General features: G+C 38.4%; 3 protein-coding genes and 2 long non-coding RNA genes across 10 annotated transcripts; 2 read left to right on the forward strand and 3 right to left on the reverse strand.

Moving 5' to 3' along the window:
- Nucleotides 1-4,990: 4,990 nt before the first annotated feature.
- On the reverse strand, nucleotides 4,991-10,154 carry LOC137830916 (acetylornithine aminotransferase, mitochondrial). 4 transcript variants are annotated; one of them, XM_068638323.1, is made up of 6 exons: nucleotides 9,899-10,154; nucleotides 9,679-9,754; nucleotides 9,113-9,207; nucleotides 7,841-8,324; nucleotides 5,923-6,357; nucleotides 4,991-5,817 (listed from the first exon to the last, which is right to left on the reverse strand). In XM_068638323.1, the coding sequence occupies exons 4-6, from the start codon at nucleotides 8,279-8,281 to the stop codon at nucleotides 5,290-5,292; spliced, it is 1,404 nt and encodes a 467-aa protein (XP_068494424.1). In that variant the 5' UTR covers nucleotides 8,282-8,324; nucleotides 9,113-9,207; nucleotides 9,679-9,754; nucleotides 9,899-10,154; the 3' UTR covers nucleotides 4,991-5,289. The 4 variants fall into 4 exon arrangements, with proteins under 4 accessions (XP_068494424.1, XP_068494423.1, XP_068494426.1 ...); XM_068638322.1 differs by having other exon boundaries at nucleotides 9,679-9,717; nucleotides 9,822-10,154; XM_068638325.1 differs by lacking the exon at nucleotides 9,113-9,207 and having other exon boundaries at nucleotides 9,679-9,717; nucleotides 9,822-10,148.
- A 5,238-nt stretch (nucleotides 10,155-15,392) lies between these two features.
- LOC137830917 (uncharacterized) lies at nucleotides 15,393-18,057 on the reverse strand. Its single transcript, XR_011084286.1, has 2 exons — nucleotides 17,869-18,057; nucleotides 15,393-17,529 (listed from the first exon to the last, which is right to left on the reverse strand). It is a non-coding gene; the product is annotated as an uncharacterized lncRNA (long non-coding RNA).
- A 3,822-nt stretch (nucleotides 18,058-21,879) lies between these two features.
- On the reverse strand, nucleotides 21,880-23,903 carry LOC137832961 (uncharacterized). The gene is made up of 2 exons (XM_068641364.1): nucleotides 23,354-23,903; nucleotides 21,880-22,838 (listed from the first exon to the last, which is right to left on the reverse strand). Exons 1-2 carry the CDS (start codon nucleotides 23,901-23,903, stop codon nucleotides 21,880-21,882), a joined length of 1,509 nt encoding a protein of 502 aa, XP_068497465.1.
- Nucleotides 23,904-36,746: 12,843 nt separating this feature from the next.
- LOC137830918 (uncharacterized) lies at nucleotides 36,747-42,483 on the forward strand. Of its 2 annotated transcripts, none has more exons than XM_068638326.1 (3): nucleotides 36,747-37,860; nucleotides 40,472-40,733; nucleotides 41,897-42,483. In XM_068638326.1, exons 1-3 carry the CDS (start codon nucleotides 36,929-36,931, stop codon nucleotides 42,074-42,076), a joined length of 1,374 nt encoding a protein of 457 aa, XP_068494427.1. In that variant the 5' UTR covers nucleotides 36,747-36,928; the 3' UTR covers nucleotides 42,077-42,483. The 2 variants fall into 2 exon arrangements, with proteins under 2 accessions (XP_068494427.1, XP_068494428.1); XM_068638327.1 differs by having other exon boundaries at nucleotides 36,768-37,803.
- Nucleotides 42,484-44,230: 1,747 nt separating this feature from the next.
- LOC137833001 (uncharacterized) lies at nucleotides 44,231-47,806 on the forward strand. 2 transcript variants are annotated; one of them, XR_011084642.1, is made up of 6 exons: nucleotides 44,231-44,540; nucleotides 46,735-46,851; nucleotides 46,937-47,065; nucleotides 47,151-47,255; nucleotides 47,335-47,425; nucleotides 47,510-47,806. It is a non-coding gene; the product is annotated as an uncharacterized lncRNA (long non-coding RNA). The 2 variants fall into 2 exon arrangements; XR_011084643.1 differs by lacking the exon at nucleotides 44,231-44,540 and adding an exon at nucleotides 46,264-46,653.
- The last annotated feature ends 5,533 nt before the right edge of the window (nucleotides 47,807-53,339 follow it).

Genomic DNA, 53,339 nt, shown 5'->3' on the forward strand with positions numbered 1-53,339 from the left:
CATTTAGGATAGTCCTTGCAAGCTCTTCTAGAGACCTGTTCTTTCTCTCCACCACACCATTCTGTTGGGGTGTTCTTGGAGCAAAGAAGTTATGAGAGATCCCTAACTTGTTGCAGAAGTTAATGAACTTTTCATTTTGAAACTCCCCTCCATGATCACTTCTTATTGCTCCTATGTTGTTGCAGCATGTATTCTGAAGTTTCCTTACAAGCTTCTTAAATTCTGAATATGCTTCCTTCTTTGTGTGTAGAAAGAGTGTCCAAGTGTACCTGGAAAAGTCATCTACAAGAACAAGACCATATAGATTTCCTCCAAGACTCATATTCCTAGAAGGGACCGAAAAGATCCATGTGCAAGAGTTCAAGGGGTTTTGAAGATGAAACACGATTTTTCAAAGGAAAAGATTTTCTAGTTTGTTTCCCCTTTTGACATGCTTCACACATGTTCTTTTTCAAATTTGAGTTTGGGTAAGCCATAGACAAGTTCATTTGATACAAGCTTATTTAAATAAATCATTTGAATATGAGCAAACCTTTTGTGCCAAAGCCATGATTCCTCATGCTTTGATAGAAGACAACCTAATGAAGAATGACTAGATATATCAAGCAGATAAATGTTGTCAGATCTCTTACCAATGAGTAGAACCTCCTTTGAAATAGGTAAGTGAATCTCACACGAGTTGGTCCTAAAGGTCACTTGATAACCTCTATCACATAGCTGACTAATGCTAAGCAAGTTGTGTTTCAAACCTTCAACATACAGCACATCATGAATAAGCAAACTACTTTCGTTACCTATTGTACCTTTGCCGAGAATTTTTCCCTTGTTATTGTCACCATAGGTTACATGGCCATCTAGTTTGAGAGAAATGTTGATGAACCTAGATGCATCACCTGTCATATGTTTTGAACAGCCACTATCTAGATACCATAGGTGTTGTTTTCTCTCCAAACAACCTTACAAAAGAAACAAAATCAAGTTGCTAGATCTGGTCCCCTTGTGAATTTGGGTCCATAGGTGTTAATGTATTTCCAAGAATCATTATGCTCCTTAGGAACCCATTTCAGAATACCCTTAGGGACAGAAAACTTTTTGATTCTGTAAAACCTAACAGAGTGTCCCTTTTTCATGCAATAGAAACAACAAATAACTGGTTGTTTCGATTTTTTAACAGATTATTTTTTAGTGAAAGTTGAAAAAGGTTTTGTGCACCCAGTTTGTTTGCTTTGGGGGTTAAAACTCAAGCCAGATTTTCCAAATACACATGTTTGGGATGCCAACACATTTTCAAAATTTGATTTTCCTTTCAAAATTATATTAATTGTTTTCACAAGATATAAGACTTTCTCTTGAAGAGACTCACAGTTTTTGCAAAAATTTGAATCACATTTGCAAGAGAATTTTTCATGCATCAATGCAGAATTTTCTAAATCAGTTTTTGATTGATTCAAGTCTTTTTCCAAAACTGTGATTTTCATTTTCAACTTGTTATTTTCACATTTCAATCGGTTATTTGAAAAAAGTTAATCTTTTAGCTTCTTCATGAATTTCTTGGAAAGCATCAAGCAATTGAAAATAACTTTCACACTTATTAGAAGAGGTTGTACTTGACTTGATTCTGATTCTCCCTTGGTCATTAAGCAGGCTTCCACTTTGTTTTTAGAAGAGATTAAGCCAGCAAATGACTCTTCTTTATCTTCCAAGTCACTCCTTGGATTCTTGTGCAATTCCTCAAGTGTGTCCCACATTCCCTTAGCTGAAGTGCATTCTGAAATCTTGAGAAATACATCAGAGTCTAGAGCAGACACAATAATATGTTGTGCCACACAATCAAGATGTTCTTTAGAGGATTCATTAATTTCAGACATATGCACATAGGTATTATTTGAAATAACATTCCAAATATTCTTATCTAAGGATTGAATAAAGAACTTCATTCTTATGCACCAAATAGGATAGTTTTGACCACAAAACAAAGGTGGTTTGTTCAAAGAGGCACCTTCCCCAAAAAAACTTTTATCAGCCATCAAAATATGTTCAAAAAACAAAATTCAAAACTTGAGTAAATTTCAAGAACCTTGCTCTTGATGCCAATTGTTACTGGTTCGCTCTATCCAAGAGCTACATCCAGTTCTCAGTTAAACCACTGAGTATTCACTATGTAACCAATCACAGATTACACATACACCACACACAAAGAGGTGACTTTGAATCCCACAAAGCCTACTCACCCTCTTTGCACACAACAAACACCTCAAGCCAGAATCACACTAACTTTACAGGATTTTACAGCAGTTATACAGAGAGTTATATGAACAATTACAAGAACTTGAACAGGATTAGAAAACACATGGAAACATAGTACACCAGAACCCTAATGATCAGTTCTTTGAATCACAACAAAGCACAAAGGCAATCTTGCTAAAACTTTAGTAAAAAACTTTTCACAAATAGTTTGTAACTTCTCAAATCAATCACAATTAGAGTATCAAATCTTTCTGTTTCATCAATCTCTTTACGTTCAAAAGAAGACTCATTTTAATTTTGAACATTCAAATCAGTTAAAACAGGTTTTCAAAAAACTGTTATGAACACATACATTTAATCGGTTAAAACCACGATTTAACTAGTTGAATGGTTTTGTCAGTTGTACAACTGATTCAAAAAACAGTTTCAAAACCCCTTTGCCAGCTAAGTGACAAACAACCGATTATATCGAAACTTTAATCGATTGTTTTTCCCTTTGCATGGAAAAACACTTTAATCTTTAAAACAGTTTGAAATAAGCTTTGTCTGAGAATCAATACTGATCTTACAAAGATTCTAAACCCCATACTAAAACCTAAACCTAAAATATCACACAGCTTCAGGCTTCATGAGGATTTGACACATCAAAGCTTCCTATCTTCAACAACGATTACCAACATTTGGGCTCTATTGGGTCAACCTTAATCATCTATGCCCAAAAAGCTCAAGACAACCACTATATATAATATATAAATATCACTTTCTCAAAGCAAAAGATAATGAAACTCTCATCCTAAACTTGTATACTTAACTCGAACCTAAACTAACTTCGGCATCGGAATAGCAAGTAGCCTTGCTGAAACTTGAAACAAACATAAAGATAAAGATCCAAAAATTGAGAATCTGAAAAGTCGAGAAGTCAAAGGCCGACACACGGAAAGAAAATCTGGTGTGGTAGGAACACAAAGATAAACAAATTTTTCTATTTGCTAAAGTTATAATTGTGTTGAATTTGGTTCATATGTTTAATATATTTTCTATTTTAATCTCTGCATTAAAGAATCCTTTTTATTTTAACTCTATATTTGGCATATTATCTTTTTGTTTTGTTGCATCGTTACAAAATATAACATCATTATGACTTTGATAGATGACAAGGACTATTTTTTATATAAAAGAAAATCGTATAACAACTAAAGTATGCAATCCTTATCACTTGAAAGACTAAAAATTAAGTGGAATATTAGGACTAAATTTATAATTGACACTTTCATAGATGAAATTTGAAAATCATACTCGAGAGCTTTTCACTATGAACGGCTTAGAATTCCTTCCAATTATGTTTTTGGTAAACTCAATGGTAATAAACATTGAGAATGAGTATTGAAAATTCAAATTATTTGTACGATTAAATTAAAATATATAAATAAAAACTAACTATCATCTTAGGTTCTAGTTTGGTTGAGTTAATATAAATTAATCTTAAATGATAAAATAATATATCATAGTCTAAGGTTCAATTTTCTGTATTCTATAAAAAAAATTGATCACCCTCTTTCATTTCAGAATGAATACTTCAAAATAGAAATATTCCCAAGTTGGTCAAAGCAGATTATATAAGTAAAAAGTAAAATAGTTGAATTTACGACATTGAATTATATCTGAACTCTAAATTTTAAAATAATAACAGAGTTCATTCTAATTATTATAATTTGATTTATCATGTTACATGTCAACATATCATTATTAGACTATTCATATACGTTTAGTCTATTAAGAATCTTTTACCTAAGAAAATGTATTGAAATCTGTCATCAAATAATAAAATAGCCTAATTAAAATATCTCTAGTAAATTTTAGATAGCAACTGCTCAAGATCAATTTTTGTAAGCAAAACAAAATATCAAATGTAACTTCTTTCATCCGAAATTATTAATATCTCCAAAAAAAATTCCAAATTTCTTATACCCAACATTCAATAATAGAGACATATTTGAGAGGTACTCTACATAATTTTTTCAGTCTCTCACATGCTAGTGTAAACTTAATTGTTAAAATAAACCTGGTCTTCTTTAAACATAATTAAAATATAGTGTTTTGTATCACAAGCAACCAAGTTGTAAGCCAAACGGATAAAGAAACTTTTTTTTCTATGAAGTTGGCAATAACTTTATATAGCTTTGGTGATCCAATCTTGAATTTTACAAAAAAGAAATCTAGTTCCAACATAAAGGCTATATAAAATCTTCATTCTTTGATAAGTTATATTACTTCACTAATGATGAAAAAAAGGAATAAATAATTACTTTGTCTTTAAAATGAACAAATTAAGGTATATATCTCATTCATTTCAATTTTGTATTATGGCAGTACCACACTAAAATTCCAAGACAGACAATTCTTTGCTTCATTTTACAGAAAACATAACCTAAAAGATTATCAGAAAAAAAAAATTAAGAACAGGTGAAGAAAAGGACAAAACTAGACTCAAGTTCAATATAACCTATAAGATTTTCAGAGGAAATACATTGGAAAACTTTGGTAAAACAAGTCAACGTGCCACAAAAAGCATGTAGACTGCTATTTTAAAAGCTTTTTATAAGGGAGGAAGCAGACCTTTTGGACAAAAAAATTAAAATTAATTTTTTTATAAACAAAAATAAACTTATATATAAGAAAAATTTGTAAGAACTCTTATATCTACCAAAGAAGACCCTAGACGACTACATCTACCAATAGAAAGTTTGTGTACAAATAGTTACAGTAGGAACTAAAAAGATCTTACAGTGATTATTGCACTGATATGAACAAAAAACAACAAATAAAAATGTGGCCGAGGAGAATGGACCTTGTAAACCATCTGCTCTGCCACGAATTACTAGAGAAATGCAATAATATTGTTGAAATATTCTTACCATGAAAACATCTTAAATGAAAGGGAAGTAGTGAGGTTGCCATTTGAAACTTTCAACTACTCACCAATAAGACACAACCAAATGAGTTAGTTTTTACTTGCAATGCCAATCCTCTTTCTCCTACCTCCTACTTATCAAGAACTTTTAAATTTTGGAACAAAATGTGGACAGCTTGCTCGATCTCCTTCTCTGTTATGATCAATGGTGGAACAATCCTCACTACATTTCCTTTTCCAGCAGTTAACACTAACAGGCCAGAATTTTGACAAGCTTCGACAAAGGGCGAGGCAGATACATCTAAATCTACTCCTATGATTAGCCCAACACCACGAATTTCTCTCACATGTCGGTTTCCTCCCAACTTCTGCCTGAGTAGTTCTTTGAAGTAGAGGCCTTTCTTAGATACAGATGACAGGAACTCAGGTTTTGATATTTTATCAAAAACAGCAATAGCAGCACTGCAAACAAGAGGGTTTCCTGCAAAAGTGCTTCCATGATCACCATAATTTATAGAAGAAGCAACACTCTCCGTCACTAAAACAAGTCCAATAGGTAGGCCTCCCGCAAGAGGCTTTGCAAGGGTCATCATATCAGGGAAGACGCCATATGCCTCATGGGCCCATAACAACCCTGTTCTACCTAAACCACATTGAACCTACAAAATCTCAAAAAGCACATGATAGTTAAATAGAATAGTATATAAAACCAAATGCAATACTTATACTACCTATAATTATACTTCAACATATGACACCTATACCTCATCAAACACAAGAAGTGTCCCAGTTTCATCACAAGCATTCCGCAGGGACTGTAGAAATTCTTTTGTAGCACTGTAAATTCCACCTTCTCCTTGGAGGGGTTCCACAAAAACTGCAGCAATTTTGCCCTGCTTAATTAACTCTGTTGCAGCCTGAGCATCTCCATACTCTAAAAAGGTCACTCCAGGCATAATGGGTTCAAAAGGTGTTCTATATTGCACTTTACTTGTCAAAGCAAGTGCACCCAAGGTTCTCCCATGGAAGCCGTTACTAAAAGCAATGAATTCTGTTGCTGGCTCTTTTCCATTAGTAGTTGTGTGTCTCTGATGTTTTCTGGCAAATTTAATAGCTGCTTCATTTGCTTCAGTTCCAGAATTTGAAAAGAACACACGATCGGCAAAAGAAGAATCCACGAGACGCTTTGCAAGTTTTACCTGCAACAATTCAAATATAATTTATAGAATGCAACACTGTACAGATACACATAACCAGCTTCTACAAGAAATGAACCAAAGTAAAGCACAATGGAACCACTATAAACAATTACAAATAGGTAGATACAATATAGACATGCCCAATAACATCACAGCCATATATATACTTATTATATACTTATTAGATAAAGCATATACTAAATAAGTTGTTTTCTTTCCTTTTCATAACTTACACGCAATCAGAGAATGACATTATTAATCCAAATGATCAATGGCCATCTCTTTCTCTACAATCTCCAAAGCACAATAAAGTATAAAATCTCCAAACCAAGTGATCAACGGCAAATCTCTTTCTATTTCTCTAAAATGTTAAAGGATCAAGGACTCGTATAATGCCAGATTAACTAGCATTTATTATGCAAACATACCAGGGATGGAAGAAATTTGATAATGGGAAAACTGCAATACTCTGCATTCTATGAACAGTAGAGTATAAAATTGGAAAGATGTAAATTAATCTTTTAACACCCTATGAAGACAAATTACTAAGGATTGTTCATAGAGTCCTTCGAATTGTAAACTAAAAAATGTAAATGGAATGGCTCAAGTGTTGATAAAATTATGCACACTTATGTTTTCATTTGGGACTTGTTTAGCATTTTTATATATTGGTTTAGTTTTCCTTTCCCTGCTAGAGTTCTAGACAAATTATAATTTATAGAATTACCAATCTAGTAAGCACTATACGCTAAGGTTTATTAATGCCCGATAACTAACAACAACTGGGTTTCCCTTCAATTAGTGAATGGTACAGTATAAAACAAGTACTCAATCCTGGAAATTAACTTTCTCACAAGCTATGGTAGATCATCATTAAGATAATCATGTGCCACTGCCAAATTTAAAGTTTTCATTGCCACTCCCTTCGTTAAATATCCTAACTCTTCCATACATTTTTTTCAAAAGAATTGAAGTGCAGCAATTTTCAATCCAGATCTTTGTCCTCATAAAACACTAAAGAAACACACACCACAGTGAGCAATCATCATATTTGAATCACCACCATTACACCTCCAATGCTCCAACTCAGACTTTGAAAAACAAATCCTCATAAAATATTCACAAAATTATGAACACCATGACAGATCAAAAAATGTAAAATGAAACTAAATTATATAAGTTTGACTATTTATATTTTTTAAACCACTAAAGAAACAATTAGCAAATTTGGTGCCCTGCTTAATTGTTACCGAGAAAACTAGTGTCTTAATTCAAACAAACCATAAAGTAGCAGCAGTTTATTCCAAAAAATTTCCATAATATCTCAGCAAATTGAAGATGATAGAAAAATGACTCTGATACAAATAGACAATTCATCGCATGCCCACACCAAAGATATTGATTGGTAAACATAAAGCTTTCCGTGACTTTTATACAGATGAAGAAATTGATATAACTCATACACATAGTAACATGCCCGAACCTGAGGTATTGTGTAGAATATATTGCTGGTATGAGTAAGGGTGGCAGCCTGTTCAACAACAGCTTTTAACCAATCTACATCACCGTGTCCTAGTGCATTGACAGCAATCCCAGAACTCAAATCTAAATATTCTCTCCCTTCAACGTCATACAACTTGCAACCTTCCCCCCTCTCAAGCACCACTGGTGTTCTAGCATATGTCCCCACCAAAAACTTCCCTTCCATCTCTATCACATCCTTAGTTTTCTCCAATTTTGACTTGCTGGTGTTATGTGCAGCAACATCCACATTAAGACATGCACTTACAATACTCCGGCCTCTAATCTGAATAAGAGGAGTTCTTCCACTCAAAGTGCTCTCTCTTGCGGAACTGAAAAATTGCCTGGGTTTGTAACATGGTAGAGAAATTAAATGGTTCGGAGAAATGTAAACTGCATTCATTCTGTTCAATTAAGGGCGAGATTCTTTCCCTTCTTCCCTTTTGCTGAAACAACAATAAAAATTATAAAAAATAAAAGATCAGCTTGCCATATAGTTCAGTCTTCAAATGCCTGAAGAAAGACTTTTCAGGTCACCTATACTCAAAACAAAACGGATACATTCGCAACTGAAAAGGACAAAGAGCATGAGAGCACAAAATCAAATCAAGATTACAACGGAATGCAAGTGCAAGACAATTTTGCCAGCAAAAAAACTAAAAAGCACCACAGCAAACTGAAACTAGTGTTATTTAGTCCCAAAACTATTCTTGTGTGCAGATTCTTCCCCAGAGTCACCAACTTAGTAAGCAAATATAAGTAGCCAGCTTTCTAAGCAAAACTACTCCCGGGACTCGCCAAAGTAAACAAAATTTGACTTTTGAGAAACTAAGGTGCAAAAAGAAACCACTGCCATCTCACTAACCTATTTCTAATTTTCACCTTTTGAGTATCATTAAATAACCCAAAACGAATTCACAATCAACCAAAACCCTCTTCCCCGAAAAAGATGAAAGAAAGCCAAACCAACCCACCTTCAAACAATATATCACAACAAATTGAAAATTTAATCAACCAAACAACTTCAAATCATGAACACTGGTTTTGGGTGAATAAACATTGGGACACCGAGGAAATCAAAAAGTCCCTTTCGGTGAGGTCCGCTTCGACCTTCTGAATACAAATACTAACAACAATTTTTAATTTTCTTTCCAGGATAAAAAACAATAACAAAAATTTCTCTAAGATTAAAACATGATTCGAGCGAAGCAAAACCTATAAAGAGAAGCAATACCTTGGTTGTGAAATTCAAATGTGAAAGTTTTCAACTTGGTGCTTTTTTTAAAAGGGTGTGATCAGAAAGACACGGATACTATAGAGAGACAAAAACTGCATCCAACAGAGAAAGTTATATTATTACTAATAATAATAATAATAATAATAATAATAATAATAATAATAATAATAATAATAATAAAGTAAAATTACACTAACAGCTTTAAATTTCTCAAATTATTTGTTTTTCTTATGGAATTGTGAGTGTAATATTATTAAAACTAAACAAAATGGAGATATGGTAATATAAGATTTCTAACAATAATAGAAGATATGTCTAGGATTTTAAGAAAATAAAAATGCCACAATTTCCATGTAAAATAATAAATATATAAAAAAAATGTAGTTTTTGTATGTGTGGGAATAAAATATAAAATAGAGTAAGAAATAATATTTTATTTGTACTGTAGAACTCAAGTTCTTACTCCGAAATTAAGTAAAGTACATGCGAAAGCGAAATAAACCTTAGACCTTAGAGTAAACACTGAAAACATTCAACAACAACGATTAAAACCGAACATGTACCTATTTTCCAACAATACCAGCCTTTTTGGTTCGCTTGGTCTGTTCCCATGCACAAAAACATTATTCGCGTTAAAATCTGGGATTACAAGAAAGTTTAAGGTTTGAGAACGCAATAACAAACAACATAGAGGGAGAGAGAGTACCAGAGACTAGGGAAGAGAGAATAATAACAATTTTAAGGGAAATCAAAATGGGCCTATGCAAGGCATTTTCTTCCTACACTAATGGAGTATGCCTTCATCCGATTTGCGTTTTCTTTGAAGAAATGACGGAAGCATCAATGAAGGAAGATGAACAAGGAGCTCACGTAGAGTTTTGGTATCCTTGGAGGTGCATGCTAGGTGTGGAGAGTAAGTGGTAATGTCATCTCAGTTGAAAAATGTGAAAAATGAAGACTAAGTGTCTATCCTAAGTAGGTATGAGACAATGAGTGAAATTGACACAATTTTGACAGCAATTCACTCTTCATTAATCTTAAAAAAATCATGAGCCAAGCACCTCCTTTTATAGCAATGGAGGGCTGGAATTACAAAGCCAAATTCAAATGAAAATGAATTTGAAATTGGCGCCTTAATTTGAACTTAGCACATGGAGCACATGAAGCATATTTAACATGTGATGGAAAACGTTTAACACATGGATCATATGGAACATGTGGAAAATGTGTACTCTTCTCCATGGCTTAATCATAACCGGCATTGGTTAAATTAGTTGTTTTAGAAACCCTAATTTCTAGGTTTGTTTTTAGATGCCAAATTTCATCTAAGGAAAAATTACAAATAAAATTTCCTATTCTACTTTAACAAAAATTAAATTCTACCCTACACTAAACTTATGGCATTTTTAAATGTTCCGGCCGGTTGACCTGGATCGTCTTTATGCGTGGCTTGTTCTAACGAGCTAGGGCACCTTCAGTTTACTTCGTCTGTCAGTACCTGAAAAAGAAGAACAAAGGGGCGCCCTCGCAGCCGTTTGCACTCCGACGATCAAGTCAGCTAGCGAGAAACACCAAACTAACTAGAAATTGTATAATAATCTCAATGACTGAAAACTGTATGGCTAAAACTGTGTTGCCCTAATTGTCTTATGCTTTCAGCGGATACGCCGTCAAGAACAATTAGGGTTTTCCCTCTGTATGTCTATCTGAGAACTAGGTTAAGACTCATGCAACTGTGAAAAGCGTCCCTCTCTAGGGCTTATTTGTGCCCTATATATAAGTGAAGACTAGGGTTTACCTCTGCGTTGCCTGCTATTATCTAGGGTTCCTTGGAGAAGGTCCTTGCGCCGCTATCTTTAGGATCTTAGCGTATCTGGCCCATGGACTTCCCTTATCTGGAGTGCAATGTATAACCTTATGGCCACTTGGGCTCTAACTTGAGCGTTGTATTTATCGCGCCATCATACTGTTCGAGTGCCCTAATTAGACACGTGTCATGCATGCAGCCTTCCCTGGATACCTTTAGTGAGCACGTGGGCATTACCACGTGCCCTTTTGACTTAATCATTTATTCTGTGCATAGGGACCCACAGTGCCGCCACCCAACTTAGGGTTATCCCCTCGTGTGGGCCCCCTCTCTGTGAAATGCTTACGTCATGCGGGTTGACTCTTGAGGCGATGTCCTACTTAGGCGATGTCTTACTTAGGCGATGTCTTACTTAGGCGATGGGCGATGATCCATCTTGGCGGTGACACATCTCGGCGATAACCGCTTATTTATGCTGCAGAACGCCGCTTTTACATACGACGACTACGTTGACTTCTTGACTACCTACCTTTCTCTTGTCCACGTCATCACACCCGATGACCTGGTCGGTACACAAGCCCCCCAGTCTTGAGCTGATAACTTGCTTTCAGTGAAAAGACTAAAGCTTGCCCCCTACTGCCCTTGCGGCGTTTTGATGACATGCCACCTTCCGATCGATTGACGTGACATTTCTGTATCGCCGGCGCAACGTACCCTCAAGGGCTCTGACGATGTGACATTCTCTGAGTGAGACAAATGACATTTTAATCCGTACCTTTACCTCGCGACACGTGGCCTACTCACGAGGCGCTTGTTTCACCGCTTCAGTCATGAGGCTCGAATTTTGAAAACCCCGCATCTCAACTTATTGTCTCTGCTTCTTTCGTATCTTTCTTGCACTATTCATCTTCTTCCCAAGAACTTCTTGCCCCACGTTCTTTCTTTGCGACCCTTCCCTTTGTTGTGTTACTGAACCCTTGACCTCCAGTTTCTTTACTACCAGTACACACTAAGATGTCCACCAATCCATCTTCCTCCCGAGTGAGTCACAAGGACCTTTATCCCTGGGCTTCGAGTGAACTACTCGACGAGTACTCTTGCTTACTTTCTACTAGGGCCCTGAGGGAACACGTGGGGGAAGCGTGCTCCTATCACCATCGTGCCTTTGCAAAGAGGCACGATGATGACATCGTCGTGCTCCCTTGTTCCATGGGGGAGCCGGTGTGCGGGGATGAACAATACAATAACGGGGTCCCCTTTTTCTATTTTTACCAAGTAGTTTTTAAGTGCGTCGGCGTACGCCTTCCCTTTTCCAGGTTCGAGAGGGAGTTGTTAACGGAGATGAACACCGCTCCAGCCCAACTGTACCCTAACAGTTGGGCCTTCGTGAAGGCCTTTGACATTTTGTTTGGCTTCCTTGGATGTGCGCCTTCTGTGGACATTTTTCTTCACTTCTTTGAGGTGAAGAGGCAGAGAAACAATCTTTGGGTAACTCTTAGCAATGTCCCTGGTAGGACTCTTTTGACTCCTTTTCAGCAAGCCTTCACAGGGTGAAAGGCAGGTTTTTTAAGGTATGCTGCTCCAGCTTGGTGCCTTCTGCCCTTGACGGCTTTCCTTTGTACTGGACAAAGGACGCCAGAGCTTTGAAATCTAAACCCCTTAAGAAACTGTCTTCAAGGGATCAGGAAGCTTGCAAGATCCTGGCGGGTGTTGGAGGATTTGATGCGGCTGCGTTAATAAGCTTGGAGTATAATGCCGAGCTTCTGGAAAGATATATATGTGTGTGAGGCTTTTCTCATGACTTTCCCACTTCTTGTTATGATTTCGCTTAGGAATACTTTGTTTCCCGTATGTCTCTTACTATACTTTACTCCTCTCTTTCACGTAGGTTCAAAGATAAATGATCATCAGAGGACGCTTCTGACTCGGGCTTTGCGGTTCGGAGACGGGGTCTTTTCGTCGCACTGCTTGAAGCCTGGGGCCACTGATGAGTGATGTGTTCTTGCTTTTTGTGCAGATATTTAGGACGTGTATAGGACTACAATTCCATTTTGCAAATGTTACAAACTTCGTCTGTAACCCTAACGTCGGTTCTGCACTTTCCTTTATGCTGAATGTTGTTTTAAATTATCTTGCACGCTTGCGTTCTTTGTCATGCCGCGCACGTCACTCCGATATTGCCTTTACGCTCGGCGTGAATTTCTTAGATTTTGTTTGTTTCCCATTCCTTAAACATCCTGTTTCTGGTTGCCTTGTTTATGGCTCTGCTCGGCCTTCGCTTTTGTGATGGATGCCTTTCCGTTTGAGCTTTCTTATTTGAACCTTCAGCAATATCGCGCCCGAGCTCATTGGGATGGTTAGCAACGTATTGCTCGTAGTGATGTCAGACCGCTTAGTCTTTGGTTTGACGACGACTCCGTCGGCGGTCGTGTACATTTTGCGGACCGCCCCCTTCGCACTTCCTGATCTCGTCATCGCCTTTGGCGACTTGGAGAGGGTGAGTTTAAACTTCGGCAATCTACGTGGCTCCGCGCGCTAATGCGTACACCGGTTGCTGATTTGACACTTCACCAACCCCCTCCCATCAAATGACACGTGGATTCATCGACGGTTGTCATTTCGTGTCGTTTGCGCTTCCCATAACCTTCGAAACTCTAAACTTCTCGCGCCACCCCACTGTTACATTATCTTCCTGCTTCATTTTCAAACTTTCGATACGCTCTGGTGAACGCTTCAACTCCCCAATCATCATTTCCTCGTACGCTCCCTCAATCATAAAAAAGGTAAGCCCTTCATCACTTTGTTGGTGCTCACCGCATCTTGATCAACTTGCATCATCCCTTAACTGTTTGACGCATACATTGTGGGCTGTTTGTTCTCTGTCTCGCTTTTTTCCCTGCATTTTTAGGTTTTCTTTCCCTTCCTACGACCTATGTTGTTCATGCTGCTTTCCCTTCCTATTTTTCGAATCGAATCATTCCTTTTAGCGACCCTCCGCTTTCCTTTTCTTACTTTCCTCTCGTCTTTCCTGCAGTTCTCGATGGCTCGTACAGGTGCCACCCATGCCCCCTCTCGAAACCCTCCTTCAAAATCTCGCAAACAACCTTCGTCAGGAAACCCCTCCACGTCTCGTAACCCACCTAGAGATCCTGGCATCCTTTCAAATCGGGCTCAGAGACCTGCGCCCTCTCGTCCCAACCAATCGCAATCAACTCCCCCACAAACCAGCGCCACTGCCCGCCCCATTCCTGATTACAAACTGTTGTACTCATGGGCTCCTCCAGCTCTGCTGAACGAGACTTCCTCGATTAACTCTGAGGCTGACATCCTTCGCTTGAGAGACAAGACCCACCTCACATTCCATAAGGAGCATGATGACAAGGTTGTTATTCGTCCTTGTCCTCCCGGGGAACCTGTTTGTACTGATAGCGATGGCAACGATGGCAACGATGGCCACCCTTTCTGCTTTGTTTATGCAACCGTGTTTAAGAAGGTTAAGCTCAGGTTCCCCTTTACTCGCTTTGAGAGGGAGCTCCTTACCGAGCTTGATATTGCCCCTGCTCAGCTGCATCCCAACGGCTGGGCGTTTGTCAGGGCATACCAAATTGTTTGTGCACATTTAGGCCATCCAGCCTCTGTAGACGTGTTCTTATTTTTATTTGAGGCCAAAAACCCGGGGGACCGCCTATGGGTAAGCTTTAATGGGATTGCTGGGAGATCCATCCTTTCCATCTTCCAACAATCCTATAAGGATTGGAAGGGTAAGTTTGTTCGTGTTTGCTGTAATGATCAGAGTCCCACACTTCTCGATGGGTTCCCCTTGTACTGGGTTGACAAGGGAAAAAAGGATTCTCAGGATCATTTTTGGAAAGCTAGGAGTCCAGATAAGATGGGGGAGCTCGATAGAGACTTGTGCCACTTCTGGAAGGAAGTTGCCTCCACCAATACCACCTTACCTACCTCCTCAATCATCAAGTTCGAATTCTATGAGGATCAACTAGACTTTTACATAGGTCTGTCCCTCCACTCCACCTGGATTTTTCTTCCTGTGCCAAATCTGTTTGACTTCTTTACCAAGTCTGTTCGCATTACATGCCCTGCGCTTACCCTTGCACTGCTAATTATCTGTAATTGTATTGATTTGTGAACATTGATCACTTCGTGCAGACACAATGCTGGGAAAAGATCACATGGCCAGACTGCGTTCTATAGTCAAACGCCACAAACTTGCTGCGGGCTCTCAAACTGATGGAAAAACGATCTTCTTCTAGTAATGATCTTTGTAATTTCTTCTTTGGATGAATGATGAAGGAGATATGATGAGCGGAAGCATTAAAGAAACTCAAGAGGAGTTTCCATGGACTGAAGTGGAGTAGGAATTTGTGAGAGTGAGAGGTGAGGCCAACTCACTAGGAAAGAGTCTAGGCTAAGTCTTGAAGGAGACTAACCTAGGGAGAACTTAAGAACAAGTAGAATGGCCAAAATTAGGCAGCATTTCATTACTAATTCAAAGTTAAAGAAATACATGTACAAGAGACTCCTATTTATAGGATAAAGTCTCTCAAAAACTCTCAAATGAGAGTGTGACAAGTGTCACCACCTTATTGGTGCAAATCCTCTCCATTAAGGAGAAGACATGTAGAGACTCATGCCTTCCTTGCCTACATTTCTATTTGCACCCCTCTTTTACTATTTTACACATTACTTTGTTTTCTATTTACTTCTTTCTCTACTTTGGCCCAAAATACAAGGCCCAAAACTTCCTAACTACTCTATACAATTTTTACAAGGCTAAGAAGAAGAAAAAGACTTTACAAACTCTTCATTAAAGCTCGATCTTCGTCTATCTTCTTGGCCGAAAGTTTTGAGGCTGCACGGTTTCCATCATCCCCTCCCTCTTGAAAAGGATCTGTCCTCAGATCTGAATGATGCTCAATGACAGCAACCTCTGTTTATTTGATGGTTTCCTCCTGGGTCAAATGTCAATCTGCAATAAACATCAAACAAACATGAGATAAATTTCCTTTTTAGAAGAAAATTAAAAGAAAAGAAAACTAAACAAAAATAAGTCCCCTTTTCTTTAAAATTCTTTTTAAAGAAAAACATAAGGCCCATTTCAAAAATATTTTTGTTCACTTTGTGTTGTTTATTGCCCAAGCTAGGCAACAACATCACATAGTGTTGTTTTTGATATTTTTGTGAAGAAGAATGAGCATTATATAATTGAAAAGAAGAGTTCAAAGTATTGCAATCCCCCTTTAAGGATTCTTTCTCAACCATGCTTTCAGGGGGTGTCATAAAAGACTCTTCTTCTTTGTGGGTTTCCTCTTCTTCTTCCTTTTCAATCAAACATTCTTCTGTATTTTCTGTGGAGGAAATATTTATATCTATATTTGGTTCAGCTCCAAACATAGATTTTTCTTCAAGCACATCCTCACAAGGGTTTTCTAGAGAAGATAAAATGTTATCGATATCTGATTCAACTCGAAAAAAAGAGTTTTTTGTACTTTCCTTTTTCTCATTCTCTTCTTTCTTTCTGACAAGAGCTTGGAATTTTTCTCTAAACTCCTTTTCTCTTCTAACATATTCTTTTTCTCTGTATATAAAATTTCTTCCTTTTTCTACAAGCTCTTTCATTTCTTCTCTAAGCTTTTTCTTTTTCACCTATGAAGGTGGAACAAACTTTCTTCTCATACACATCTTCAATTCATCCCAATTCAATATTTCTGATTTTCTACCAATTCTAACATCAACTTCCCTTTGTATCCACCAAGACCTAGCATATTCTTGAAAACTTAGGGTAGCCATGGAAAATTTTCTAAATTCATCCAATTGATGTTTTTCAAAGATTTGATCAACTTTTGTTTCCCATTCTAAATATGCTTCAACATTTTTATTTCCATCAAAGTAAGGAATGTATACTTCAGGCTCGGTAGAATAATATAAACTTCTAGGCTCAAAACGCATCCCTTCCTTTTTTTGATAATGAGGGTTATAAATCTTTCTTCTACTATGATGATAAGTATACATAGACATATTAAGCTTTGTATTTAAAAGATTTTTCACAAGAAGGAAAGTGAGTTTAGCACACAAGGTAAATTCCCAGGAAAGAGAGGTGGGTCACAATGGACACTCTTAAGTACCAAGTCTTTCCTAGCCAGAACTTATCCCAATGCACTTCACAAATCTCCTTCCAATGAAAACTTCTTCAACACAAACAAAGAGTTTTATTAAGAAAGAAACTAAAAGAAAGTTTTTAAAAACTAAGAATTTAAATTGCAAAAATTTAAACTAGACGACTCCTAATGGTGAGGCTTGTTGGCACTTGTGAACCTTCAAGACACACTCACCGTCTAAAGCGTGTATCTAATAAGAAAATTAAAGAAAACTTGTAGGAGATGGAAGAACACCAAAGGCTCTTCCAAGACACCTAAAGTAAAGATAATGGCCAAATTACAAAACAATTGAAATCACACAAAATTTTAAAAAATAATCTTCAAAGTTCTCTTCTCTTTTCTCACAAGTGTTTCTCTCCAAGCCTTTACTTGTTTGTCCTCCAAAGGTGAGTACCCCTTGCAAAGTCCTTTGCCTTCTCTTAGGATGCTACCTAGAAGTTAGCTCACTTCTCACAAAGAACAAATTCAAGGTATATTCCACTTCAAGAGGTCAATAATAAAAGCAATAAAAGCTCAATTTGAAGAGTGAAACTCAAAGGAGATTAGAGATGACAAACACAAAGATTATCCATAAAATCAAGACAAGCAAGAAATTAAAGATTTTCAAGAAAGTAAGCACTCAAAAGAAGCACCTAAAGATTGGCACTAGAATTGGATTACAAAAAGAAAAACAAAGAATGATGAAAATTCTTAGTAGACCATGAAATCCAAAATGTTGCCGCCCAATGTAGCTTGGTCCAAATTAAAAATTGTAATCCTGCTTTTCTTACCTCCAAAATTACTGCACTAAAATTCTTCAATTAGAATTGTGCAACCCAAGTTATCGTGTTGTTTCACTCCAATTTCATGCGAATCCCAACTTCTACACTGTTCTTCTCAATTCAATTGGCTAATTCAATTGGCCATTCAATCTGAACATATGATGCAAGTTCACGTACGACCACCCACTATTTGTCTCAATTCTAGAATTGGTGCGGGATCTACAGTGCAGAAAACCGTCCCGAATTCTGTAGCGGAAGCCGCTGTTGCCCGAGGCGAGCTTCCTCCCGTGGGCTCATCTTCCCTTATCGCCCCTCCTGTCCCTTCGAGAAAGAAGCTGCCGCCAAAGAGGGCCAAGAGAAAGAATCCCATAATGGTATCGGATGAGGAGGATGACGAGAGCACTGAAGATGGACTTATCTGCAAAAGGAACAGGGCAACCGTCACCGAGCTACCCGCAAACGAGAGTACGGGCCCAGATTATGCGGAAAACCCCCCCAGCGTCTCTACACCCTTTGAGAGTGCTGGGGATGCTCTACCATCAAACACCTCAGCTGCTGGGGGCGTTCCGGAGCAAGCTGCGGACATTCAGTGGTCTCCCCAACCTGTAGTGGAGCCAAACGTGTCGCCGCCATGTCCCGATGTTCCCCTGGTTGTCCATACTTATGAAGGCGGCGGCGAGAACCAACCCCCGACTCCTTTTCCAATCTCTGCTCTTCCCGCCCCTATCGAGGAGGTCTTGAAAGCTCACGCCGCTTACCTTAGCGCTATGACTACCGAGTGCGTAGAGAAATGCCTTTACCAGATGATGGGCGAGGCTTTAAGGGACTCCTTGAGCCAGTATGAATCCGAAGCCGGTGTTGCGAAGGACCAAGTTCAACAACTTAAGCGCGATCTTACGATGCGGGGACTGGAGTTTTCGCGGTTAGAGAATGCTCTGAAGGAGGAGTTGCGGAGCGAACGCAAAAACAACGCTGAACTAGGCCAAAAGCTCGACGCCAAACTCTCAGAGGTCACTGAACTCGAGGGCAGACTCGTGCATCAGCAGGAGAAGATAGCGGGCCTTGAGGAGACTCTCAAGGCTAAAGAGGCCTACACGGACGAGCTCGAGGCCAAGTCGATTGAGAGGGAGGATCTGCTGGGCAACATCAGAGCTGACATGGACCAAAAAGCCAAGGAACTGAGCGAGAAAGATAAGGAGCTGAACGAATCTGCAGCAAAACTTGCCCAGGCGCTTGAGGAGAATGAAAAGCTGAAGAAACAAAGTGAAGAACTCGACCTCAACGCCGCAAACGTTCTGACTTCCGGGTTTGGTGCAGCCTTGGAGCAGTTCGCTTGTGCTTACCCCGACTTGGACCTCTCCCAGTTCTCGATTTGCCATGAAGTGGTAGACGGCAAAATTGTGCCCTCAGATTAACGTTTTCATTTGTTTTCATTTGACGTTTTCTTTAGAAACATTCTGAAAGACTTACATATTCGACCTCTGTCTATGTGCAACGAATCTGTTTGTAATGACCTCTTTTCTTTGGACCGTGTTAACTTATGCTCATGGTTTATCTCTTACCTGTTGTGCGATCGCCTGATAATTTGGTGGGCTCTTACTCAACCCAATTAACTTACCGCGGACTGATGTTTAATTTTCTGGCGATCAACTTATTTTAAACAAACGGTTAGTCTATAGCAATAACATTTGACAAGAAATTACTTACTGACCAGTAGGCGAGTCATTTTTAGTATCTGACATCTCGCTTGCCCGATCTGCCAAGTGACATGTGCATTTCCAGGTCATCGCCTAAACTGGGCTGGCCTGATTCTGCACTGAGGACTTTCGAACTTGCCTCAATTTGCTTATGCAAAGAGGTCTTGTTATTCTGTTCTTTCCTGAACTCACTCTGAGGTGAGAAGGACTTTATCTGGCCTGAACTCGCTCGACGGCGAGAAGGACTTTATCTGGTGCCTCAACTTGCCCAGGGGCTACCTTTTCCCTGGATGCACTGAGGACTTTTAATCTCATCTGGTACCGGGGCTAGCTATTCATACTTGAGGAGGGGGCGTCCCGATGGAATCCCTTAACCCCTGCTCAAGGACTAGGCGCTCGGATTTTAACTCATCTGGTACCGGGGCTAGCTATTTATACTTGAGGAGGGGGCGTCCCGAAGGAATCCCTTAACCCCTGCTCAAGGACTAGGTGCCCGGATTTTAACTCATCTGGTACCGGGGCTAGCTATTCATACTTGAGGAGGGGGCGTCCCGAAGGAATCCCTTAACCCCTGCTCAAGGACTAGGTGCCCGGGTTTTAACTGTTATCTGGTACCGGGGCTAGTTGTTCATACTTGAGGAGGGGCGTCCCGAAGGAATCCCTTAACCCCTGCTCAAGGACTAGGTGCCCGGGTTTTAACTGTTATCTGGTATCGGGGCTAGCTGTTCATACTTGAGGAGGGGGCGTCCCGAAGGAATCCCTTAACCCCTGCTCAAGGACTAGGTGCCCGGGTTTTAACTCATACTGTACATATCTGTCATCTTGCTCTGAACTCTCGCCTATACTCATTCTTGGCGAGTAGGACTTCTTAATATGTTCTCGCCTACACTCGTTCTAGGCGAGTAGGACTTCTGATTTGTTCTCGCCTATACTCGCTCTAGGCGAGTAGGACTTTTTATTCTGTTCTCGCCTATACTCGTTCTAGGCGAGTAGGACTTAAAACTTAACTTTCACCTTCGATTGCCAGGTGGCGACAAGGACTTAAAAACTTTATACTTGTGCCTCCGATCGCTAAGTGGCGATTGAGGACTTAAAACTTGATCTTTGCCTCCGATCGCCAAGCGGCGATGAGGACTTAAAAAACTTTATACTAGTGCCTCCGATCGCGAGGTGGCGATGAGGACTTTAAAAAACTTTATACTGAATGCATGCGATCTGAATCTGCCCTAAATTACACAAGGGCGACTAAGTCTTTTGTTTAAAAATTTAAAATCATAATCATGCAAACTTAATAACTGGGAAAACTTGATAGACTCGAACTTTTCTTTATTGGGTGGCCTCATTAAAAAACCCTTCTCAGGGAAAAAGAGCGCCACCTTGAAAAACTGTTTTCACTTAACTGTTCGAGTTAACTGCTACTTACAATGCTTCAACTGTAATAAAACTTGAGATGGGTAGCGTTCCAAGTGCGAGGAATCGCCCCCCCTTCCAGTGTTTCCAAACGGTAGGCGCCGTTCCCGAGTGCTTCGGTTACTCTAAACGGTCCCGTCCATTTGGGTGACAATTTATTCTGCATCTCGTACAGGTGGGCCTTCCTCATTACCAGGTCGCCATCTCTGAACTGCCTTGGCCTTGTCCTAGAATTGTACTTGCGCTCGACTCTTCTCTTTATTGCTTCAGCCTTTACCCTTGCCTCCTCCCTGACCTCATCCAACAAATCTAAGTTCATCCTTCTTTCTGCATTCGAGTCTTCTGCCACGAAGTTCTGGAATCTCGGCGAGCTTTCCTGGATTTCAATTGGGATCATCGCATCGCACCCGTACACCAAGCTAAACGGGGTTTCGTGGGTTCCTGACTGTTCAGTGGTGTGGTATGCCCATATTATACGGGGAACTTCCTCAGCCCAAGATCCTTTGGCCTTCTCCAATCTCCTCTTCAAACCTCTTAGTAAAACCCGATTAGCCGACTCCACCTGCCCATTCGTCTGTGGATGCTCCACAGAAGCGAACACCTGTTGAGTTCCAACGTCCTTGCACAACTTCTTCAGCAGGTGACTCGAGAACTGAGTCCCGTTATCTGATACCAAACGCTTGGGCACACCAAAACGACACACAATATTCTTCCATACGAAATTCTGAATTTTGTGCGCTGTGATCTGGGCTACTGGTTCTGCTTCAATCCACTTCGTGAAGTATTCGACTGCCACAACCAAATACTTCATCTGCCTAATGGCCAATGGGAAAGGTCCCAGGATATCGATTCCCCATGTGTGGAAAGGCCAGGGACTGTAGATTGATTTTAACTCTTCCGGAGGTGCCTTGTGCTAATCGGCGTGCTCCTGGCACTGCTTGCAACGTTGGGCATATCTCTTGCAGTCTTCCCTCATTGTCGGCCAATAATAACCTGCACGGATGGTTCTTGTTGCCAAGGCTCGACCTCCGATGTGACTCCCGCAAATCCCTTCATGGAGCTCGGCCATAATTCTCGTGCACCTCTCTCCATGCACACATACTAAGAGGGGGTGTGTGAAACCAAACCTGTACAACTCGCCATTGATGAGGGTGAACTTGCTGGAGTTCTTTTTTACCTTCCAAGCTTCCGTCGGGTCCATTGGGAGTACGCCATCTGCCATGTAGCGCTGGTATGGCGTTATCCATGTGTCCGGCTCGTGGACGATGCAAACTTGTGTCATCTTTATCTCTCCCACTGGAAACGCTCTAATCCTTGGCGTCCTCAAGGTCTCCTGGGATAAAGACTTATGACCCCTTGACATCCCTTTCTTTGACTTGCAGATTTGGAGAACTTGGTGGTCCGCCACGAACGCTCGAGGTATCTTCAGGGTTTCTTGTATGACGGTCCTCTGCTTGCCCCCCTTGCCCGAACTGGCGAGCTTTGCTAGCAAGTCGGCTCGGGCGTTCTGCTCCCTTGGCACATGCACTACTTTGAACGAAACAAAAGACTTCCTCAACTCCTGCACATACTCCAGATAAGCTGCCATCTGCAGGTCTTTAGCCTGAAACTCGCCAGTTACTTGGCCTGTGATTAGCAATGAATCGCTCTTGGCCAACAGCACCCTTGCTCCCATCTCCTTTGCCAACAAAACACCAGCGATCAGACCCTCGTATTCCGCTTGGTTGTTGCTGGCTTTAAAGGCGAACTTTAGGGACTGTTCTATCAACATGTCGTTGGGTCCTTCCAGAATTATCCCGACCCCACTGCCTAATTGGTTAGAGGATCCATCCACTGAGAGCACCCAACGAAAACCATCTCCGGCGCTTTGCACTGTCTCAGAAGATAGTTCGACCACGAAGTCAGCGAAGATTTGTCCCTTGATCGGTCCCCTGGGCTCATACTTGATGTCGAATTCCGACAACTCTACCGCCCATTTTACCATTCTTCCAGCCACATCTGGTTTCTTTAGAACCTTCTGGATGGGTAAGTCAGTCATCACCAACACTGTAAAACTCTGGAAGTAATGGCGCAACCTCCTCGCCGAAAACACTACTGCCAGTGCAACACCTTGCTGACAAAATAAACGGGTTTCTGAATTTGATCTTGGTCCTGGACGAGCACCGCACTCAGCGCCTTCTCGATTACGACGAAGTATAACCTGAGGGGCGCTCCCAATTGTGGTTTGCACAGGACCGGCGGGCTCGCCAAGTACTCTTTGAGTTTTACGAAAGCCTCTTCACACTCCTTCGTCCAAACAAACCTATTGTTCCTTTTCAAGCACTGGAAATATGGGTGACCCCTCTCTCCACTGGCAGACACAAATCGCGACAGGGCGGCCATCCGACCTGTGAGCTGCTGCACCTCCTTCACCGTAGCGGGGCTCCTCATTGCCAAAATGGCCGCACACTTGTCAGGGTTTGCTTCGATCCCTCTCTCGGTCAAAAGGAACCCTAAGAACTTTCCTGCTTCCATGCCGAAAATGCATTTCTCAGGGTTCAGCTTTAGTTTGTATTTGGCTATCGTAACGAACAACTCCTCTAAATTGGCTATATGCTGGTTTTTTTCCAGGGATGTTACGACCATATCGTCAACGTAAGCTTGCACGTTCCTCCCAAGCATAGGTGCAAGCACTTTATCCATCAATCTCTGGTACATGGCTCCCGCATTCTTCAGCCCAAAAGGCATCACCTTGTAGCAATAACACGACTTCTCTGTCATGAAGGAAGTTTTTTCCTCGTCCATAGGGTGCATCTTAATTTGGTTGTACCCCGAGAACGCGTCTAAGAAGCTCAACAACTTGCACCCTGCTGCGCTGTCCACTAAGGCGTCTATACTTGGCAAAGGATAGGAATCCTTCGGATAGGCTTTGTTTAGATCTGTGAAGTCGACACACATTCGTCATTTCCCATTGCTCTTCTTTACCAATACAACATTGGCGAGCCATTCCGGATACTGTATCTCCTTGATGTGGCCTGCCTCGAGGAGTTTTTGCGTTTCATCTCCGATCGCCTGTCTCCTTTCTTCATTGAATTTTCTTCTTCTTTGTCGGACTGGTCTGACCTGAGGGTCCATTGCTAGACGATGACATAAAAAATCGGTCGATTCCTGGCATATCCGAGGCAGACCACGCGAACGCGTCCAGATGCCTGCCTATCACCTTGGAGATCTGTTCCTGTGTCCCGTCGTCTAGATTTTTCCCCAACTTGAAAGTTTTACCGCCAATCTCCCTCTCGAGCCAATCTCCAACTAGGCGAGGCCTCCTCTCGCTAGCGAGCAATGCTCTCACAATGCTTGACTCCCTGGCGGCCTCCGGGCAGCTTTCCTCTTCCTCTACTCCAGCGTTGTTCTCAGGCTTCAACTCGACATCTCCCATGGTTACGTCGCCCTTGGTGGCTGCTTCCAACGTCACGTCCATACCCACGTCGCCTTCGGCGGTTCCTCCTGTCGCCGCATCCATGGCCCGTCGGCTTTCCTGCGCATCCTTCGCACCAAGAGGCGGTGTTGTGGTCACATGGCACACTGATCGCCTGTTCTTGAGGCTGTTTTCATAACATCTCTTTGCCTCCTCTTGGTCAGATCGGATGGTGACGATTACCCCTTCCATTGAAGGTAATTTGACCTTCATGTGCCTCGTGGAGGGTACAGCTCCTATCCTATTGAGTGTTGGCCTTCCCAATAGGATATTATCTGCTGAAGGGGCGTTCACGACAAGGTATTTGATTTTCTCCGTGCGCGAGGCGGTCCCATTTGTGAACGTTGTTCTTAACTCAATGTATCCCCTGACTTCGACTTGATCACCCGCAAAACCGTATAAGCAGCCCCCATATGGCCTCAACTGATCTGTGGATAGTTGTAGCCTTTCGAAGGTCGGCCAGAACATCACGTATGCCGAGCTCCCTTGATCGGCTAAGACCCGATGAACCGTTCTTCCTACCGTGACGAACGAGATCACAATGGGATCGTTGTCATGCAGCACAACATCCCTGAGGTCTTGCTTAGTGAACGTGATGTCCACATCGGGCAAATGGTCCTCGAAAACTTCCACTGGGTCGTCTTTATGCGTGGCTTGTTCTAACGAGCTAGGGCACCTTCAGTTTACTTCGTCTGTCAGTACCTGAAAAAGAAGAACAAAGGGGCGCCCTCGCGGCCGTTTGCACTCCGACGATCAAGTCAGCTAGCGAGAAACACCAAACTAACTAGAAACTGTATAATAATCTCAATGACTGAAAACTGTATGGCTAAAACTGTGTTGCCCTAATTGTCTTGTGCTTTCAGCGGATACGCCGTCAAGAACAATTAGGGTTTTCCCTCTGTATGTCTATCTGAGAACTAGGTTAAGACTCATGCAACTGTGAAAAGCGTCCCTCTCTAGGGCTTATTTGTGCCCTATATATAAGTGAAGACTAGGGTTTACCTCTACGTTGCCTGCTATTATCTAGGGTTCCTTGGAGAAGGTCCTTGCGCCGCTATCTTTAGGATCTTAGCGTATCTGGCCCATGGACTTCCCTTATCTGGAGTGCAATGTATAACCTTATGGCCACTTGGGCTCTAACTTGAGCGTTGTATTTATCGCGCCATCATACTGTTCGAGTGCCCTAATTAGACACGTGTCATGCATGCAGCCTTCCCTGGATACCTTTAGTGAGCACGTGGGCATTACCACGTGCCCTTTTGACTTAATCATTTATTCTGTGCATAGGGACCCACAGTGCCGCCACCCAACTTAGGGTTATCCCCTCATGTGGGCCCCCTCTCTGTGAAATGCTTACGTCATGCGGGTTGACTCTTGAGGCGATGTCCTACTTAGGCGATGTCTTACTTAGGCGATGTCTTACTTAGGCGATGGGCGATGATCCATCTTGGCGGTGACACATCTCGGCGATAACCGCTTATTTATGTTGCAGAACGCCGCTTTTACATACGACGACTACGTTGACTTCTTGACTACCTACCTTTCTCTTGTCCACGTCATCACACCCGATGACCTGGTCGGTACATTAAACATATAGAGGAAATTTTCTCTGCCATCAGTAGTAGTGTCCCAATCCTCTTGGATCCTTCTTGCCATAGCTCTTGTAGTTGGCCTAGATCTTCTATTTGTTGGGCTTGAACTTGGACTGGGCTTTGGGCTTGGACTTGGGTTTGGACCTCTTCCATCATCCCTTCTCCCTTGAAAAGGATTTGGCCTCAAATCCAATGCTTCTATTTCTTCTTCTTCTTTACTTCCTGCAAAAGGCATTAGGTCCATAACATTGAAAGTGTATTGGCCAGACCTCGGGCATCGACATCAAAGAGGTCAACATCAGACGTCGACATCGGACCTCGGTGGTCCGATAGTAATAATGGGCCATGTAAACTTGGCCCCACAAATAGTATGAGTTAACATGAGTTAACACCCAGATACCAAAAAGACCTAAATCACGAGAGGATCATGCATGGGGAATGTGTATAGTACATTCGGGTACGACATAAGCAAGTGTTCCCTGGAGGCGCTAAGGCCCGTAAGGGTTAGGGTTTCCAGGGAAAGACTACATGCAAGGCACGTGAATAATTAGGGCACCCACAGAATAGATGGCGCCGCAGCGCTAGGACATGAGTTGGTACCCTGACGACCATACTGTTAGAAAGATTGCACTCCAGAAGAGGCAAGTCTTGTGTCGCGGCTGCGCTAACCTTGTGCAACGCGACGCATGATGCCTCACTAGTAACCTTAGTTCCACTAAAGGAAAGATCCTCGTGGGACAAAAAGTTGACCTAGATACAACCTATATAAATGGTGGTAAGAGCCCTAGAAAAGGTACACCATTTCTAAGACTGAAACTGCTTTACATACTTTATTGTTTCTTAGCCCAGTACTGACTTGATCGTTGAAGTGCAATCAACAGGTAGGATCCCTTCTGTTTCAATGGAGCCACTACCCAAGGAGAGAGCGAAAACCACCAGGAGATAGGAGAAGCCACCATCTGCCTTTGAAGTCAACGACGACTAAGTCAATTGGCGAGAACATTTGGCGCCCACCATGGGGCCCGATAAAACTAGGTCTCATTCACAATCGTGTTGAGAGCCAACCAGCAACATGAGTAACATGAGGCAAGGATCAGCTACGCAAGAAGGAAGAGACAACGTCACCATGCAACAACTCATGGAGACCATACGTGCCCTTCAACGGACGGTAGCAGCATCCAGAGTTGATCAGGATTGTTTCCAGGTCGACCTGGCCGCGTCACAAGCAAGCAACGAAGAGTTGTGCATAACCAACGAGGAACTGCGCAGGAGTTTTGATGGCATTTTCATGAAGTTCTTCTTGAATCAATGTAGAGTATGGGGCGGAAGCAATGAATGAGAGTGAGCAAGATCCTCCTAAGAGTGGTGTTGATCTTGTAGGTGCATGATAAGTGTGGGTATTGGGTGGTTCGGCCAGCCCAAGGGAAAAGATGAAGGAATTGAAGTTTAGAGCCTAGGATTCTAGGGAGAAGCAAAGTTGAGCACAAATTGGCAGCATAACTTTACTCACAATAAACTTGAAAATACAAGGTGTAGGCTCCTCCTTTTATAGGCTAAGGAGGACCATAATGCAACCCTAATGCTAGCCAAATGAAATGTAAATGTGAAGCACATGGGTGCACAAATGAGCACATGGGGAGGGGTGTGTCTAGTTTTTATGCTCACCCCCTCCATGGGCTTTCTAGACCGGCCTTGGTAAATTTAGAGGTATTTTTAGAAACTCTAAGTTTACCTAGGTTGGTGTTTTAGGTGCCAAAATTAATTCTAAGAAAATTACAAATAAAGTTCCTATGCTAATTTTGACAAGAAATTAAAGTCTACTCTACACTAGAGTTTATGGCATTTGAACATGTAAAAGAACGTCTTCTTGGATCCTCTTGGCCATAACTCTATGGTTGGCCCAAATCTACCCTTTGGTGGGCTTGCATGTGGGCTTGTGCTTGGGCCTCTTCCATCAAGTTTGCAACATGTGGGGAAACGTACGGTGGATGAGCAAGCTCCGCCCACACCGGTTAGGGCTCGCCCCATGCCGTTTTCTCAGGCGATCATGGACACTGTGATACTGGCCACCTTCATGGGCTTGAAGGTCACCTTCACAGGGGTAGAGGACCCAGAGGCCCATATTATAGCTTTCCACACCCAGATGATGCTTTCAGGAGGCTCCGACACCATGCACTATAAGCTATTCATGAGTACGCTGTCAGGCACAGCGTTGGACTAGTTCGTCAGTCTTCCCCACGGACACATTACATCGTTCGATCAATTCTCAACACTATTCAGAGAACAGTACATTGTCAGTCGGGCTCCCCCTCTAATACTAGGGAGAGTCATTGAAAGATTTCTTAAAGAGATTTGGAGCACAAGTGGTGAAGCTACACACCAAGAATGAGACATGATGGTGCATGCCTTCAGGAAAGGAGTACTGTCAGGACCCTTCAGCGATTCACTAATAAGGTGTCGTCCCAAGACATTTTGCAAGATCAGACGTTGAGTTGTGGCCCACATCGTTGCAGAAGGAGAAGTCACAGAAAAGCGCGGTAGCGTTGGCGCTGTCCGACCTCGGGGAACCTCGCATCCTCAGCCCATGAGGGTACATGAGGCCACGAGGGAGAAGAAAACACTGGGAGCACAACCACCGTATGAAGCAAGGAAGCCCCACACCAGGGCACGCATGAGAGAAAACGCCCCCACCAGACACAATTTTCGGATGGACCTTAAGGATATGATTGTCATCCCCGACGTGGCATATTAAAGTCACCATCGAAAATCGATAAGAGGCTAGGACCCAGCTAAAACACTTGGTGTGAGTTCCATCAAACTTTTGGCCACAGCCTGCGCAACTGTCTGACATTGGGATTCCAATTAGATGAACTGGTAAGGAACGATTTCTTAAAGGACTACCTGGAAGAGCTGCAGGAGCCTTGATGAATTTTTCAGGATTTCTCAATGCATCGGCCAAGGAGATGTGGGACACTTTGGAGGTGACTCGTGAAGGAACCAATAATGTGAAGAGAGCTAGAAAGCATACTCTAATTTAGGAATATGAAATGCTTAGAATGCTTAAGGGTGAGTCAATTGCTGAAGTACAAAAGAGGTTCACTCACATCATCAACCACCTTATGAGCCTTGGGAAAACCTTTGATAAAGACGAACTTAACATCAAGATACTCAAGTGTCTTGATAGATCTTGGCAAGCTAAGGTGACAACAATTTCTGAATCAAAAGATTTGACATCCTTGGCAACGGCTTCATTGTTTGGTAAGCTTAGAGAACATGAGTTAGAAATGAATAAACTCAATGTTCAAGAAAGTGAAGACAAGCATGTGAGAAGCATTGCCTTAAAAGCTGCCAAGCACAAAAGCAAACAAGATTCAAGTGATGAAAGTGAAGAAGAAAACCTTAGCTTGCTGTCCAAAAAGTTTAGTAGATTCTTGAAGAGAAATCACAACAAAGAAGTCAACAAAGAAAGGTATGACAACAAGAAAACTAGTGAGTTCAATTCTAACAATTATACTTGCTTTGGTTGTGGTGAACAAGGACATATAAAAGCTTATTGCCCAAATAAAGAAAGAAATGAAAACAAATCAAGCTACAAGGAGAAAACGGGAAAATCAAGAAGAGCATATATTGCTTAGGATGAAAATGAAGTTTCCTCATCAAGCTCCTCATCAAGAGAAGATGAAAAAGCAAACATATGCTTGATTGTAGAAGGTGATGATGATTCATGTAGCTCAAGCAATGTAAGTTCATGTGCTTCCTTAAGTGCTGAAAATTATAGTAAATTGCTTCAAGCTTTTTAAGAAACTCATGAAGAAGCTAACCTATTGGTTCTCTCAAACAACCGATTGAAATGGCTAAACTACTAGCTTGAAAAGAGGGTTAAGACACTTGAAGAAGAGCTGGAAAAATAAAAAATTGATTTTGAAAAGCATTGCAAAAACTCTTCTCATGTGTGTGACTCTCTTGTTTGTGAAAATTGTGAAAATCTTGAAAAGAAAGTTCATTATCTTGTTAGAACTGTGGATAAGCTTTCAAAGGGAAAATCCAACTTTGAGAATGTCTTGACATCTCAAATATGTGTTTTTGGAAGAGCTGGATTAGGTTTTAATCCACAGAACAAGCAAGATAAGTTTTCAAAGAATTTTTCAAAACGGCCAGTACAACAACCGATTGTTAAGTCGAAACAATCGGTTGTTACATGCTTTTATTGCATGAAAAGAGGCCATTCAGTCAGATTCTGCAAAATAAGAACATATTCCGTTCCCAAAGGTTTTATGAAATGGATTCCCAAAGGTTGTGAGGTTTCAAATGATAAAAATAAATCAAATGGACCGACATTTGTAAGGGGACCAAATCTTGTTGCTTGAATTCATTTTAATGCAGGGATACTAGAAGAACATGAAGCTCTGAGTCATCTGATCAGGTTCTTGGAAGAAAAGGATTAAGACTGGAACTGAATTAAGGGTGTGTACCAGTCCAAGCTTTTTCAAAAGCCAAAAGAAGCATTCTTGATTACAAACAATGACTCATTGAAGGGACTTCATAAAAGGATAAGACCTTCCTTATCTTTGCCTTTGTTTTTAACTACTGATTCATTTAAATTTCTTTCTCAAATGAGCATTAACATCTGTTTTGAACCTTCCCCAGTTTATGCTTGAAAATCAAATTTGTCAACATGTTGCAGAAAAACAACCGATTGTTTCCTCGAAACAACCGATTGTTTCTTCTCTGACAGAACTGTGAAGAATTGAATTAATTCCTCTATACTTTCTGTTTGTTGTAGATCTCAACAATGAAAGGATCTTGGGTCAATAAAGCAGTCTTGAAAGCCTGATTGTGTTCTGGAGGAAGTTACAAGATGTCATAAGGAATATATTCCATATCTTGGAAATATAAGAGCCTTTATGTCTAGTCAAAGATCAAATGTGCTGACCATGTGTTTTTCTACTCTTCTCTGACATTTTCTATGCAGTGCTTGGACCAGTCTCTTATCTTAAAGACTAAAACCCACAATCACCAAAGGATCAAAGAAAGTATCTGATTTGCTATAAAATCTGTTGGAACTGTTTTCTTTCACAAAAACAACCAATTGAGCCATCTCTTGAAACATCTCTTTCTCTCTTTGGGTGTGTGCCTTTGTCTCTTTTTTTTTTGCTGTCATGGAGTCCACTCCACCTACATCAAAGAGGATCACAACAAGGGTTGTAAGGTCAGGAGGAAGGCTTGAGGGCTGGTTTTCAGGGGATAATGAACTTATTGAGAGGTATCGCTTTGAGACAAGTACAAAAGTGATCAACAATCCAAAAGTTGTCTCCTTTGATTGGTTGAAAAGCCAAAAGCTGGACAATGTGAGAAAGCTTCTCAAGGATTAGTTGCTGAAAAGATTCTTGGAGATGAAGGGAAACATTTATCCAGATTTAATTCGGGTATTTTACACAAACTTAAAGTTTGAAGGAAACAATCTTGTTTCACATGTTAAAGGTGTAGACAAGGAGATTACCCATGATGTATGGGTTGCTGCAACTGGGTTGAAATATGCTAGTCTCATAATCAATAAAGAAAATCTTGGTGTTGTGGAAGATTTTAACAAGGTTCAATACTACAAAAGCTGTTTGAAGAATCAATAAGCTCAAGTGAAAACTTGTTTTGTTGGAGGCTTGAAGTTAGATGAAAGGGTGTTGGCTTTCATTGTCACTTGGATTCTAACTCCAAGGGGGAGCAATCATTTTGTTTTAACAGAAGAAGATCTTGTTTATATCTACTACATCATGAGGAAGATCAAGATCAACTAGATTCATATCATCAAAGAACATATGCAAAAGTCCATGAGGTTAAGTGACTACCATTATCCCTATGCTGTTTTAATCTCTAAATTTTTGCTTTATTTTGAAGTGAATCTTGAAGATGAAACCTTTGAGTTGGTTAAATCAACACAAGAAGTGAACAATGGTTCACTAAGCAAAATGAGATTCACCAAGATAAATGGAAGATGGGTGAGCAGAGATGGTGATCATGGTGGTTCCTCAAGTGTTGCAGCTGTTGATTTTGATGAAGAAGATCAAGCTGTTGATATGGATATCCACAATCAAGAACAACTTGCTACTAACTTTGATGCTGGAACAAGTGTAGGACATCAAGGGGATGAGATTCCCTCAATGTCTTCTTTTGAAAGATACATGGTGGATAGACTTGATGGCTTTGCTGAAAATCAAAGAAATCTCCATGATCTTTGTGTGACAAATTTCACGAGCATTGACAACAGATTCCAGAACATGGACACTCGCTTTCAAACTCTGGATGAATAGATTGAAGCTGTTCAGAACCAAATCTTTGAGCTGCAATATGGCAAGGATGACTGAAGAAAAACAACCGTTTGAATGCTCGAAACAATCGATTGTTTTTGCTCTGTAACAGTTTTATTGCTATTTATTTTAAATTCTGTTTTATATGGAACAATTTCTGTTTTATCTCTTCTTATAGTCTATTTGTGAAGACAAATAGGGGGAGATTTTATGTTGTGTTGTCTTAAGATCTGCAAACTCTATTTGTTTAATTAATTGTTATTTCTGCTGCTGCTAATGATGTATGATTTGCTTTGGTTTACCTTTTTTGGCTGGTTTTCTGTGTTGTATTAGTTAAGCAGAACACAAGCTATATGTGGTATTCTAACCTGCTACCATAGATGTTGTGCATAAAGTTTTGTTTTACAGGAACCGCTTCAGATTCAAAACAAGTCCAACACAAGCAACCAGGGATTTGTCTTCATCAAATATGAGGAGATGGTTGAATCAAGTGTGATCAAAAGCTTTGAAGAATCCAAATCCTAGTGTTTGATGATGGAAGGCTGAAGTTGTTGTTATGTTTAGAGTAGGATCTGGGTAGTTTATCTGTGTAATCCACTCTTTGTTGAATCTAAAGCTAAAGTGTTTTCAAATCTTTTAAGTTTAAAGTGTTTTTCAAACTAAGTGAAAAACAACATGTTGTTTTGTCGAAACAACCGATTGTTTTACTCTTAGGTGTTTTTGAAAAGGTTTAAAGTTGTTTTGGTTGGTTGACTTGCTGTCAAACCAAAACAATTGATTGTTTCGTGCTTTCAATCGATTGTTTGTTTGAAAATCCAAACAGAATCTGTTTTATTAGTTGAGTGTGCTTTAAATGATTTTCAAACTGAATACGCTCCTGTTTTAAATGCTTTGACCAATCTTTGAAAGCTATAAATAGTTTGTTTATGTTTTATAACAAATAAGGAAAAAAAAAACAGATTTGAGTTTTTCATAGATTGCTTTCAAGATTTGAACTTTCACTATTCAGCTTTGGTTTTCTCAAGAGAGAGTGAAATAGGATTACATCTATATTGATTTCAGTTCATTCTGTAACAAGTGTAATTCGTTCTGAATACTTTGTAAATTCTGGTGTTGTAAACCAAGGAGTGTTGTGTGCTCTTGAGGTTGTCAAGATCAACATTCTTGGTGTGTGTTGAGCCAAAGGAAGTGTGTTTCTTGAGGGGTTCAAGGTCACTTCTTTGGTGGTTTTGTGTGTAATCTGTATTTTGATTGCGTATTGGATTGCCTAGTGGATTCTGGGGACTGGATGTAGCTCTTGGTTTAAGAGTGAACCAGTATAAACTGTTTGTGTATTTCTTTCTTCCCTTAAACTCATTTAAATTCAGTTGTTGTTGATTTGCTGGTATAAACAACCGATTGTTTTTCTGGTGCTTTGTTGTTTTGTGCTTTGTTTCTTGGCTAACTGAATTCCTAATCTGGTTTCTTGCAAAGAAATTCATTCTAGCTTAAAAAGTTTTCGAAAACCCCCCTTAAACAATTCACTCCCCTCTCGTTTAAGGCCATATATTCTAACACTCTGGAGGTAACACAGTTACGTTATATCCTGTGAGACCTCAAGGTTCCAATTAGCATGCCTACACCTTTGTATTGTGATAACCAAGTGACACTCCATATTCAAGCAAATCCTGTATTTTAGGAGCGTATGAGATATATCGAGATAGACTGTCACATTGTACGGGAAAAGTTGTAAGCTGGTATGATAAGTCCATCATATGTCTCTTCACATTGTTAGTTAGTAGATATATTTATTAAGCCTATCGGAAAAGATTAGTTCGTGACACTAAGCAGACCTTTATTGCTAATGAGGGCAAGGGAGATTTTTAATTATTTATTTGTTTATTTTGTCCTCGACTAAAAGGAGGTACTCAACCCTCGACTTAAGTTTATTTGTTTTTTGCAAATAAAGGGAAATTTAGGTGTAAATTTGAATGAAAGACAAAAGATTTTTAAAGGTCTTGAGGAGAACATTTCACCTCAAAAGCTTTTAGAAAGGCCCAACTATTTGGGTGAAGCTTGCTAGGAGTCATGTTCATGGCACTAAGCATTCAATTTAATGAGATAAATAAAACAAAATGTGGAGTTCTTTGCAAAGTTCATATAAACTCGGTTTAAGTCATCACAAGCTTCTGTCGAGGATGAACTCGATCATGGAGTCATAACGGACACTGAAAGAGGATTACAAACTCCTCGACGGTTATGAAAGTTTAGTAAAACTACCTGCAATCCGAATAACTCATATTGACTTAAAAACTTATTTTTGTTGCAACATACTAAGAAACCTAATACATAGTAACAATTTGTTTGAATATTAACATAGATCCAAAATTTTACAAATATAACTTTATTCTACATAGAGTACTTACTCAATGTCCTTCATACTCATTAAATGCTTTTATATTTCTCTAATTTCTTACTAATTTCACAATTGAAAAAACTTCTCTAGGTGAATCTTCACTCGATGTTTCATCAACAAAACTATTTAGAAGAAGAATCAACGAGAAAGTTTAGTTAATATATTACATTTAAAAATTTATATTTCATAAATAAAAATTTAAGTCCCATATATATGCTAAAAAAAAAATGGAGCCATCTATTTCTTTTTTTAGTGGTAAAACATTATTTTTCATAACATAATATAATAAACTTGCGGGGCAAGTATTGAGTTCAACTTAATTCTAGTTCAACTTAACACAAGATATGCTGTTTTCAAAAGGAATGAGTTATATAATATATTGTACCATTCCAAAACACTTTATTCTACAAACTCATGTTGACCAAATTATCATTCACAAATAAACTATGTTTTTAATTATGCATATATTAATTCATCTCTACAATAGATGACTCCGTCAATTCAATTGCAGACAAATTTAAAAGGTTGAAATTAAGCCAACCACACTTCCAAAGGACAACCAAAGCTATTGCTTCCTTTTTTTTTTAAATAATGTTATCCCCAATTCGATTTTATTTTTTAAGAATAACTTTAAATCCTTGTTTTCTTATTAATATTTCTACTTATTAAATGGAAGAATATTAAATTTTATTTTAGTTTAACATTTTATAAAATAATTAATATAAGCATATAAGAAATAAAAATACTATTATTTTTTACCTTTAATTGAATATATAGTATCAACGGTAAGTTAAACTTTTCTTATCAATAAAGTTTCTTATAGATATATTAACCACCTTTCCTAGCTGGTGAATTACTTTGTTTTTAATTATATTAATATTAATAAAATGGATTATATTTCCAAAAGTAATGACTAATATAATTGAAGCAAACTCATAACGAATAACTCCGCTTAGATAATTCCCTTGTATTTAGGAAATAATTATAATTAACTGAATTGTTTTTATTTGAATTTATATTGATAACAGATATTAAATATCTATAAATGACTTATATACGTAAATAAAATTTTCAATTAATTATTTGAATAAAATATTTAATTAAGACCTATCAACCGATTTATTTATTTATCTAGACCAATTTAAATGTTTAATGAGTTTAATTTTTTTATATTCTAAAGTATAAAAATTGCATACTATTTATCGATTATTGAGAACAATTATTTCTTTCCCTCAAACAAACAATTATGATTTTTTTTACCAAGGTTATAGTTTTCCACATGAGTTTTTTTTATTCAAACAAAAGAAAATAATTATAAATGACCAAATTTTCATATAAATATCTAAAATGGTTATTATGTAAATCAACAAACTTACTGTATGATGATTAATTAATAATATACAAATATATATATTTTTTAAAATACTATGGAAAGAAACATTTTTTTTCTTTTGTTAACATATTCCATTCATTAAATTTAACTAAAATCTACAAACCCCCTTAATTTTTCCCACTCATTTTTCATTTAAATAAAACCACTCTATTTCCCAACCCCACCTCATCCACTTTCATCAGTTTTTCTGACAACTTTCAATCCTCTCACTATTCATATTCATCCCAAATATTTTTAAAGTACTGCATTTTTTATTCTACATCAATAAATATAACCAAAATAATAAAATTTTCAATTTTAAGAAAACTGATAAAAAATTATAAGGATCAAAATTAAAAACATAATTATTTAATCTGAACTATATTTTTGTTATCTTCGTTTCACTAAAAAAATTACACATTTTTTCTTTAGTTAATTTGAACTATTTTATTTTATTTTATTTAATAATATTTGTTCTAAACTACTCTAATACTGATTAACTTTTATTTTATTTTATGCAGAAAGAATATTTAAAAAATATATTAAAAAGTTAGTTAAATTTAATACATTTGACTAATTTTTCATTAATAATCAATAATAATTGGTGTGGAGTTAAAAAGAAAGAGAAGTATTTATAACATAAATAATAAATATAAACAGATATAGGAAAAAAAGAAAGCATAGAAACAAAACTCAGAAACAGATACATTTCTTATTCTCTCATATTTCTTTGCACAAAAGTCACAGACAAGAGAACTTCAAACACAAACATAAACAGAAAAAGAAACAGTGAAAGAAGAAGAAGAAGAAGAAGAAGAAAGCAACTAATTACGTTTTCCCTTATGTAATGCATCAAAAGAAATCCGAACTCCAGATCGGAAAAGAAAGCACCGGCGTCTCTTCCGATTTCAGACCCCTCCATCATCACCACCACCACCACCACCACCACCCTCACCACCACCTCAACTACCACCACCCTGTCCCGAACCTGACTCCCAACCCCAACCTCGAAACCCTAACCTCCACCGCCCCATACAAAAGACCCTCACTCTCCAAATCCCAAACCCTCCACAGATTCCCAAAACCGCGCCACGCTACCGCTCCCTCCGCCACACCCGCCGCCGCAACTGCCACGTGGCTCTCCTCCGCCTTCTCCCTCCGACGCCGCCTACGTCACCGCGTCCGCCTCTTCCTATTCCTCTCCCTACCATTCTTCTACTTCCTCGTCTCCCACCCTACAAATTCCTTCCTCCTCGATTTCCTATCGGCGTTCTTCTTCTCTGCCGCGCTCTTCTTCTCGCTCAACCTCGCTCTGCCACGAATCCCCTCCCTCCGACTCTTCCTCAAGCCCAAGGCCCGGCCCGCGCTCAAGCTCCCCGTGTTCTGGGCCCGGCCCGCCCAGCCCGAGTTTCAATTCTCCGTGGTTGCGTATTCTAACGGCGACGTTTACGAGGGGGAGTTCAGGGGAGGGAAGTGTTGTGGGAGCGGGGTTTACTACTACAGCATGAGTGGGAGGTATGAGGGGGACTGGGTAGAGGGGAAGTACGATGGCTTTGGGGTGGAGACGTGGGCCAGGGGGAGTAGGTACCGGGGGCAGTACCGCAAGGGGCTTCGCCACGGGTTCGGGGTCTACCGGTTTTACACCGGCGATGTTTATGCCGGGGAGTGGGCAAGTGGCCAGAGCCATGGCTGTGGGGTGCACACGTGCGAGGATGGGAGCAGGTACGTGGGGGAGTTCAAGTGGGGCGTTAAGCATGGCCTTGGACACTACCATTTTAGGTATGGAAATAGTTGGGTTGGTGGGGTTGGGGGATGATAAGTGTGTGTTTGTTGTTTTCATTGAAGTGACGTGGTTTATGGTTTGTGATTAGGTGTTTTTATTCTGAAAGTCACATGGTAGTGAAATTGGGTATGAGGTTGGTTTAATATATGATCAATTTTGGACCCCGAATCAATATTTCATCGTGGAACTGAGTGTGTGAATGTTTTACTTGAGATCGCGGTAACTGGTGTTTTGACGTGATTGTGTGGATTGGGTAGTGTGAATAGGACATGTGTGTGTTCTAATTGTTTGTGGGTATTGATTGACAGATGTGTGTTGGCTTGGATTGTTGGAAGTGTGCTTTGTCTTTGGTTCCTTAGGTTTGTGGATTATGGGAATTTCTTACTTCTGGACAATGTTTTGGTGGCCGTGTGTATGTTTGAGTTTCGTTTTGCTGTTTAGCTGATGGTGTTTGGGCTTTGACAAATGGGAATGGTGTTGTGCCGGCTTTTGTTGGATGTAAACTTATCGCATGCTTGTTTTGTTTTTGTTTTATTTGTTGTTTGTGTGAAGCTTTTGAGTTACCTTGGCAGGATTTGTGCGTGTATGAGTTTTTTATGTGATGCTATTTTGTGTACCTATTGGTAGCAATTGTGGAGCATAATATGTCATGCACTTATTGCCAAGCCATTGCTTTTTTTTTTTTTTTTATCTTTTAGGATGTTAATTTTGAGTGTATCGTTAGCCTTTTCCGGGAAGAAACTAAGTTGTAAATGGACCTAATACCAATAGCATATTATGCTAATAATGATAGTTTATTTCACCTGCATTGGCATTTGGCTACCAATTGGCCAGCTGTGTGGAAGTAAATAAGTGGGAGTTTAATATTGAAATCAAAGATAAGATGCAGCAAGCATGAAGTTGGTCAAATTGCTTTGAATGGATGGCGTGAGACTGATACTCTTGGTTCAAAAGCGCCTGTATCCACTACAACTATTTTATAGAAAGCCACATTCATTTGTGGTGTCTGACTAGTTATCTGATACAAAACATCAGTGTGAAATCCTTCCCTCTTATCCTACTACATTTAGTTTTAAAGCGGTAAATATCTAGGGAGTAGTAACTTAGTAAGTTTAAGTTTGTGGGGGAGATGAATCGTGAAGTAGGTAAAACAAGCATGCTTCTTACTCTGATCATGGTCTAAAGAGACCATCGGAGCAATCATTTCTATCTTCCTGGATCAGTAAAACACAAATCGATTAGAAGGGTACAGATTGTAGAATTATCAATTCAGTAATGAAGTAGTATTGGCGGATATCACATATGTGATAATTCCTGTATCTGTAATCTTCTACGAGGTGTAAAACAGGGGACATTTTTCATAGGAAGTAAAAGGAAAAGGAGTCGACAGAAAGCATTTTGTGATATTGTTTGAGTTCATTTTCATTATCTTAGTGAATAATCTCATGTCCTTCTTGAGGAAAACCATTTTAAGGGAATACATTATTTCCTTATTATTTTATATTCCTTTTTTATTCATTTTTGAATGAAGATCATATAATCGTCTATAAAGTAGACAACAACAATGTAAAATCTTAATGCATAAAAACTGAAAAATTTAAAACGTAAACAATATATGTATGTATTCATGCTCTTAGGAGTTATCTTCATTATTGCTACTTTTGGTAAAAAGGTATCTGCTCCCAAGGATAGAATCGGTTTCAAAGGTGCTTTATACCTCTCAAACTTTAAAACAATAGGGTATTTCACAACTTGGCTTTGTGATCTTCAGGTCATGTAGCAATAATTCCAACTATTTGGATGCCACGTAGCTTAATTTGGCAAGCTTCTACAAGTGTGGTGTCTTTTCTTCTTCTTCTTCTTCTCTCTGTCTCTCTCCCTGTTTATTCCACTTAAGGAAATCATTCAGTTTAAAACAAAAAGGACTATTTGTTCTCTGATCAGAGCATGTTGGTTGGTACTGTTACAAGCGGAAATAACACAAGGGCAAGTCAGGAAATGGGAAGAGATAAGAATAATTCTGTTATGGAGAATGGACATGTGTCAAGTGATCAATGATTGTGGGCAACCAAAAAAGTGCGATGATGAGGATGGTGAATTCATGCTTGTGGGATTATGTGAGATAGCAATTAATTATATAGTATCTGAGAGGATTAAAGAGGGTTATGGATATTGTTGCATTCTGTTTCTTCTTTCTAGTGTCTCTGTAGTTGCTATTGCAATATATCAACCTTCGTCTTCATTGTAATAGACCCAACATTACAATAATACATACAAAGCTTTTACCATATACACCGTCATTCATTAATTCATTATTTCACTTCTTAAGTGATTTTTACCTCATTACAGGTACTTTGTTGTGCATCTACCACATTACAAGTATCAGTGAATAGGATCTTGGGCATGCAGTTAATGAAATTTGGTGCTTAATCCTATGATGCATGAGAACATTCTTCTGATTTTTCCTTGAATGTGGGTTCCTCTCTTCTAAGGATCATTGGTGTGTTATCAATGAATTGAATTATGTAGTGCTTTGTTTGGTTCCTTTTTTGTTGCTCACCAGTAATATTTTTCATTTTTGTTGTAACTAATTATTTCTGTTATCAGAAATGGGGATGCATATGCTGGGGAATACTTTGCTGATAAGATGCATGGGTATGGCGTATATAGTTTTGCAAATGGTCATTGTTACGAAGGATCCTGGCATGATGGCAAAAGGCAAGGTCTTGGAATGTATACATTTAGAAATGGAGAAACCCAGTCTGGTCACTGGCAAAATGGAGTCCTTGACATTCCCAGCACACAGAGTGCCACCTATCCTGTTTCTCCTGTTGGTGTCAATCATTCCAGAGTACTAAATGCAGTGCAGGTACACTCTACATTTGTGACTTAGTTTACCGTAAGTTATTGTTAAATGTTCATTCCTGATTTATCATTAAAGAAAAAAGACGTTTAGAATGATCAGTCTGGACGATTCCATTTTGTCATTGGTGCTTTTCTATTTTATGACAATGTAAAAGCATGAACCAGTCTTCTGAGGTCATTGCACTATCCTCTTTTTTGAGAGATGCTTAAACTACACCCCTTCCCTTGAACACCTTACTAATTTTGAATACAAAAAGCCTAAATAGTTATGAAATGAAAAGTTATAAATGCGCCTCCCAATAATATTTTATATTTTTTATAGCTGTTATTATCACTAGCAATTAGCTTTGAAAATCTATTAACAACTTTAGTATTTTAGAAGGTCAAATGGAGTTTTATATAGAGCTAGTATTGGCTTTGAAATTTCATCTATTTTTATTTCATCTCATGAAATTGATAGTGTCAATCATGTCTAGAATCACAGTGAAACAAAAAACTCTAAAATATTTTTTTTTCCATTAAAATAGACTCAAATGTAGATATATTCATCTTTCAAAGGGTGGGGAGTGTATGTATTTTAAAATAAGAGGGGAGAGATTATAATTTAAGCATCTGTTGAAGGAAAAAAAATTACTCTACCTTTTTTATGTGAAATGTTTTAGTTATGCATTCTTATGATTTCAGTTACTGTCCTGTATCTCATGCTTTCTTGTAATTTTTTATACTGAATCTGCAAATTTGTTATAATAATTTTCTTTGGGTGTATTTCTGTCTCCAAGGTTGGTTTCTTATCTTCATATGAATGAGTGATTTTTAAACTGAAATTCCAATAAAAAATGTAGTGTTACACACACAAGAAATTTAGCCAGAATTTTCACAGATTTCAGCTAGATTCAAGGGTTGTTGAATGAGATATGGTAAAAGTCCCCCATTTATTCAATAATAAAAAAAAGATGCCACTCATTCTGTCTGAAGTTCGGTTATCTACAATTTTTCCATATGGACAAAGCTGAGAGAATTTCAGATACTTGAGCATTTTCTTTTATATGTATGAAATTAGTTCATTTGAATAGAAGGAAAGAAGAGACAAAATTAACTGCAACCAGCTAGTTTGCATCACGAGCTTTCATTACATTATCAATAACGTGTGTGTTTGTGAACAAACAGGAAGCAAGAAGAGCAGCTGAGAAGGCCTATGATGTGGCCAAGGTAGATGAAAGGGTGAATAGAGCAGTAGCAGCCGCTAATAGAGCAGCCAATGCAGCTAGAGTAGCTTCTGTCAAGGCTGTGCAAAATCAAATGCATCATAATGTTAACAGCAAGAGCATCCCAATCTCCATTGTGTGAGGGTATCAGCTGCAACTTTTGTTACAGTAAAGATGCACGAGTTTGTTGGAAGAGATCGATATTTTAAATTGCACCCTTTACACTGCCATCATCACCACAGGCTGAGAGCAAGCAGATTTATTATCCTCTGCCATAAGTCTTGTATAGAGGGAGAAAGGGTGATATGCCTTCCACTTGGTAAAAATCTACATATACACATATTTTTTTATTTTTCCTTTGCCTACATGTAAATTTATGTAGATGTAAATGCTGTGGTGTGGGTGAAACCTCAACCCAGCTACTGTTGTAATATCACTTGGTAAAATAAGGAGAGAAACATCTAGCTCAAAATCTTCTATTTCCCCTGCTTGATATCTTTGCTTTTATCTGACTTTGGAATGAGATATGTTTTTTTGTTACCTGTTTAACTGGAGTTCTCCATTGGTTTTGTATTTTGTAACTTTAAATGGTAAATATGAGAGTTTACAACTATATTTTGTATCAATAATTCTGCTTGGTGTAAAGGTTGAAAGAGAGATTAGCTTAAAGTGTTTTGGGTGTGATGTTTTGTTTTCTATTCTAATGTCTGCACCTTTTATGTTAACTGAAAACAATGCTCTATCTTTATTCAGTGGGACTGGGAGAACATGTGAGAAAAGCTGACTAGTAACAAGTCTGAATTTATTAGATCTGTGAAATTTATTTGAGCTTTCAAAAGATGCATGAGGCATTTGGTTTTGGGGATTGAATTTGAAAACATTTAGAAAGAAGTTCTATTGAACAGAGTTATTATTTAGTCATCGGAAAGTGTTAGAATTGATTTTCTATCAGGAGAAGAAGAGGGCCTTAAAAGAGATTTTGGATATCAGATACCTATATCGTGTCTTTTTGCCAAACTGAGTTAAAAACATGGATTAAAAAAAGTGTATGGTAAACTTTTTTGGTTAAGATCACGAGTATATTTTTAAAAAAATATAGTATATGTATTTTCAGGTGAAGTTGGATTTTGTTTCTTGCCTAAATTTTAAATCTCCAAGATCCAAGATACTTGCAATGAGTTATTAGTTTTTTTTACGTGAGAGATAATTTTCAGTGTGGATTGGATTAAGATCTTAAAATATATTATATTGATTTATCATTAATGTGAATATTATAATATAATTTATACTGAATTTCTTTTGTTGTCCATTTCAATACTTTAGTTATTATAATTTTTTTTGAAGTTTGAAGTAGAGACTAAAAGAACTTAGAAACATATTTTTTTTTCTTAAAACATATTTAATTATATTTTTTTTTAAATTGATATCAGACGGGCATGAATATTATATGATTTGAAATACTTTATTATATGTGCTCTCTTTCATTCTAAGATATCAAATAGACGTGTATATCAATCTTCATTGCTGTTGTTGATAATTGAATAGGTGGCAATGTGTCTGAGACATCCCATCATCATCATCATCTTGAATGAAAGACAACTTTATAAATTAAATTTGAAAGTTGATTGGATGCAGGTAAAAAATCATCGATACAGAAAGTCTGGACCATTATTTTGCTTGATAGAAGAAAAACAGAGTATTGACAAGAGGAATACTTCTTCCAATACTTCCTTATTTTTTTACACCCCAATAAATTTTGTATTTCAGAAATGTCCTTATATAAAAATGTTCAAATATATTTTTTTGATTGTGTAATGTGAAGATTTACTACATTACGGAATTTTAATATATATATATATATATATATATATTTATATATATATAAATAAATATTGTATTTCAGATTACATAATCTGGTTTATCTCGATTCAGGAGTAAGTTTTGGATTTTCCAAATCTGAACACATATTTCAATTAATTTTAGATTATATAATATAAAATGTAATTTATATTATAAAATTTTAAAGATATTTTTTAAAATATATTTTAAATTCTATAATTTGAAATATTTTTGTTTGTATTGTAGAATCTGAAAGATATTTTTAAATTTGGAAATATTTTTTGAATTCTATAATTTAAAAATTATTTTTGAATTTGAAAATATTTTTTAAATTTTTTCAATCTGAAAGGTACAAATAGAAAAAGGAAAATGTTAACCGCTTATCTCATTGCTCTAGTGTACATGGCAAAAAAACAAATATTAAATTGTTGTTACGGGGCCCACAATTTTTTTAGAAGGTTTAATCTTTGGTTCAAATTTCCATTAGGGTTACGAAACGTTTCCTCTTTCAATTTCTTCTTTTTTTGGTGGCTGAACTCTCCCTCTTTCAATTTCTTCTTCTTTTGGTCCCGTGGTTCACCAGTGCACCGTTTACTCTTTGAATTTCTTCTTCGCAAAGGTCTCGTGGTTCTCCAGTGCACCGTTCCCTCTTGCAGTTTGTTGTTGTATTGGTTTCCTGTACCGTGGTTCCTTGTTCTTCGTCGTCGTCGGCCGGTGTTTGCTCGGTGGACGCCTCCATCTCTTTTCACGGTGGTTAGGTGATAAAGGTAATATATTTTTGATTCAATGGATTATGAAGTGAAACATTGTTGTTGTGTGATTTTGATGATGTTGTGTGATTTTGATGTTGTTGTAGAGCCTATTTTGATTCAATTTTAGTTTGAGTTTCGTGTTGAAGGAAGTTTGAAGCTTTTCTTCCTTGAATGTTGAATTGTTGGTATTGTTGTTATTACTAGACACATTGATATAGAATTGATAAATTTTTTTCACAGTGATGAAGTTAGAGCATATAAATTGTATGGTCTAATCTTGAACAAACAAGTTTGGTAATTGTTGGTTTAGGGTTTAGTAGGAATATGTGGTTGGGATAGGCATGAAGTGGGCAGAAAGTGCGTTAGATAAAATTTTTAGAGTCCATCAGCTTATTGAGTGTGATTGTATAAGTTGGGAGACCATGAACATTTGGCATGTGCTCCATTTCCTGCATCTATTGCATGTTAAGCTTTGAGGTTGTTGTTAGTAGAGGATAATTGTTTAAAACACTTTGCAGGCAAGGCCAATGGCCAATGTAAGAATATAATTCCAAAAGCCCAAATTAAAACAGCTTCGTACAACTAGATTAATTGAAAATAGAACACGATAGGGTAACCTCATCATAAAAACTACACGCAAATTACTTATTACCCCAACTCTGTGTTGTGCATAAATATGTATTAGGTCTTTCATGTTGTTGACAACCTCCGAAATTTGTCAAGCATTGTAGCATGTAATATATTGGTTGAGAAAATACAAAGCATAACAAATCAAAGGTTTTCTTTATAGTACTCAACATTTGACATACACTTTTAGGTAGAATTTAATACCATACCTGCAAACATCTCACATATGTTTCAGAAAAACCCAAGTCATTAAGCGATTGCAACTCCAAAATCTGTGGAAGTTGGCGCCATGCTGTCAATACCCTGATGCAAAATAAACATTACATTAAACAACTCAAGTGTCATTGTAATTATTTGTTACCTAGATGTGACATAGACTGTTCTAAGCAGTAGATACTTTTTAACCAATCATTGTTATAAAATGCTCAAAAACAGAGGGTGGTTGACAAAAGGGAATGAAAATCTGAATTTGTAATCTATATTTAAGAAATTACCATGAGATGCTTTTAATTTTGTATAGCATGATTGTAAAAATATGAATGTGTGACTTTGCATCTCTGTATGTATAAAACATGTTATTTCTGTGAAGCAGGGCAGCATAATGCAACCAAACATGCCCATGGGGTAAAATGTCATATTACAATAAGATCTTTTTGTTTCCAATTTTACGGTTAATGATTTCCAACAATACTTTTTTTTCCTGTGATTTTGGCCCTGGTTATATATAGTTGGATAGCCGTTCAATAAACCCAATAAATATGAAGAAACATAGTTTGCACCATATCCTTTCTGTTGAGCTGTTGCTATCCATCTATATACCGAAATCACAGAATGCAGCATGAGTGTAGGGCAGTGTCCAGTGATCACAAATTCACTCAATTTAGAGGTTTGTTGTATGTGGTGACCCTAGTATGAATATGTGGTGACCACATTAGACTTCCTGCACAGTCCCTTTGCAAACTTATTCTGGAAATGTGAAGTGTGTGTTGGTGTTGGTTTGGGTGGGCATGATGTCGGCAGAAAATGCGTTAGATCAGATTTTAGAGTCCATGAATGTAAGGCAGTGTCCAGTGATCACAAATTCACTCAACATAGGGCATTGTTGTATGTGGTGACCTTAGTAGGAATATGTGGTGACCACATTATAGTTCCTACACAGTCCCTGTGCAAACTTATTATGTAAATGTGAAGAGCGTGTTAGTGTTGGTTGAGTTGGGCATGATGTGGGCAGAAAGTGTGTTATATCAGGTTTTGAGAGTCCATGAGTGTAGGGCAGTGTCCAGTGATCAGAAATTCACTCAACTTAGAGGATTGCAGTATGTGGTGACCCAAGTAGGAACATGTGGTGACCCGCATTAGACTTCTTGTACACATCCAGCGAAAACTTAATTCGTGGGAATCTGTTTTTAGGTGATGTTCTTTGCAACGGGGTTGTTCATGGTTGATCAACTTCAAAAGAATGGAAGGGCCCAACGTTTTTCCTTTAACCCTTTTTTTTGCTGTGAGTGGATTGTGGAATTTAAGTTTTTGTTTTCATATGTATACTTTCTATTAATAACACTACATTTTTTGTTGCATAAAGGATCGTGTTATTGAAGAAATGAAAACAACTTCGGAAAAGAAAGAGTGGGACACGAAGGATTACTGTTCATTTGCAAAAGATTTGATTCCATTTGAATCACTATCATATTGCGATTTTGTAAGTTTGTATTATATAATTTTCTATAATGATTTTGGGGCATAATTTTTTATGTGTTTAATTAAGTTACATTATTCACTTTTAGGTATTCATCCCAACGGTGCACAATGACCATTGGTGGGTCTACGCGTTTAATTTTCATAGTAGGGAATTGCATGTCTTGGACTCCCTCGGCCATAGAAGGTGAAAACACAACAAAATTGATAAAGTCATGGTAAAGAGTAAAAGATGATGTTTAGTAAAGAATGAAGCGATGAATTTGGTATTTGATTTCTAATTTCTTGTATAGTACGATGCAGGTTGTGCAAGTTGACCATGTGTACAAAATTCTTGACAAGTTCGGTGGAGTGAATAGTCCCCCCCATTAAAGTAGTCAAACAAAAACTTCCTATACAGCCAAACGGGTTAGTATTGAAATGAAAACTTTTGTTATTTTTATGCATATTCATATGTAAATATTTTTATGTGCTTTCCTGTATGTAGTTATGATTGTGGAGTATTGGTTTTGAAATATATTGAGCTGTGGAATGGTATGGTTGACTATGACGGGAAGACGATGCCTGAATACAACAACGTACATATTTGTTCCCTTCACTAGTAGAGTACAAGTTATAACTTTTATTCTGCACTGAAAATTGATTTTCAAAATTAATTTCAGGACGAGCTTCAAGCATTCCGTCAGGAAATGGTTTGTAATTGGGTCCTTGATGCACGTAATGCAGAACGAGAAAATTTGTTGAGGGAGTTCAACTTTCGTGGAACTTTAGAATGATGGTGGTTGAAAGTGCGTTGCATGTGAATCTGCATGTTCTGCAATTGTGTAGTTATTCATTACATGTTTTAGTGTATCCTAGGAGCATTCATAACTGTAGAAGCATAATGGATTACATACACTTCCATTGAGTTGAACAATGTGCGAACTTTTTAATGCTAAGAATTGAAGGCGAATATTGTTGTACCATATGATGCAACAAACCTTCTAATTACACTTAAAATTAGTTTCCATCATTTGTAATTATGATGACAAGTTTTTCCATAAATGATTTTATTCGTATTCAAACCCAAAGGATCCATTAGCAGGTGCCACATACTGTGGAAGGTTAATTTAACGGTCGTTCATGGTTAAGTATGACTTCGTTCTTAGTTCGTTGGACTCAGTAAAAAAAAAGTTATAAATATTTACATTTGTCCATTTTGCTACACTAAAATAAGTTCAAAGTTAACAATATTGAGTTAAAGTTCAAAATTTGGCAACTTTTTTACCAAGTCTTTGGGTAAAACATAAACAACTACGATCAAAGCGAGGAAGACAAAATTTCATGATACTATGCCTAAGCAACATTCCATCCAAATTTTTTTGTGCAAGCTCAAATGGACCCCCCCTTCAGCACTGGCCTATTTTCGCTCAATCCAAAAAATTTTGTGTAAGCTAAAAGGGACCCCTTCAGCACTGGACTATTTTTGCTCAATCCAAAAAATTTTGTGCAAGCTAAAATGGACCCTTTTAGCACTGTCCTATTTTCGCTCAATCTAAATTATTTTCGCGCAAGCTAAAATGGACCCCTTTAGCACTGCCCCGTTTTCGCTCAATCCAAAATTTTTTGTGCAAGCTAAAATGGACTCCTTCAGCACTGGACTATTTTCGCTCAAACCAAAAATTTTCGTGCAAGCTAAAATTGACCCCTTTAGCACTGTCCTATTTTAGATCAATCCAAATTATTTTCGTGCAAGCTAAAATGGACCCCTTCAGCACTGCCCCGTTTTCGCTCAATCCAAAAATTTTCGTACAAGCTAAAATGGACCCCTTCAGCACTGGCCTATTTTCGCTCAATCCAAAATATTTTGTGTAAGCTAAAATGGACCCCTTCAGCACTGGACTATTTTCGCTCAATCCAAAAAATTTCGTGCAAGCTAAAATGGTCCCCTTCAGCACTGCCCTATTTTCGCTCAATCCAAATTATTTTCGTGTAAGCTAAAATGGACCCCTTCAACACTGCCCCGTTTTCGCTCAATCCAAAAATTTTCGTGCAAGCTAAAATGGACCTCTTCATCACTGCCCTATTTTCGATCAATCCAAATTATTTTCGTGCAAGCTAAAATGGACCCCTTCAGCACTGCCCCGTTTTCGCTCAATCCAAAAATTTTCGTACAAGCTAAAATGACTTTCTACCTTAATATAACCGTAAACAACATTGTTAAGGTATGTGACTTTCATTATAACTATAGTACAAACAAATGTGCCTTTTGTTACAATATTCATGCCTATAGGTTTTAAAATTTAACATATGTACACCATCTGATTCATGCCTATAGGTTTTCAAATTTGACATATGTTCACCATCTGATGAGGAAGTTCGTTGTTCTCATCCAGTAATACGCAATCCACCGACTCTAGGTACAGTTTCAAAAATTGTCTATACTTAAAAAACAATGTCCTATATCCAATATTCTAATTCACATTTCAATATCCAAAATATATTCAGATGCAAAGCAATTGGAGTTATTGAATAAGATGGAGGAAGATAAAATCCGACGTTCAAGGATGGTTTAAACTTCCACATCTTACAAACATGGCTACATGCACAATGAAGACTATTATTGTATAATTGAGGATACAAAATTGTATTTAAAATTTATAAGCACATGTTTGAACAATGCTTATTACATGTGTTAAGTGAATTTTTTGGTTACTTGTCCTTCTTAGCTTCTATGAACTTAGTTTATATGTGTTGACACTGCCATACATTCAAATTTAAAAAATGTGTTCACTTCTACCACATAAACGGAAGACAATTAAAATTAAATAAAACTTCAAAAAGTCCAACCAAATTAGAGTTACTAAAATTACAACGTAGTTTCTAAATACATGTCTTAAATTCTCTAACCACATTACACCCAATGAAATAAACATGTATCATTTCTAACAACTACTTCGTAATAAACATACTTAAGTACTAAACACGTCATGTACGATCCCTTTCAATTATGACTAACAAAATCATTTTTTTCCCTTCCATACCTAGTCCATGGTGATTTCATCACAACCGACTTCACACGTTTCCTTGCTCTATGCTTGACTCGAGTGAATATGTTACTTTTTTCTTCTCCCCATTTTGGTCTTCGGGTACGTCTTGCTCTTGGGGTACGTCTTGTTGTTCGGGTATGTCTTGCTCTTCGGGTCCGCCTTCCTTTTCGGGTACGCCTTGCTCATCGGGTACATCTTTATCATCAAAGTAAGACGTCTGTAGATGTTCGTCATCATCTGCAGAAGGACTATCATGCACATAAGATTTTGCACGTGCACTTAAAAATTATTGTAACTCTTTCAACTCATTCTCCAAATTGCTGATGACAAGCTTTTGTTTCTTCACTTGGCGAAGCATATCAACTACTTTCACCTTCATTTTACCATGGTCCTTTTTTTTGACATGTCGGTTGTAAATCCACGTCGAACTATCTCAAATGCTTGTACAACGAATTCATTTTGCAACTTTTCATTGGACGCAGATAAGTCCACAATAACCTATTCATGCACACAACATAAATGACAAAAAAAAAACTAAGTATTGTACATTATTAAAAAAAAATCAATGTATTCTACACACCACATTTTGTTGCAGTCCAGATGCAATTTCAATGTCACCCAGCCTAACATCCATCTAATGTGTGATACGAGGATATCTATTTCCAATCCTCAAAACTTGCCGCTTGTAAGAGAACAAATGTTCAAGAGCCCATATCTACACAATTCATGTCAAATTAATGCCACTAACCAGAAAATGTATGGGAAGTCATTACACATACGAAGTAAACATTTTAAATTACCTGCATCAAGTACACACAACCACAAACACAGATATATATATAGCATTAGTTTTCCTCCTCATACACATTGAAGCTGAACACAAACTCTGAACCAAAAAGTCATAAACTAAACCTACCAAATTCACCCAGATCATCCACAACCCTAAACAACCCACCAAGGACTAAACTCATTCTACTTGGAAATAAAAACTCTGACATTCCTAACAAGATGTACAACCCGCAAAAGTCATGTATGGAACATTCGTTGTGACGTTTAACAATTTCATCATAAATTTTCACAGATACATGACTAGTTTTGAAAAAACTCCTATTCTTACAATTGTTTTATGTTTTTTCGAAGTCAAGTTTGTCTCCCACAACTCTAAGACCTATACCTAAACAAACATCTAACAAAGTAAATGGGACAACTATAGAGCTGACTACAAAACCATGACTTCTCTCCACCCACCTAATACATAACTCCCTTAAAAGGCAGCAACTCAATTTCAGGTTCCCATCCAACACAATTAGCCAACCAAAGGGGTTGACTGAATAATAAACTTTTCTTCAACACTTAAGGTTTTGTTCAAACTTCCCAAAATTTTTGGCCTGCAATAACGCCTAAAGACCTACATTTATAAATACATGTGTAGTTTACTAAGAATGTCATGTCATCGTATGTCTAAAAAAATTAAGCATATTCGAAATCAAACCTTATCATCCACAAAAGATTTTGCATGACTACTTTCCTGAATTGTCATTATATCCTACAAAACATAAAAATTCAACAATGAATACGTTATTCAAAACCAAACAACAATGAAACAACATCAATCTTTAAAAAATCAAACAATTCACAATTAATGTATTCTGTAAATGTGCTTCTGCAATAAACTGACTTTGGGTCAACAAAAGGAACATAATAAGGACAAAAAACTTCCATTATTCCCCACCCCACCCTAACCAATAACAAAACAAACCTAACATTTTAACAAAAAGTTACCCTGCCTGTGTGATACAACTATAATGTGGGTCACCAGATATTCCCTCTAGGGTCACCACATTTTGCAACTGTCTAAGTTCAGTCAATTTTGTGGTTAGTTCGCACTTTCCTACTCTCATGGGTTCTAAAGAACCCATTTAACCCACTTTCTCCCCACCTCATGGCCTACCCTTCACCAACATGAACACTCACTTCCCATATCTAGAAAAAAAATTCACTGGGTCTGTGCACGAACTGTAATATGGGTCACCACATATTCCCTATAGGGTCACCATTTGATGATATTGTCTTAGTTGAGTGAATTTTCTGCCCACTTCACACTACTCTAAACTCATGGCCTCTAAAGACCCCAATTAAACCACTTTGTCCCTAGCCACTACAACCAAGATGAACACTCACTTCCCATTTCCAAAAAAAGTTTCCCGCAGGAAGTGTAATCTGGGTCACCACATATTCCCTATAGGGTCACCATTTGATGATATTCTCTTAGTTTACTGAATTTTGTGCCCACTTCACAGTGCTTTACACTCATGGACTCTAAACACCTCAATTGAACTACTTTGTCCCATGGTCATGCCCCACTGAAACCAACACAAACACTCACTTCCCATTTCCATAAAAAGTTCCACTGTTGGGTCTGTGCAGGAAGTGTAATGTGGGTCACCACATACTCTTACTAGGGTCACCACATACTGCAACCCTCTAAGTTGACTGAGTTATTGCTCACTTGAAACTGCCTTGCACTCATGCCTCTAAAGATCTGATCTAACACACTTTCTCCCCACATCATGCCCATCCCAACAAACATCAACACTCACTTCATATTTCCATAAAAAAGTTTCACTGGGTTTGTGCAGGAAGTGTAAAGTGGGTCACCACATACTGCAACCCTCAAAATTCACTGAACAATGTCGTTACTTCACACAGTCCTACTTTGATGGCCTATAAAAAACTGATTTAACCCACTTTCTCCCCACCTCCTGCCCCTCCCCAACCAACATCAACACTAACACTCTCTTTTTACCTTTCTTATCCATGTCAATATTACAAAATTTCCTTAAAATTTTTGGTACCTCATCAACCTAACATTCTAAACAAACAATCTTCATTATTTATACACCAAGACACATATTTCCAACAACAATATTTTCAACAAAAAATTTAGTCATACTCAAGAAAAATGGGTCTCGATTTTTGGACAACTCTAAATGAGTTGCTCTACCGATCCCTTTTCTTTGTGTATCCTAACATGCTACTATGAAATAAAATACTACAATATTAGTCAAATACATACTCACAAAGTAAACTCAACGTGAAATACGACTATACATTTATCTTAACAGTGTGTGCAAAAAATTAGCTTTGGGTCACCACAGAACAAATAACCCAAATGACCCAACAACAAAAATCACACAAGATCAATGTTATCCTAAACCCTAAAGAAATGAAAAAAAAATAAATGTATTACCTTTGAAAAGAGGATGCCCAAGAGGAAAACGCTACCCAACCACCGTGAAAACTGGATGTCGAAGACGAGACCCCCACCCAACCACCGTGAAAGGAGGATGTCGAAGACGACACCGCCACCAAACCACCCTGAAAACAGATGGACCAGGAGGACGACGAACGCCGATGTAGAAAAACGTTGCGGAGAACTTGGAAGAAATGCCTTGCGTTGAAC

This window comes from Phaseolus vulgaris, chromosome 6 (assembly GCF_000499845.2).
Source record: "Phaseolus vulgaris cultivar G19833 chromosome 6, P. vulgaris v2.0, whole genome shotgun sequence".
NCBI lineage: Eukaryota > Viridiplantae > Streptophyta > Magnoliopsida > Fabales > Fabaceae > Phaseolus > Phaseolus vulgaris.

Excerpts from the sequence above, each read along its gene's own strand:
- LOC137832961 (XM_068641364.1), bottom strand. The coding sequence starts at position 23,903 with ATGTGTGTCGACTTCACAGATCTAAACAAAGCCTATCCGAAGGATTCC. Across the intron at positions 22,839-23,353 it reads GGAGGTGCAGCAGCTCACAG|TGCAAAGCGCCGGAGATGGT; the intron begins GTCGGATGGCCG and ends CTTCTGAGACAG.
- LOC137830918 (XM_068638326.1), top strand. The coding sequence starts at position 36,929 with ATGCATCAAAAGAAATCCGAACTCCAGATCGGAAAAGAAAGCACCGGC. Across the intron at positions 37,861-40,471 it reads CTTGGACACTACCATTTTAG|AAATGGGGATGCATATGCTG; the intron begins GTATGGAAATAG and ends TTCTGTTATCAG. Across the intron at positions 40,734-41,896 it reads GAGTACTAAATGCAGTGCAG|GAAGCAAGAAGAGCAGCTGA; the intron begins GTACACTCTACA and ends GTGAACAAACAG.
- LOC137830916 (XM_068638323.1), bottom strand. The coding sequence starts at position 8,281 with ATGAATGCAGTTTACATTTCTCCGAACCATTTAATTTCTCTACCATGT. Across the intron at positions 6,358-7,840 it reads TATTCTACACAATACCTCAG|GTAAAACTTGCAAAGCGTCT; the intron begins GTTCGGGCATGT and ends GAATTGTTGCAG. Across the intron at positions 5,818-5,922 it reads CACTTCTTGTGTTTGATGAG|GTTCAATGTGGTTTAGGTAG; the intron begins GTATAGGTGTCA and ends GAGATTTTGTAG.